Source organism: Tachyglossus aculeatus, chromosome X2, assembly GCF_015852505.1.
Source record: "Tachyglossus aculeatus isolate mTacAcu1 chromosome X2, mTacAcu1.pri, whole genome shotgun sequence".
NCBI classification, from domain to species: Eukaryota; Metazoa; Chordata; class Mammalia; order Monotremata; family Tachyglossidae; genus Tachyglossus; species Tachyglossus aculeatus.
Genome location: NC_052100.1, coordinates 28,895,565 through 28,967,653, shown reverse-complemented (window position 1 = coordinate 28,967,653; position 72,089 = coordinate 28,895,565). Strand labels below are relative to the sequence as shown.

Sequence of the window (72,089 nt, the reverse complement as noted above, 5' to 3'; positions counted from 1 at the left end):
CTGGAGAAGCCCACAGGACTGGAGTGTTATCCTGATATTGTTTCGCCAGCATATTCCTTTCAGTCTTCAGCAAAATGAAAGCAGAAATGGGCCTGGGGGATTAGAAAGAAGCTGTTTTTGCTCAAATCTACTCTCTCCATACATGGTGGGCCCAGGGTGTTGGACGTCGTGTCATCAAGCCCTGTGAAAGATCTTCTCCGAATGGGAAAATAATTAGTCGAGGTGAAATCACCAAGGTGGTAATTACTGTGCTCGCTCTCTGAGGACAACTCCGAGCCAAGCAGACGTAAAAAATATAAAGTTTCCTTCGCTGGGGCAGGATCTGAAGCCAAGAGGCAAGGTGTGTTGGTTTTTTGCTGTTCTAGAGAGCGACGACGTCCGTAAATATATTTAATGAAACGCAAGCGACAGGGTAAGGGAGGAGGAGGAAGAGGAGGAAGGCGCCCTCCTTTCTTCATCCCAGTCTCCGTGTCCCATCTCATAGATGCAGCGTGGCTTTGTGGATAGAGCATGGGCCTGGGATTCAGAAGGACCTGGGTTCTAATCCCGTTCCACCACTCCTTTGTTGTATTGCCTTGGGCAAGTCGCTTCACTTCCCTAGACCTCAGTTCTGCAAAATGGGGATAGGATTCCTGTTCTCCTTCCTACTTAGACTGTGAGCCTCACACGGGGCTTGACTATCTTATGTCTATATCAGCGCTTAGTACAGTGAAGCAGCGTGGCTTAGTGGAGAGAGCATGGGCTTGGGAGTCAGAGGTCATGGGTTCTAATCCCAACTCTGCCACTTGTCAGTTGTGTGACTCCGGGCAAGTCGCTTAACTTCCCTATGCCTCAGTTACCTCATCTGTAAAATGGGGATTAAGACTGTGAGCCCCATATGGGACAACCTGATTACCACATATCTACCCCATTATTTAGAACAGGGCTTGGCACATAGTAATTGCTTAATAAATACCATCATCGTTATTATTATTACAGTGTTTGGGACATAATAAGCACAAAACAAATACCTCAATGAGCACACGTGTGACAGGAAATTTCCCTGGATCCACAAAACAGAACTCACCTTCACATTTGGCAGGTTTTTTTGATTTTGGGTTTAAAACACTCCCTCTAGGTCGGTGATGATTTTTCTGATTTCCCAATTTTTTTACCCCAGTAAGGGCAGGAAGACCAGTAACACTCACAATGCCACATGTTCCCCGAGACTCACAGACATTCTGGATTTAGCTGAGCTCCTTCATTTCCAGTTTCTAATTACAAGAGATTGCCAAATGTCATCATTTTTATTACCCTTCACCGACAGAAATCAATGTCAGGCTTTCATCGCAGGAATGCAGATTCTTCCATATGGTGAGAATCTGCCTTACTTCAGGCAATTAGAGAAGACAGGAGAAGAGGAGGGAAATTTACTGCAAGGTTCACAAACCCAGCCCGAGTAAAATCAGAATCATCACGGACAATCCTCCTTTCCGTTCCTTGTGGACCCACGGGAGACCTGATCCGGCCGGCCTGACATTTCTTGGGAAAATATGGCATTTCAGGTGGATTCCCACTCTTGGCTTGGGAAATCTACTGTTAGGATTACCATGAATGACCACCTAGGCTCTCCACTCAGGGACTGGCCTCCAACAAGGGAGACTTCTCCCCAAATAGACCATCGCTGGTAGCATCTTCATGTCCACGCTCGTCATGCTAAGGTCGACAGTGCCACTACTGGTCCCTCATTGGTGTTCGTACTCAACCTGCTAGACTGTGTCTACCTATTCTGTTGTGTTTTTCCAAGAGTTTATAACAGAGAAGCAGCACGGGCTAGTAGAAGGAGCAGTGGGTCCTAATCCTAGCTCCACTACTTGTCTGCTGTGTGACCCTGGGCAAGTCACTGAACTCCTCTGTTCCTAAGTTACCCCATCTGTAAAACGGAGCTTAAGACTGTGAACTCCATGTAAGATATAGACTGCATTCAATGTAATTATCTTGTATTTGCTCCAGAGCTTAGCCTAGCACACAGTAAGCGCTTAACAAATACCATTAAAAAAATAAAAAAAGAAGAAGAACCTGAGGAAAAAGAAGTCCCTTGTAGCACATTTATTTCAGGGTATCTGTCTAAAGTACGAAGAAGAAAAGAGAAAAAAGGACATTGAAAAATAAAGGACAGTTGGTCTCTGCTTAAGAATTGCCCTGTTCTTAGTAACCACAAGCTAAACGCTGAGGTCAGAACCAGGAAGAGCCTCGTGCAACCTTTCTGGGAATGGATTAACCAGTCTGCGGGCTATCTGGGCTCCTGCTCCTCTTCCTTTTCACTCTGTTGTACTTCCCTTAGTGTTCAGTCCAGTACTCTGCCCTGTACTCGAGAAATACCACTGATTTATTGAATGCCTTTCGGTCACTTACTACCCAACTGGGGGCCTGGACAGAAAAGAAGGCGAAACTAAGGCCAATACGTCTGCAATTCTGCTGCCTTTTGGTCACTCTGGAAAAGCGAATCCTAGATGGGGAGGTAGTTGAAAGGACCGAGCCATCTGGGAGCTATTCCTTTTAGATTCCTTTTAGATCCCCCCGACACACCCTACCCCACAGATAATTGAGAGTGGGCTGATACAGCACGTGAAAAATGGTTAAGAGAGCATTATGGGCTAAATTGTCATTTCAGTGGGAGTCCGGAGAACTGAAGATTTATGAGTCGCATTGAAAATGTACCTCGGTGTAACGGCCGGGCTCCGTTTCCAAAAGAAGCGGGATGAATGGTGTTCTTGGTGGTTAGCACGTCTATAGCTCTGCGTATTGTCAGCGGCCTGAACGGTCATTAATTACTGTCTGCTGAGGTCTGAAGGAGCCAAAGCCGAAGAGAAAAGGAGCCTTCTTTAGCCGCCCGATGGGCTGTAGAGGGGATGAAGTTGGGGAGAGGAAAATTTAGTCGGATAATTTGAATCATTTGCTGGCAGGGGGTGGATGCAGATTGGGGAAGAGTCCTGAGAAAAAAGTGTCATCCACAAGGCTGTAAAATTAGACTGAACGAAGAACTAACTCATACATCGTAAAGAGCCTTCCTGAATCATCGGGACAGTGGATTAGATAATGCCACAGGTATTTCCCTCTATACGTCAAAGTTTATGAGGCTTGGGTAACGGGAGAGTCCCACCACGGGGTTGGGACTACTACTAGTCGTAGTAATGGAGTAGTGACATTTATTGAGCACCCACTGAGGGCAAAGCACTGTACTAAGTACTTGGGACAGCACGGCCAAAGCATGAGACAAGCTCCTTCTGGGCAATAATAATAATAATAATGATGGAATTTATTAAGCGCTTACTATGTGCAAAGCACTGTTCTAAGAGTGGGGAGGTTACAAGGTGATCAGGTTGTCCCACAGGGGGCTCACAGTCTTCATCCCCATTTGACAGATGAGGGACCTGAGGCCCAGAGAAGTTAAGTGACTTGCTCAAAGTCACACAGCTGACATTTGGCAGAGCCGGGATTTGAACCCATGACCTCTGACTCCAAAGCCCGGGCTCTTTTCCACTGAGCCACGCTGCTTCTCGGGCAAGCAGAGTAGGAAGCAGTGTGGCCCAGTGGATAGAGCATGGGCCTGGGGAATCAGAAGGACCTGGGTTCTAATCCCGGCTCCACACTCATCTGCTCTGTGAGCTTGAGCAATTTCTTTTTTCCTCAGTTTCCTCCTCTGTAAAATGGGGATTAAGACGGGGAGCCCTAAGTGGAACAGGGACTATTTCCAACCTGATTATCTTGCATCTGCCCCAGAGCTTAGAACAGTGCCTGGAACATAGTAAGCACTCAACAAGTATCACAATTATTATTATTATTGTCGGGGAGGTAGACATGAAACTTTTCACCAGTACCACTAATTACACCTGGATTTGCAAAGGCAAACCGAAGCGCAGAGGATTTCAGTGCCTTGCCCAAAGTCACACTGCGGGCCGATGGCACAGCTGGGATTAGAACCCAGGTCCTTTAACTCCCAGGCACGGGCCACGCTGCTTCCCTCATCAAACTGTGCGGTGCAAGATTAACCAGAACTCTAACCAGAGGATCACCAACAAAATCTTTAGCTTTATTTTATTATCCCGTAAATTCATTTTATTTTCCTTCTTTCAGTCAAGTAGGGTGGAAAATCTCATGTCATGCTACGTGGACTCAGAGTGTTTTTCTAGTACCTTCAAAATGGCCCCGATTTCTTGCACGACATCAGGCCTGGGGCCTTAGAATCACAGTTTGAGTCACGCTGGATGAGATGAAATTAGTACCTGAGCAGAAATTATGTAGGCGACCGGGACCTGGAGCAGAAGATAGAATCAAAGCAGTGGTCAGGGAAATAAGGTGTCTGACAGATTCAGAGTTGTCGGGGGCCAGCTACAGGGGAAGGAAGACAGGGAAGATTAGTAGGACATAAAAATAGCATCCACCATTGACTTTAGATCCACAACAAAGTTGGTGGCCAGTGTAGCTGGAGTCCTATTTTTATCCTTCCTAATGCGGGCACCAGGGAAACTGGGAAACTCCCTGCTATAGGCCAGCCTGATTTCTGCAATGGGATGCCTAACACCATTATCGCATGGCGGAGTTGAGAAGTAGCATTGCCTAGTGGATAGAGCACAGGACTGGGCGTCAGAAGTTCACTCATTCATTCATTCAATCATATTTATTGAGCGCTTACTGTGTGCAGAGCACCATACTAAGTGCTTGGAAAGTACAAGTCAGCAACAGGTAGAGACATCATGGGTTCTGATCCCGGCTCTGCCACTTATTTGCTGTGTGACCTTGGGCAAGTCACTTCACTTTTCCGTGTCTCAGTTAAATCAATCAATCAACCAATCAATCGTATTTATTGAGCGCTTACTGTGTGCAGAGCACTGTACTAAGCACTTGGGAAGTACAAGTTAAATCATCTGTAAAATAGGGATGGAGACTGTGAGCTCAATATGGGACAGGAACCGGGTCCGACCCAATTTTCTTGTATCCACCCCAGCGTTTAGAACATTTCCTGGTACAGAGTAAGTGCTTAACAAATACCATAATAAAAATTATTATTACTCTGCTTCCCCTAGCTGTAATTTCCTTTTATGTCTGTCTTCCCCACCAGACTGTAAACTCCTTGAAGGCAGGGAATGGTGTTTATCAAGTCTATGATAGTGTCCTCTCGCAAAATTGTACTTCCCAAGTGCTTAGTACAGTGCTCTGCACACAGTAAGCGCTCAACAAATTCAATCGCATTTATTGAGCTCTTACTGTGTGCAGAGCACTGTACCAAGCACTTATACGATTGAATGAATGAATGAAATGTTTAGTAGCGTGCTCTGCACACAGTAAACTCTCAATTAGATGCCCTTGATCAACTGATTGATTGGGACTTGAGTGAACAAAGTACTCCTTTTCCCTCATGACTATCAACTTCCCCCTGCCGTCAACTGGTGGAATCTTGGCATTCCGTTGGGAAGAAAAGAACAAATTCCCAGGTCCTTTATGACTTCCCCACCATTCTGGGAATTCGCTGGATCCCTGTTTGCTGTGCTCTCCTGTGGCTGTAACTATAAATACAGACATGCCCCAGTCAGGGGTAGGGGGTGGGGGATTATCATCATTATCATCAATCGTATTTACTTTGTGCAGAGCACTGTACTAAGCACTTGGGAAGTACAAATTGGCAACATATAGAGACAGTCCCTGAGGTCATTAATGGCTTGAAGGCACAGGGTGGTTCGGGGGGAGGAGGGAGAAGAAGCAGAGACTCACATTAGTAGGTGCTCAATAAAGATGATTGAATGAGTCTCTCCGTCCTCCAGTCCCTGTAACTGAGCTGCTTTAAAAAGAGAAGCCACAGATAATAATAATAATAACTGTCGTATTTGTTAAGAGCTTACTAAGTGTCAGACACCGTACTAAGCGATGGGGTGGATACAAGTAAATCAAGTTGGACACGGTCCCTGTCACACACGGGGCTCACAGTCTCAATCCCCAATTTACGGGCAAGGGAACTGAGGCACAGGGAAGTTAAGTGACCTGACCAAGGTCTCCCAGCAGACAAGTGGTGTAGCAGGGATTAGAACCCAGGTCCTTCTGACCCCCGAGCCCATGCTGTATCCACTAGGCCAATAACTCCCCTCCGCCGCACCCTTCCAAGCAGATCCAAGCACATCAGAATGTAAGAATCCTTATTCCTCTGACTGAAATGAAGCAGAAACCTGTTTTAACAAAGCCTGTTCCTGCCACATTCCACCTCAATGAATTACTCCCAACTTTAATGGCGGACCCTGCAGTAAATTCATAAATTATTCATCTTTTTCATATTTTATGCTCACCGCTTTATTGATTCATTATTAACTGTTGGGACTTATAAATGTTAACATGGAATAATGCCATCAACCAGCCTCATCAATAATGGATTGTTTTATTTTTTTAATGATTAGCTGGTTCTTTCTCCTATTGATTGTAAATGGGTTTGACCCAAGGGGCCACCAACCTTATCCCATGAAAATGGAAGCGAGTGAGGGGGTCTAGTTGCTTAATGCCCTTAACATCCATTCTTGTTGGAGTGGATTTGGGCGGTCATGAGAAGAAGCCTAGCGTAGTGGAAAGAGCATGGGTTTGGGAATCAGAGGATGTGGGTTCTAATTATGGCTCTGCCATTTGTCTGCTGTGAGACCTTGGGCAAGTCATTTAACTTCTCTGCGGGCTGAAAGGACGGTGACCATTTCCTCTTGGATCTGGTCAAGATAGTGAAAAAGACAGTTTGGGAAGGAGCGAGGGTGGAAAATGATAAATGCCAGGGCCTGCTCTGGACTTTGTGATGATAATAATAATAATGATGACATTTATTAAGCGCTTACTACGTGCAAAGCACTGTTCTAAGTGCTAGGGGAGGTTACAAGGTGATCAGGTTGTCCCAGGGGGGCTCACAGGCTTCACCCCCATTTTACAGATGAGGTAACTGAGGCCCAGAGAAGTGAAGTGACTTGCCCAAAGTCACATAGCTGACAAGTGGTAGCTGTGTGACTTTGGGCAAGTCACTTCACTTCTCTGATGATCAAAAATCCTTGGCCAAATGGGTCAACTGCCATGAACAGTGGCCTTGATTGACTGTCCATTGTCCAGTGTCTGGCACGTAGTGAGTGCTTAACAAATATCATAATTATTATTATTACTATTACTGAACACTGCACTGGAACCCTATTGTGGGAAGGAACCAGGTCACTTTGTTCTGGTGTTCTCTCCCCAGGTATTAGTACAGGGCTTTGTGTCTGTAATAAATACTATCAGTTGGTCAATTGATTGAGAAATAGAAATGTCGAAGTAGTATTCAATCAGTAAGTCATATTTATTGTGTGCAGAGCACTTTACTAAGTACCTGGGAGAGTACAATCTAACAGAGTAGATAGGCATGTTCCATGCCCACAAAGAGCTTACAGTGTAGAGGGGTTGACAGCTATTAAATATTAAAAAAAAATTAGTAGTAGTAGTGGTAATCTTTTAGTACAGTGCTCTCCACATAGTAAGTGCTCAATAAATATCATTGTTTGATTAGTAGTAGTGGAAATAGCAGTAGTGATGGTCTGTTTCTCAGTCAAAGGCATTTATTGAGGCTTACTGTGTGCAGAGCACTGTACTAAGTGCTTAGTAGAGCAATGTACGGCAGACGCTTACAATCTTCCACTCTCATATTGGAGTCCAGGAGGACCTATGGGAATGGGGTTAAAAAATGAGATTTCTAATGCTAAACCAATCAAAAAATAGACTTAGAATGTTAAACTAATAAAAAAAGAGATAATAATAATTTTGGTATTTGTTAAGCGCTTACCACGTGCCAAGCACGTTCTAAGTGCTGGGGAGGATACAAGGTAATCGGGTTGTCCCATGTGGGGCTCACAATCTTAATCCTCATTTTACGGATGAGGTAACTGAGGCCCAGAGAAGTTAAGTGACTTGCCCAAAGTCACACAGCTGACAAGGGGTGGAGCTGGGATTTGAACCCATGACCTCTGACTCCCAAGCCCGGGCTCTTTCCCCTGAGCCACACTGCTTCTCTAAGATCCTTTACTAAACCAATCAAAATTTAGACCTCCTTCCTGCAGAGGCAGTCATCCTTTCACCATGTTTTTTTACCAGCTACAACATCATTCCTCCACAGGAATTATGGAGTATAATCAATCCATGGTATTTATTGAGCGCTTTATGCTATGCTGAACATGGTACTGAATGCTTGCGAATGTACAACAGATCTAGGTAGACAGGATCCCTGCCCACCAGGAGCTTATTGTCAATTAACAGACACCTGTATTTCCTGGATGGTATGGCTACAAAGACCCCTTATTCCACAATCTGGAATGCAGGGCAAGTTCCTCAGCCACTCTGCCCCTGAACTAATTTTATTTCTTTCCAATCCGGTCCAGAACTTTTCCCGGGATTCTTTGAATGTTATCCGCGTTGTCTATTCCTCAGACGTTTGTTAAGGCCTGCCCCAGAGGTTCCAAAAGGTGTTTCATATTGAAACTTAGGGCTGGGATTGGAGCTGTAAGACGTGTTTCATTTTCCCAATCTCCGCTCGGCACCAAATGTGCCGGAGTCTCTTCCAGAAATGGGAACGCGAGAGAGATTTCCGAGAATACCGAGCTTCCCACCCCCCTTCCCGATTTGTCCTTACTTTGTTCCCACATTGGCTATACCAGGCCCAGAACCATGCAGTCAGCAAACAGGATGGCCTCCTTTCACTGGAAAAGAGTCTTTTCCTACATTATTCCGTCTTGATTTTCAGTCATTTCTTGTTTTTCCTCGACCGGGCCACCAGCGGATCCAGAAGGCTACGTCTTTCTGCCCCAAAAGCAGGGAATAAAGCAAACAGCTGACAGACAATGAGTCATATAAAGCCATCGGCCATTTCTAGCTCTTAGGCTCTATCTTATCCGCATCCTCAGCACTTAGGAATTTATGCAGCTCTGGCTTGCAGTTGACACGCAGCTCGCTAGATACACTGGATCCCATCCAGGCGTGGAGGGCTTTCGGTGATGTGCTTTGATTATTAAGCCCTAGTTCCATATTTGGTGGAAGCTTTCCTGGGAGAGAGATAGAGAGGTCAGTTTGACTAATGGGTCCATGGTGAAGCAGAGCAGTGTAGCCTAGTGGAGAGAGCACGGGCCTGGGAATCAGGAGACTTGGGTTCTTATCCCAGCTCTACACCCCCCTGCCTTCTGGGTGACCCTGGGAAAGCCACTTAAATGATCTGGGCCTCAGTACCCTCAACTTTAATATGGGGATTAAGATTGTGAACCTTACGTGGGACAGGGACTGTGTCCAACCTGTTTGCCTTGTAACTACCTCAGCGATTAGTACAGGGCCTGGCCCATAGTAAGGACTTAACAAATACTATTATTATTATTATTCCCCTTAGACCGTGAGTCCCTTGTTGGAAAAGTAACATAACCTAATGGATAGAGCACGGGTTTGGGAGTTAGAAGGACCTGGGTTCTAATCCTAGCTCTACCGTTTATCTGCTGTTTGACTTTAGGCAAGTCACTTAACTTCTCTGTACCTCCGTTCCCTTATCTGTAAAATGGGGATTAAGACTGTGAGCTCCACGTGGGACATGGACTGTGTCCAACCTAATTAGTTTGTATCTACCCCAGCACTTAGAACAGTGCCTGGCACATAGTAAGCACTTAACAAATACCATAAAAACAAAAGGGACTGTGTCATAGCCAATCATCCTGCACCTACTCCAGTGCTTAGCTTAATGCTGGGTATATAGTGAGAGCTTCACAGAAACCATTAAGAAAAGCAATCCCACTCCTATTTTTCTTCTCATCCCTCATTTCTCCTCATATTTCTGAGGAGAGTGGGAAATTAGGGACTCTTCTGGCCTGAGATTACGAATATTGCAAAAATTCCATAGATGGAATTTGGATAAAACTGGTAACTACGGCCTTACCTCATCGGTATTTCTTGGGTTGATGTCTCATCTTCCTTTAAGGAACTGGTGTGTGTTTAATTTGTGTGCTTGTTTTAATGTTTTTTAAGTGCTTACTTTGGGCCAGGCACTGTATTAAGTGCTGGGGTACATACAAAGTAATTAGGTTGGACACACATGGAGCTCGCAGTCTTAATTCCCAATTTACAGATGAGGTAACTGAGGCACAGAAAAGTGAAGTGATTTGCTCAACTTGTTGTTGCTTCAACCTTCCCTGATATTAGTAATCTTGTTGGATTCCTAAGAACCAGGCATTCTTGGCTTGATGGGTCCCACTCTAATTAACAGTTGGGTATAAAATCCACAGGGAAAACAGGCTTCTCACTCAGAATTGTAATAATTGTAATTGCAATGATTTCAATGAAATGTTCACTTGTTCTTTGGCACTGAGAACAATAATAATGATGGTAGTTTTTAATAAGCACTTACTATGCGCTAAGGGCTATGATAGAGAAATGAGATTATGATCAGAAACCATCCCTGAACAGGGTTCAAAATCTAATGCAGGTATAGCGGGTATCCTTTCCCCATTTTAAAGATGAATCCATCAGTCAATCAATCAGTCAATGGTAATTATCAACATTAGCAATCACCCTTCTCTTCAAATCAAGCAATCAGTCATTGGCATTTATTAAGTGCTTACCGTGTGCAGAGCACTGTACTAAGACCTTGGGAGAGTACAATACAACAGAGTTAGTTGACACATTACCTGCCTATAGCTAGTTTATAGTCTAGATGGGGAGATAGACGTTAATAGAAATGAATATTGGGAAGCAGCATGGCTTAATCCTGGTTCTGCCAGTTGTCTGCAGTGAGATTTTGGGCAAATCACTTAACTCAACTGTAAAACAGGGATTCAAAACCTGTTCTCCCAACTACTTAGACTGTGAGCCTTAAGTGGGACAGGGCCTGTGTCTGACCTGAATAATTTGATTCTACCCCAGCACTTAGAACAACGCTTGACACACAGTGTTTAACAAACACCATGAAAAAATAATAAATTATAAGATACAATTGATAGATATCTACGTAAGTACTGTGGGGCTGAGAGTGGGGCAAATACCAAGTACCCCAAATCTTTCAAATCTTTCTGTTTCCCTTTGAGGAGGAGTGATTCTCCCTCGTCCCCTTTCCCCGTGACATCTGTAGTGTATTTACCCTCCGTAAAGTTCTGAAAGCTTCAATGATTAAACTCAGCCGGTGAAACGGAAGATTGACCTATTTAGAGCAAATTCAGGATGAATGAATGCAAATCACACATCGATCTTCCGCTCGATGTTTCTGCATTTGTTCTGCTGATACAGTTCAATGCAGGACCCTGGAGGGGAAGGAGAGATTTTTTTTACGAAAGAACTGGGTTTGAGAAAGAATCAGGGATGAAAGACATTCTTCCCAGGAAGGGGAGCAGTGGATGAAGGCAGGGGGCCGAAAAAGGATATAATTGAGGAACGTTCATCTGAGGGCTGGGAAAAAGGTGATGGTCAGAGTAACAAAGCTAGATTGCCACAGAATAAGGACATTATAGAGCCAGAATAATAATAATAATGGCATTAAGACTGTGAACCCACTGTTGGGTAGGGACTGTCTCTATATGTTGCCAACTTGTACTTCCCAAGCACTTAGTACAGTGCTCTGCACACAGTAAGCGCTCAATAAATATGATTGATGATGATGATTAAGCGCTTACTATGTGCAAAGCACTGTTCTAAGCTCTGGGGAGGTTACAAGGTGATCAGGTTGTCCCAGGGAGGGCTCACAGTCTTCATCCTCATTTTACAGATGAGGTAACTGAGGCCCAGAGAAGTGAAGTGACTTGCCCAAAGTCACCCAGCTGACAATCGGCGGAGCTGGGATTTGAACCCATGACCTCTGACTCCCAAGCCCGGGCTCTTTCCACTGAGCCACGCTGCTTCTCAGAAGCGCTTGCCTCTTTGCTACTTCACCCTTCCAATTCCTTCATTCAACTCTTCTACGTGGTCATGCTTGAGGTCAAAATGAGCTGATGCTCCACTTCGTGAGGAGATTCTTGCAACTCATCAGGCTATGAGTTCCATCAAGGACCCTTGAAGCAGGCACACGGATTAACTCCAGAATGCTAATGATGGGCCTCTGGAAGGTCACAACTCAGGAATTGGCCAGAATAATTACAAACCGCTTTTCAGAATCAGCAAAGCGTTGTGGAGACTCACAACGCGTGATGGAGACTCACGAAGCATTACGGGGATCACACTGCAGGCAATTTGAGGAGCCGGGATTAGAATAGAGAAGCCGGGATTAGAATCCAGATCCACTGACTCCCAGGTAGTTGTTCTATCCTCTAGGCCATGCTGCTTCACAGCCGTGCTGAGCAGGATATGTGAGGAGAACACATATCCAGGAGGCCTTCCCAGACTGAGCCCCTTCCTTCCTCTCCCCCTCGTCCCCCTCTCCATCCCCCAATCTTACCTCCTTCCCTTCCCCACAGCACCTGTATATATGTATATATGTTTGTACATATTTATTACTCTATTTATTTATTTATTTATTTTACTTGTACATATCTACCCTATTTATTTTATTTTGTTAGTAGGTTTGGTTTTGTTCTCTGTCTCCCCCTTTTAGACTGTGAGCCCACTGTTGGGTAGGGACTGTCTCTATATGTTGCCAATTTGTACTTCCCAAGTGCTTAGTCCAGTGCTCTGCACGTAGTAAGCGCTCAATAAATACGATTGATGATGATGATAATAATGAGAACGAGGGTACCCGAGAAGTTGCCGACCGTTGAGTCGATGTAGGGAATGAAACGGAGAAGGAGGAAGTGACATTTTAAAGACCTGGGAAGAGAGTTCCGTTGTGGAGAAGTTTAAGGCCGGAGCAGCAGACAAACCCAAGTGGCATACAGCAGGCAAGCACGCTGGGACTCAGACCAAAGATTCCTGGAAAAGCACTTACGTCCATATCCGTAAATTTATTTATTTAAATTATTGTCTGTCTCCCCCTCCAGAATGTAAGCTCAATGAGGGCAGGGAATAATAATAATACTGGCATTTGTTAGCGCTTACCATGTGCAAAGCACTGTTCTAAGCGCTGGGGGCATACAAGGTGATCGGGTTGTCCCACGTGGGACTCACAGTCTTAATCCCCATTTTACAGATGAGGTAAGTGCGGCACAGAGAAGTGAAGTGATCTGCCCAAAGTCACACAGCTGACAATTATAGGAGCAGGGATTTGAACCCGTGATCTCTGATTCCAAAGCACGGGCTCTTTCCACTGAGCCACACTGGTTCTCTGAATGTGTCTGTTATCCTGTTACATTATACTCTCCCAAGCGCTTAGTACACAGTAATTGATCAATAAATACGACTGACTGACTGACTGAAATGACTCATCAGAAACGGAAAAGAGCAAAGAATGTTCTTTCTGGATGCCCAAGACGCATGAGGTTTTCTACTACTAATAATACTACTACTGGTAGTAATTCTACTAGCAGTGTGGCTCAGTGGAAAGAGCCCGGGCTTGGGAGTCAGAGGTCATGGGTTCCAATCCCGGCTCCGACACATCAGCTGTGTGACTTTGGGCAAGTCATTTAACTTCTCTGTGCCTTAGTTCCCTCATCTGTAAAATGGGGATTGAGACTGTGAGCCCCACGTGGGACAACCTGATCACCCTGTATCCCCCCAGCACTTGGAACAGTGCTTTGCACATAGTAATGATGGCTTCACAAATGCCATCATTATTTATTATTTATTTACTAATAGTAGTTCCCTGGCCCACGTCATCCCCCTGGCCTAGAATGCCCTCCCTCTGCACATCCATCAAGCTAGTTCTCTTCCTCCCTTCAAAGCCCTACTGAAAGCCCACCTCCTCCAGGAGGCCTACCCAGACTGAGCCCCCTCCTTCTTCTCCTCCTCCAGCCTTACCTCCTTCCCCTCCCCACAGCACCTGTATATATGTATACATGTTTGTACACATTTATTACTCTATTTATTTACTTATTTTATTTGTACACATTATTCTGTTTATTTTATTTGGTTTATATGTTTTGTTTTGTTGTCTGTCTCCCCCTTCTAGACTGTGAGCCCGCTGTTGGGTAGGGACCGTCTCTATATGTTGCCAACTTGTACTTCCCAAGCGCTTAGTCCAGTGCTCTGCACACAGTAAGCGCTCAATAAATACGACTGAATGAATGAATGAATGAACAATAATACTGATTGTGGCATTTGTTAAGCGCTTACTATGTACCGGGCACTGTACTAAGCCCTGGGGTAGATACAAGATAATCAGTTTGGACACAGTCCTTGTCCCACATGGGGCTCACAATCTCAATCTCCGTTTTACAGATGAGGAAACTAAGGCACATTGAAATAGCTTGCCCAAGGTCATACAGCAGACAAGTGGCAGAGCCGGAATTAGAATCCCGGTCTTCTGACTCCCAAGCGCTTGCCTTTCCACTAGGCCACACCGCTCCCACACACAAATGGATCCAACCCCTCCATTACCCTCCACCTGCTGATAGAGCTAAATCTGCCACTACACGAAACTTTCTCCCTGTTCTGCCTCTTCTCACCAAGCCCTGCCAGTCCTTGACAAGATGCCGTGCCCATTAGCCTCGGCCCCAAACAGACCAGGGAGGGACGCATTCATTTCCATTCATTTCCAGACTCTACAAGACTCTGGCCAGTGGAAAAGTGGCATATCTTTAAGGGCTAGACATTCGCCCTCAGGGAGCAGAAGGAAAGGGAACCAAGGAGCTCATTGAGAAACAGATTTTTTGACGGGGAAGGGAGAGAATCTGACAGTTATCTGTTGTGTGGAGAGGAAAAAGCCCAAAGATCCTGTGAAAACATGGACATGAGGGGAGAAAGCGGTAATCCTAAATGGATAAAGTGGGGAAGGAAGGGATTAGTCAACTGTAGCTATTTTCCTCCCCCTTAGAGCCCCAGATGGGACAGGGACTGTGTTGAATCTCAGTCAATAGATCAATCGATCAATCTTATTTATTGAGCGCTTTCTGTGAGCAGAACACTGTACCAAGTGCTCGGGAAAGTGAGCCCCACGTGGGAGAGGGACTGTGTCCAACCTGATATGCTTGTATCCACCCCAGCACTTAGTATAGTGTCACTATAGTAAGCACTTAACAAATACAATTATTATAATAAGTAGTAGCAGTAGTAGTGGTAAACATGTTCTCTGCCCACAAGGAGCTTACAGTCTAGGAGTATTTTTTTTTTTTGGTGGGGGAGATTATTATCATTATCATTATTACGGTATGTTAAGCATTTCCTATGTGTCAAGCACTGTTCTAAGTGCTGGGATGTGTGCAGGTTAATCATATCGGTCACAGTTCCTGTCCCACATGGGGCTTACAGCCTGTCAATCAATCTGATCGCAATGTACTCACCACAGCCCTTAGTACAGTGCTTGGCACACTGTGAGCCCGCTTTTGGGTAGGGACCGTCTCTATATGTTGCCAATTTGTTCTTCCCAAGCGCTTAGTACAGTGCTCTGCACACAGTAAGCGCTCAATAAATACGATTGAATGAATGAATTAATGAATGATTAACAAATAGCATTATTATTATTATTATGGGTTAGCCTTGTGCTCGGCACAAAGTGGGCATCGAACAAATACCACAATTCATAACGATCAATCGCACTTATTGAGTGCTTACCATTAGTGTAAGCACCTTGTGGGTAGAGAATGGTCTATTGTTTCTCTTGGAGTATTCCAAGTCTGTAGTACAGAGTGTACCATTCAGAACATGTTCATTGAATACCATTACTATTACCAACAAATCATTCTCTGTGCCTCAGTTACCTCATCTGTAGAATGGGAATTAAGATTGTGAGCCCCACGTAGGACAAGCTGATTACCTTGTAACCCCCCCAGCGCTTAGAACAGTGCTTGGCACATAATAAGCACTTAACAAATACCATTATTATTATTAGTATTATTATATTCAATCAATCAGTGGTTTTTATTGAGCACCTATTGTGTGCGGAGCACTATTCAAAGCACTTGGGAACATACAGTAAAATAGAGTTGGTAGGCATGATCCTTGCCAACAAGGAGCTTGCAGTTTAAAGGGGGAGACAGACATTAAAATATATTTCGAATGTAAATGTTGAGGGCCTGATGGCGCAGTGAATAACAAGTGCTGAAAGGATACAGATCCTCATGCAGACTACAGATGTCAAAGCCAAAGAATCCCTCCCCAAAGCTCTTTTCTTACTGTGAAGAGTCTTCACAAAGAGGCGTCTTGGGGGTGTAATATTCCAAACAGCAGATAAGACAGGATGAAATAAGCTGTTTGCCTCTAGACTTGTCAGCAACCCATAGCAATTAAGGTAACATGCGAAACCCACAAGCCGTGCTCTCTGAAGGTGAAATATGTTCATACCACCTCAGCACATTTGCCGCGTGCAATTCAGTGACACCTGTCTCCCGCCGATGTGCCGCTTCAGCAAAATCATTTCACCGCTTTTTCCCGCTCCATCTTTCCCAGTGTTTGGCTACATAAAAGGGCAAGGGGATGGGGGAAGGGAGAATGGAATTCGCTCGTTTCAGAAAGCCCTGCAGGAGTAGGAATCTGCACAGGAGATTTCTTGTGGAGCAGAATAATTTCAGGCCTATGGCACCTCATTAGCCACAACTGGCCGGGGAAATTGGGCAAGTCAGATTCTACTGGATGGCCCCACACAACGGAAACGTGTTGGCTTTTCCAAAACCCCAGTGGGTAGGAGCCTTTGAGGAGTTTAATCACCTGAGAGAGTGGAAAGTTTCTTGGAGGGAAATCTTGTTGATAACAGGACTATCCCTTGGTCACAGGCAATTTTTTGCTTCATTAAATTCTGCTTGTTTCTCCTCAAAATGAGAAACTGGAATGACCTAAATGCGGCTGATCTTTCCAGACTAGAGGAAGTGTTTTTTACCTCGTATCATTAGTTAAGGATAAAGCAACATCCAGGGCCCCTGGTTACTACCTGGGCAGTGGGAAGAAAACATCAGGTTTGCCCATTGGCCACACATAATAATTGTGGTATTTGTTATTAATAATAATAATAATAATGTTGTTGTATTTGTTAAGCACTTACTATGTGCCAGGCACTGTACTAACCACTGGGGTGGATGCAAGCAAATCGGGTTGGACACAGTCCCTGTCCCACATGCGGCTCAGAGTCTCAATCCCCATTTTACAGATGAGGGAACTGAGGCCCAGAGAAGTGAAGTGCCTTGCCCAAGGTCACACAACAGACAAGTGGTGGAGACGGGATTAGAACCCACGACCTTCTTGCTCCCGGGCCCGTGCTCACATACTCTGTGCCAAGCCACTGTCCATAACCCTATAAAGGTGACTTGTCCAAGTGACATTTCTCTTCCTTTCTGATGCCCTTTAGAGAGAGTGACTAATGAATTCACTCTCTTGTACTACAGTCTCCCAAGTGCTTAGTACAGTGCTTTACACTGAGTAAATGTTCAATAAATTCCATTGACTGAATGATATGACACACCCAAGAAGACGTGGGTGACGTCTTCAGATGAATGAATCAGAGTGACCCCTGGGTGGGTCCCCCCAGCTACTATGATGAACTAAAATAGTAAGAGCTACTATTTTGAATTTTCTGTTTTCCTGGTTTAATGAAGTGCTCTGCCCACAGTAAACACTCAATAAATACCACTGATTGAATGATTGATTCTGGACTATAGTTTTTACCCTGTTAGCTCATTGACATGAATATTTTCACCTACTTTTATTTGTGGTTGGTACCTTGATCCATTTCCTCTCAAACAAGGAGAGGCCACTGGATCTCAGAAGATGTCAGACAGAATGAGGAATGACTGAGCCCCGATTTCAAAGAAAACTGCAACTCAATTGACCAGCTTGGCCAAGTGAGATGAGACCCTTGAAAATCTCCTCTAAATACGAGAACCAAATTCGATCCTTAAAGTCCTTTTTCTCTTTAGAGTGCTTGCCTCCTCAAAGAACAGATGGAGAGAAATCAGAGAAAGATTGGTCAACCCACATAAAACAGCGTGTTTGATGCGGGCGTGATGAGAGTTGAGTTTTGGAAGGATTTTCTTCTGTTTGAAGTGTGGAGATAGGCTCTGGGAAGTCAGGGAACATTGACTATTTAAATTTCTCCCAGCAAGGATCTTGAAGATGGTTCTTTAAAAAGAAAACCCCCCTCTGTAAGCACATATTCCTGTGTTCTCAAAGGTTTGGTATTTTTCAATATAATAGAGGTGGGAATGTCCCGGGCTAGAGTTTCTAGCTACTTGAGAGAGGCTGCTCAGTTATAAGAAATTTGAATCTTCCACTGTGGTTTCTACTGGAAACCAGAGCTTTTTACACAAACGTTTCTTTTAATGGGCTTAGATGGGTGTATATGTGTGTGCGCACACGCTTTTCAGCTTTCTCTGAATCCATGTGCTTTCTTAGCTTTCTCGGTTCAATATAAAACCGTGGCCAGTGTCACCCTGAGGCAGACAAGAAGTCAACAAGAAGCAGCATGGCCTTATGGTTAGAGCATGGATGTGGGAGTTAGAAGTCAGTCACTCTTAAACTATGAGCCCCATGTGGGGCAGGGCTGGGTCTGGTATGATTATCTAGTAGCTACCCCAGGTTTGAGCACAAAGTACGCGCTTAATAAATACCATTTGTGATCTTCCTCATCTCAGGCACTCTCTAATGTCTCTCCAGAAATATCTTCCTTCTTCGCCGCACCTCCAACTTTTCAAGTAAAAGAAGCTCCGACTCAGGGGATGTTTCTTTCCTAAACGCTCTACCAGCTACTTCTTCCATCTGAAATCAAACCCAAGTGAGGAAACAAAGGCCCCAGAAGAAAGCCACTGGTTAAGGACAAAGAAGTCAATGCTTCAAAAGGGAATTAGATGCTGGTTGCCAACACATTTCCATATGGACCCAATCAAGGAAGAAGAAAAGATCAAAGAGCAATGCAAAGAGCAGGGCGGGGCTTGGTCTGTAATTATGCATGTGTGTGAACACGGAGGCCTCTCCAAGAGAATCAAGCAACAACATGTTTTTGCAAGTGAAATTCAAGGCAAGCCTGCTGAAGGGGGAGTTTGGATGAAGTCCACATGGAGAAGTCTCCTCGTTTTTAGTGATAAAAGATGCTACCAGTAAATGGGAAAACTCCATTTGTTTCCTGAAACCATTACCAGCAGTTCACAAACAGGAACGGTGCCGTGGTTTTAATAAACCCACAGTGCTGTGCGTTTCCATTTACCCGCTCGCCCAAGCCAGGCTGCTGGGTGGGTCCTGCTGCAGAGTGGGGATTGTGTTCCCGAAGAACCTCACACTACTTCAAGCCCATGTCCTGCCTCTGGCTGGAGCCCTCTCCCTCCTCATAGCCAACAGACGATTGCTCTTCTTCCCATCAGAGGAGTGCAACTCCTCCAAAAGACCTTCCCTAAGTCCTCTTTCCTCTTCTCCCACCCCCTTCTGTGTCACCTTTGCACTTGGTTTTGCTCTCTTCATTCACTCCTCCCTCAGCCCCACAGCATTTAAGTACATATCTGTCATTCGTTTTATTTAACGTCCGTCTCCCCCACTAGACTGTAAGCTCACTGCAGGCAGGGAACATGTCTACCAACTCTTATATTGTACTCTCCAAAGGGCTTAATACAGTGCACTGCACAAAGTCCTCAGTGAATATAGTCAATTGAATAATTGACATGTGTTTTGAGAAGACTGTCCCCTAATTCCTCAACAGTGCTCTACCCTAGGTGTCTGTCGAAAAGCTCATGGATGTTGGGTTGATGGGACTGGAAGAGACTGCAGATTAACCGGGAAGGCTTCCTGGAAGAGGTGGAACAATTCTAGAGGATGTCAGCATTCCAGTGCACTTAATATTAATAGTAATAATAATAAGTGGCATTTGTTAAGTGCTTACTATGTGTCAATCACTTTGTCAAATGCTGGCTTAGATAAAATATAATCAGATGGGACACAGTTCTTGTCTCACATGGGTGAGGGAAACAGGACAATCCTTGTTTCCTTGGCCCCATTTGTCAAATGGGAAAATCAAGGCACAGAGTGACATTACAGAGTAACTTGTACTTCCCAAGTGCTTCGTACAGTGCTCTGCACACAGTAAGCGCTTAATAAATACGACTGAATGAATGAATGAATGAATTACAGAGGGGAGGAGTACAGATAAATATCGGGAAGCCCAAACCCCCAGGACCTGGTCAGCCCCAGGGGCCAAGGAAAACCCAATCCTCTTTGATTTGACCACAGAACGATGTTTCCTTAGCTCTTTTATGAGTGAAAGAATGCAAGCAACACTCTATCACCAGATGTACTTTTCTGTCTTTCCGTTTGTTTATGGGCTTCTTCTTCTGATGGATCTCAGCGAAAACTAAAACAGAATTCTTCTCTCAAAAAGAAAGAACCCTCTTTGGGGAACCCAGAGTTTTGCTTGCGGGGTTCAGGCTTTTGGCTTGAGGTTGGAGTGATTCTTTAAAAGGGGAGGAGCTCTTGGCACAGAGGAAGAGTGAGGAAATACTTACTCCAACCCTTCATTCACACCATTATCCCATGTGTAACTTCCTTCCTCTTCAAATCCCTCAGGTCACAGAGCTCTTTTCATCACCAAAGCCCTCCTGAAAACCACCTCCTCCAGGAAGACTTCCCTGATGCATCCCCACCAGTCCGGATCGCAGTACTAAGCAATCGGAAGAGTATAATTCGCTTACTATCTAGTTGGAGAGACCGTCATTAAAATAAATTACAGCTAAGGGAGCAGTGGGATTTAAGGGGATATATACATAAATGGGCTGGGGTGGAAAAGCAAAAATATTTATTAAATGTTAAGAGCACTGTACTAAGTGCTGGAAGAGAATACCCAGGTGGGAATTAGACATGGTCCCTGTCCTTTGGGGAGGTCACAGTCTAGGATCAAAGTGCACAAGTGTGCATTAAATATTATAATTTTTTTAAATTTATATCAATGTCTGTCTCCCTCTGGACTGTAAGCTGGCTCTGATCAGAGAACCGGACTACTAATTCTGTTATATTGTACTCTCCTAAGTGCTTAGTACAGTGCTCTGCAAATAGTAAGTGCCCACTAAATACCACTGATTAACTGATTAAGGGGTACAGTCCCAAATGCAAAGGCAACATGGAGGGAGGGAGAATACAGTGGGGAATGAGAAGATGTATGCTTTGACATCCTGTTGCTTCCACTGATTTTGTGTCTGCCCTTTAGAAAGTAAGTCCCTCGGGGACAGAGAACACGTGTTCACAGTGCTCGAAAGGTGCCCAATAAATGTCCCTGCTTTACTGATTGACTGAATCGGATCGATGGATTTTAGGCTGGGGGATTAAGAAGGGATGTATTTGTACATATTTAGTACTCTATTTTACTTGTACATATCTATTCTATTTATTTTATTTTGTTCATATTTATTAACATTTGTTAATATTTATTAAATATGTTATTTTGTTAATATGTTTTGTTTTGTCCTCTGTCTCCCCCTTCTAGACTGTGAGCCCACTGTTGGGTAGGGACCGTCTCTATGTGTTGCCAACTTGTACTTCCCAAGCGCTTGGTACAGTGCTCTGCACACAGTAAGCGCTCAATAAATATGATTGATTGATTGATTGATTGATTGATAGGGGCAGGACAGGAATGGAATGGGAATCCTGGTAAAGGTCCTTATTTTTCTCCGCATTTTTCTAAGCGTTAGGGAAGGGGCAGACTGGGGTCACCTTCAGAGGCCAGAACAAACAGTCTAGTCCAACAGGCAGATATTACACTGAATGCATCTGACTTCCAGGACACTCCTGGGAGATGCATTCTTCCAGAATCCCTTTCTTTCCTCTCTGCCCACATCAGCCCACCTCCACCAGATTGCCGCACCTGGGATGATGTCCCACCTTGCCACCACAGACTCTGGAGAAGCCAATCCAAGACAGTTAGCCAGTGAAAACAGACATCACTCTAGACTTCCATTCCACTCCGGCCTTCCTGCTTCCGGGGCCCCCTGTTTTTCCCTCTCTACTTCCTTTTCCCCCTCTTTCCAATACAGAAATTTGAATACTGGCATTGGGAGCGAAGGAGGGTGGGAGGGAGGAGGAGGTCCATATATTCTGCTTCCCGCAAACACATGTGAGACAGAAATGAACTCTAATCAGTTTGGAATGGTCAGATCCCAAATAAACAGCAATTAGTGCAAAAGAGTTGGGCAAGGGGAGAATGGAGGAGGGGAGTGAGAGGGAAGGGGAAGATTCTTTGTGGCCTACTAACTCTGTTAATTGTTTTCTCCCAAGTGCTTAGTCTAGTGCCCTGCACACAGTAAGTGCTCAATCCATGTTTGATTGATTGCAAGGAAAGAAATCCATGAAGAGTTGGGAGAGGAGGTGGGAAAGAAGAGAGGGACGGAGAAAGGAAAAGAGAGGGGAAGGACGGTGAACACACCTTTGCCAGGACGCCCCGCTCCCCATCTGCGATCGTTCTGGTGGTGTATCCATAGAGTTTTCTTGGTAAAAGTACAGAAGCGGTTTAACAATGTCTCCTTTCATGCGGTAATAATAACAATAATGACGGCATCTGTTAAGCGATTACTATGTGCAAAGCACTGTTCTAAGCGCTGGAGAGGATACAAGGTGATTAGATTGTCCTACGTGGGGCTCACAGCCTTCATCCCCATTTTACAGATGAGGTAACTGAGGCACAGAGAAGTGACTTGCCCAAAGTAAACGTGAGTCTCTGCCCTCAACTCTCTCCCATGCTGCTGCTGCCCAGCACGGGTGAGTTTTGATTTGTAGCAGATTGCCTTCCACTCGCTAGCCGCTGGCCAAGCTAGGAATGGATTGTGTAGACCTCTCTTTGACCCTCCCTCCCATAGTCGAGAGCTTAGTACAGTGCTCTGCACACAGTAGGCGCTCAATAAATACGATTGAATGAATGGCAGAGTACTGGGAACTCCACAGGTTTGCGCAAACACTAATCTATCGGTCAGGTGAAGAAGCAGCAGTATCTTCTGCTATCAATTCCATCCCACAGAGGAGGGGGAGAATCAATCTGTAGTCAGGGATGAGGGAGGAAAAGACCCTGAGCTGGGAGATCTTGGGCCAGTTTTTTTTATGGTATTTGTTAAGCACTTGTCATGCGTGGCTCAGTGGAAACAGCCCGGGCTTTAGAGTCAGAGGTCACGGGTTCAAATCCCGGCTCTGCCAATTGTCAGCTGTGTGACTTTGGACAAGCCCCTTAACTTCTCTGTGCCTCCGTTACCTCATCTGTAAAATGGGGATTAAAACAGTGAGCCCCACGAGGGACAACCTGATCACCTTGTAACCTCCCCAGCACTTAGAACAGTACTTTGCACATAGTAAGCGCTTAATAAATGCCATCATTGTTATTATTATGCGTTGGGCACTGTACCGAGCGCTAGGGTAGATGCAAGATAATCAGTTGGACACAATCCCTGTCCCACAGGGGACTCAGTCTTAATCCCCATTTTATAGATGAGGTGACTGAGGCCCAGAGATGTGAAGTGACCTGCCCAAGTTCAAACAGCAGACAAGTGATGGAGCTGCGATTAGAACCACTAGACCGTGCTGCCGTTGAGAGCCACCTGCATAACTACTGTAGGTTGAAGCGACCCAGATCCACATTTTGGACAATTTCAAATTCTTTGCCAAGCAGGGACCCAGTTTCCCCTGGGGATTTTTATTCCTGGGGAAAACAAGCTGAGCTTGCAATTTCATCCCCCTCCTTCCTCTCCCCCTCCTCCCCCTCCCCATCCCCCCCCCCCGCCTTACCTCCTTCCCCTCCCCACAGCACCTGTATTTATGTATATATGTTTGTATGGATTTATTACTCTATTTATTTATTTTATTTGTACATATTTATTCTATTGATTTTATTTTGTTAACATGTTTTGTTTTGTTCTCTGTCTCCCCCTTCTAGACTGTGAGCCCACTGTTGGGTAGGGACCGTCTCTAGATGTTGCCAACTTGCTCTTCCCAAGCGCTTAGTACAGCGCTCTGCACACAGTAAGTGCTCAATAAATACGATTGAATGAAAGAATGAATGAACTGGAAACACATTTTTCTCTTCCTGTCTTCTCCATTAGAGTGTAAGCTACTCCCTTTCCATCCAAACTACTAGAGAAGCAGCATGGCTCAGTGGAAAGAGCCCGGGCTTTGGAATCAGAGGTCATGGGTGCAAATCCGGGCTCTGCCAATTGTCAGCTGTGTGACTTTGGGCAAGTCACTCAACTTTTCTGTGCCTCAGTTACCTCATCTGTAAAATGGGGATTAAGACTGTGAGCCCCCCGTGGGACAACCTGATCATCTGATATTCATTCATTCATTCAATCGTATTTATTGAGCGCTTACTGTGTTCACAGCACTGTACTAAGCGCTTGGGAAGTCCAAGTTGGCAACAGATAGAGACGGTCCCTACCCGACAAAGGGTTCACAGTCTAGAAGGGGGAGACAGATAACAAAGCAAAACATACTAAGAAAATAAAAATTCATTCAATCATATTTATTGAGGGCTTACTGTGTGAGGAGCACTGTACTAAGCGCTTGGGAAGTCCACGTTGGCAACATCTAGAGACAGTCCCTACGCAACAGCAGGCTCACAGTCTAGAAGGGGGAACAGTCTAGAATAAATCACCCCGACCCTGTCATCCTGGCTCAACTGCGCTTCACCCGCGCCCTGATATCTTCCCCAGTGCTTATAACAGTGCTTTGCACATAGTAAGCGCTTAACAAACACCATCATTACTATTATTATTATTATCGCTATCAAGAAGGGAGCATCTGCTTTTGCGTACAAGTTTCATAAGGGACTCAAGAGGTGCAGAAAGCATCAAGTATAACAACACAAGAGAGGTGCTGTTTTGTGCGCACTCCCAACTTGGCCTTTTCAGTCCAGTAGACAGTACGCTTCTGTTAGGCAGTAATCGCGTTCCCCAACTCCATCGTATTGTACTTTCCCGAGCGCTTAGTATAGTACTCTGCACACAGTAAGCGCTCAATAAATGCTGTTGATTGATTGATTCAGCCAAACAAGAACTCATAGTTGAATTTCGCTCTCAGTGGTGTCTTCTTTGAATCAATTGTATTTATTGAGCACCTACTGTACTAAGCGTTTGGGAGAGTACTATATAGCAGGGTTGGTAGACAGGTTCCCTCCCTACAACAAGCTTACATTCATTCATTCATTCAATCATATTTATTGAGTGCTTACTGTGTGCACAGCACTGTACTAAGCGCTTACAGTCTAGAGGGAATACAAAAGACAACTGTATATGCATATAGCATTTCTTAGCTCTAACCCTGAGCTGAAGAGAAAGAAAAATGGTTGGAGTTTTTTCTTTCTTCCATTAATCAGTCAGTCTATGCTATTTATTGGGTGCTTACTGTGTGCACAGGACTGTACTACGCGCTTACAGTCTAGAGGGAATACAAAAGACAACTGTATACGCATATAGCATTTCTTAGCTCTAACCCTGAGCTGAAGAGAAAGAAAAATGGTTGGAGTTTTTTGTTTCTTCCATTAATCAATCAGCCGATGCTATTTATTGAGCACTTACTGTGTGCAGAGCACTGTACTAAGCACTTACAGCCTAGAGGGAATACAAAAGACAACTGTATATGCATATAGCACTTCTTAGCTCTAACCCTGAGCTGAAGAGAAAGAAAAATGCTTGGTTTTTTTTCTTTCTTCCATTAATCACTCAGTCTATGCTATTTATTGGGTGCTTTCTGTGTGCAGAGCACTGTACTAAGCGCTTACAGCCTAGAGGGAATACAAAAGACAACTGTATATGCATATAGCATTTCTTAGCTCTAACCCTGAGCTGAAGAGAAAGAAAAATGGTTGGAGTTTTTTCTTTCTTCCATTAATCAGTCAGTCTATGCTATTTATTGGGTGCTTACTGTGTGCAGAGCACTGTACTAAGCACTTGGGAGAGGACAATACTACAGAGCTGTAGACACATTCCCTGCCCACAATGAACTCACAGTGTAGAATCATTCCTTCTAATGGCTAGGACAAAGGCATGTGTTTCCATTTAATCCTGGACAAACTGCAGTTGTGATGTCTAGATTCTTATCAAAATGTTTACTTTTCTGTGGGATCTCTAAGTCGGGCATTCTGGATCTGGGCTAGGGAGCAGGAATTAAGCGGCTGCCATTCGTCGGAGATAAACCGTCCCTTCACCTCTCCTCCTCCTCCTCCCGCAAAGCCCGCTAAAACTTAATTTTTTAAAATCTTTTCAGCCTGAAAACGATCATGCTTTGAACCGGGGCCAGGAAGGAGCTAGTTGGAAAGCCAGTAGGAATTCGTCCAAATCTTTCCTACGGCCTGAAATGTGGAAAATGGAATATATCTCCCTCGCTGGCAAACGCTGGGTTATTTGGGGGGTATATTTAAAACTCCGAATCCGCCTGGCTGAATTCTTCGCACAGGGGTGCACAGTTGTAGTCAGGATAAGCTATGCTGAGCAGAGTTGGAATGAGACGTTTGCCTAGTTGCGTGCCCCCTCGTTGATGTATCTAACGTTATTAGAAGGACAAGCATCTTGCATAGGGATGCTTTGCAAGATGAAATATGAATAATGTTTAGCTTTCAAATGGCAAAACATGAATCATTTTGGGTTCCAACTTTGGAATAGAGCCCAGGCTCTCTCACGGTATATCGAAAGTTGTTCATGTCACTGTGCAAGAGGAATTGGGAACAAGTCTGTGAGCCAGGAGATGATGTACAACTTTCAAAATTAATGGTCTGCCCCAAATGAGGAATTTTCATAGAAGACGCGGCTTCTTGTAACTGCGATTAATCTCCCGCTAGAGAACGTCTTTCCTTCCAGGGACACTACCCTGAGATTTTTTTTGTTTTGTTTTGGGGGGTTTTAATGGTATTTGTTAAGTGCTTACTATGTGCCAGGCACTGTCCTAAGCACTGGGGTAGATTCAGGCTAATCAGGTTGGACACAGTTCATGTCCCGCAGAGGGCTCTCAGTCTTCCTTCCTCATTTTACAGATGAGGGGACTGTAGCCCAAAGGAAGTGAAATGACTTACCCAGAGTCATACAGCAGACCAGTGGTGGAGCCGGGATTAGTTCTGTGCTCTATCATTCATTCATTCATTCAATCGTATTTATTGAGCACTTACTGTGTGCAGAGCACTGTACTAAGCGCTTGGGAAGTCCAAGTTGGCAACATATAGAGATGGTCCCTACCCAACAGTGGGCTCACAGTCTAGAAGGTCTATCCGCTGGGCCATGCTGCTTCTCTAAGTTCTTTGGGTTCTTATCCCTGAAACCCACTCTTCCTTCATCTTCTGCTTCATCTCTAAAAGAAGCAAATAAGACCAGGGCCTTGTGGCTTTCTTAATTGGCTTTCCTTCCTTCAGGCCAGTCCCAGCAAACAGCTGGATTCTTCACGACTTGTCGTACCGGTGGACAAAGTGGTGCCTTGCCCCTTCTAACTAGTACATATTTACTATTCTATTTATTTTATTTTGTTAATACGTTTTGTTCTGTTGTCTGTCTCCCCCTTCTAGACTGTGAGCCTGCTGTTGGGTAGGGACCGTCCCTATATGTTGCCAACTTCTATTTCCCAAGCACTTAGTACAGTGCTCTGCACACAGGAAGCGCTCGATAAATACGATTGAATGAATGAATGAATTCTAACTGGATGAGACTGTTCTCTGAGAGATCCGACCGGCCGAAACCTGCATCTCTTGCCTGCATATTGACTTTAATGCTATTTTCTGGGCATTGAACAACTCAATTCTAAAACGATCAAAGTAGCATCCAAGATGACAAAACTAAGGATGAGATTGGCATGTTTGTAAGTGTGTGTTTGTGTGTATGTAGCTAACGAAGTATAAACTTCCAACACTACTTCCACAGTGTCCTTTGTGCCTTTGTGTTAGCAGCTGCTCACCACAATAACAATAAGTACTATTTTCCACCATCCTGCTTTGCACATAGTAAGCACTTAATAAATGCCATTATTATTATTATCTCCTCCTCTTCCTCCTTTTCTTCATCCTCCTCTTCCTCCATTCTCCTTTTCCTTCTCTTCCTCCTCCTTTTTCTCCCTTTTTTCTTCTTTTCTCTCCTCTTCCTCCTCCTTCTTCCTCTTTCTTCTCCTCCTCTGGGTCCCCACAGCTTGTAGAATCCGGCACAGGACACCTAACAAGTAAGGAACACTCTACTGGACATCTACTGTGTGCAGCGCTTGACCAGAAAAGACAGGCTCCCTGCCCACAAGGAGCTTCCTTTCTAATGAAGAAGACTTGCACACTTTCTGTGTACGCTATAGCAGCCTCAGAATAATGACCCGGAGATCTGCTATTGGAATACCCGATTTTAACTGCTCATAAATTAGGCAAAACTAAATCCGTTCTTCCTGGATTCGAGCCCCACTTCACGGGAGGATCAGTTATCGCTTGCCAAGTTTCAGACATCGGAATGCCCAGACCGAAAGTATGAATTTTAAGGTTCTTTCCCCGGTGCAAATAATGTTATAGCTTCATTTATAAAAATAAAATCTTGGCGTATCTTTAGTTCTTAATGAGGATTAATCACTCTGCTGAGTATGGAAAAAAAAAACACAAAGACAGTTTCAGTTTCTCAGAGATACCCGTCAAAAATATAAAGCCTTCTAAGTAAGTTGCGATAGCCATAATAAAAGAAGTTGTTGTTAAGTCAGCACTTGACCAGGCATAAAGCATAAATCCAATCCCATAGATGGGAGTTAATAATGATAATAATTATTAATAATAATAACAATGGCATTTATTAAGCGCTTACGATGTGCAAAGCACTGTTCTAAGCCCTGGGGAGGTTACAAGGTGATCAGGTTGTCCCACGTGAGGCTTACAGTCTTAATCCCCATTTGACAGATGAGGTAACTGAGGCACAGAGAAGTTAAGTGACTTGCCCAAAGTCTCACAGCTAAGTGGTGGAGCCAGGAGTTGAACCCATGATCTCCGACTCCAAAGCCCATGCTCTTTCCACTGAGCCACGCTGCTTCTCTAATTCTGGTATTTGTTAAGTGCTTACTATGTACCAAGCACTGTAGTAAGTTTGAGGTAAATAGAAGATCATCAGATCAGATACAGTCCTTGTCCCACATGGGGCTCACAGTATAAAGGGGAGGGAGAATGGATAATTTAATCCACATTATTCAGGTGAGGAAACTGAGGAGTTACCTGCCCAATGTCACCCAGCAGGTAAGGGGCAGAACCGGGATTTGAATCCAGACGCTCTGATGTCCAGATCCATGTTCTCCCCACTAGGACACCCTGTTTTCCTAAGGAAGGGAATATGGGGGTCATTAGTCCCAGGTCTACTCTTCCCAGGGAATGACAGAATTAATTGTGTGGGCCCAAATTTGCCCCTGGAAACAATGATTCCAAGCTTTTGAAGGGGGAGAGGGGGAGAAGCATCCCTAAGGGTGGATCTGCTGCTTTAGCAAGTACTTCTGCATGTTGATTCCTTCATTCAGTCATTTATTGAGTGTTTACTGTGCGCAAGGCACTGTTCTAAGTGCTTGGGAGGGTACAATATAACACTAAACAGACACATTCCCTGCTCACAATGAGCTTACTTTCTAAAGGGGGAGACAGATATTGATAGAAGTAAATCTACTGCAGATATGTACTTAAGTGCTGTGGGGCTGGGAAGGGGGAATGAATTAAGGGAACAAGTCAGGGGGACGCAGAAATGAGTGGGAGAAGAAGAAAGGAGAGCTTAATCGGGGAAGGCTTCTTGGAAGAGGTGGGCCTTCAACAAGGCTTTGAAGTGGGGAGAGTTATTGTCTGTCAAATATGGGGAAGGAGAGTGTTCCAGGCCAGAGACCACGGGTGAGTCAGTTGGGTGGGTGGCGAGAAAGAAAAGATTAAGTTACAGTGAGAAGGTAGTGATCTCATCAGGTCAGGTTGGTTCTCTCTGGCTACTTTTTGTCCGGGAGAGACAGAGAGATTCAGGGCCCAGATCCCTGAAAGTTCAGGCTCTCAAGCTAAAAAGCCCAAGAAATTCAGACCAAAATTCATCCTTGCCAGACAGCACAGCGCAGCATAAGCTATTCCACTGCCTGATTATGGGAGATTAGGGACAAGACGGAGGGCTCAGAAATTATCGAATTTATTTTCCCCCAAATGGTTTGAGAATGGAGGTCTGGGAATGGGACATTAGTTGATGCTAATTAATTATCAAATTACACTGGCAAATTAAGGCAGCACATGAGATTTCCAAGCCCCAAGGAAAACGCGGTTGGGCTTGTGGAAAATATAGGGAATTAAGCTTAACAAAATAAGCAGAAAGAATAGAGGAATCATGACCATCAGACACTTTTTTGTTAAACTTTTCTGCGGTTTCTTGCAAGAGAAGTGGAAGAGCCACATTTAAAATTTTTCTGTGAAATGGGCAGTTTGTTGTGGGTGGGGAACGGATCTACAAGATCGGTTGTATTGTACTCTCTTGCTCTAAACAGTCAGTCAGTGGTATTAATTGAATACTTACTGTGTGCAGAGCACTCTACTACGTGCTTGGGAGAGTACATATAACAATATAACAGACACATTCCCTGCCCATAATAAGATTATATCTAGAGGGGGAGGCAAACATTGATATTAAAAAATTACAATAATAATAACAATTAGGGTCATAGTTAAGCACTTACTATGTGCCAAGCACTGTTCTAAGTAGATACAAGTTAATCAGGTCAGACATAGTCTCAATAGGAGAGAGAACAGGTATTTCATTCCTATTTCACAGATGAGGAAACCAAGGCACAGAAAAGTTAAATGATTTGCCCAAGGTCACACAGCAGGTAAATGACAGAGCCGGGCTTAGAAGCTGAGTCTTCCGAGTTCCAGGTCTGTGCTCTTTCCACTAAGCCATGCCGTTTCCTAATCATTCATTCATTTAATTGTATTTATTGAGTGCTTACTGTGTGCAGAGCACTGTACTAAGAGCTTGGGAAGTACAAGTTGGCAACATATAGAGACAGTCCCTTACCAACAACGGGCTCACAGTCTAGGAGGGGGAGACAGGCAACAAAACAAAACATGTGGACAGGTGTCAAGTCATCAGAATAAATAGAAATAAAGCTAGATACACATCATTAACAAAATAAATAGAATAGTAAATATGTACAAGTGAAATAGAGTAATAAATCTGTACAAACATATATACAGGTGCTGTGGGGAGGGGAAGGAGGTAGGGTTGGAGGGGATGGGGAGGAGGAGAGGAGAAAGGGGGCTCAGTCTGGGAAGGCCTAACCCTAATTGGTACATCTAGCCCAATACTTGGCACAGCACCTTGGCACACAGTGATCATTTAACAAAACATCACAAAATATCACAATTAACACAAGACTTCACAATAATGAACTCTTACATTCTTGGAGAACTGGATGGATTCTTCTTTGTTGAGGAATTAGTATCTTCACCTGCTCATTCTGAGAGAATTTTTTTTTTTAACTTTGACAACTATTCACCATATGTTTAAGAAAATACATTAAAATAGAATAATAATGATAATGATAATAATAATAATTTTTATGGCATTTATTAAGTGCTATGTGCAAAGCACTGTTCAAAGTGCTGAGGAGATTACAAGGTGACGAGGTTGACCCATGGGGGGCTCACAGTCTTAATCCCCATTTTACAGATGAGGTAACTGAGGCACAGAGAAGGTAAGTGACTTGCCCAAAGTCACACAGCTGACAAGTGGCAGAGCCGGGATTTGAACCCATGACCTCTGACTCCAAAGCCCATGCTATTTCCATTCAGCCATGCTGCTTCTCTTAATAATAACGATGGCATTTGTTAAGCGCTTATTTTGTGTGAAGCACTGTTCTAAACTCCGGGGGATACAAGGTGATCAGTTGTCCCACGTGGGGCTCACAGTCTTCATCCCCATTTTACAGATGAGGTAATTGAGGCACAGAAAGGTAAAGTGATTTGCCCAAGGTCACACAGCAGACAAGCAGTGAACCAGAAATTTTTACCAGTACTCTGTCCAGAAAGGGCAAAATGCAGGAGGCCCTTGTCAATTTTGAATCCACAAAGGAGAGAGGATCTCTTACTAATAAGAGATAATTAAGCCATTAAATATTAAAAATGACTTTCTCAAAGCAAGCTTGTTGAATGAATTCCCTCTTATGTTTGTGAAAATCTATTTTGAGGAGGGTACATAAAGCAATACCCACTGAAAGACAAAGCAATTTAATGTAATCATTTTGATCAAATTTTCCACTTTATCCCTCAGAAATCTGAATCACCCCTGTATATTACAGCGCAGTTTCGATTTTCTTCACATCAGGAGATATACATAATGAAAGACTGTTACAGATACATCATACATGAAATCGGGTTGACACTAAAATATAATTCATTCATTTTACAATTTTCATTTCCTTCCAATAATAATGTATAATAACATTGTCCAATTTACAATGGATGTCAGATTTTTGCTAGAAAACCTAATGGATATTTATTAGCGTTTTCATTTTTTCTGACATTGCGCCAAAACCATCTCCTACCTGCCCCAGAACACTCTTTTATTCAGTGAGAGTGGAGTTGGAGTTACAGGAGGGGGGAAAAAAAGCAAATCGGGGATTAAATACCATCCTCTTAGCCTGTGAGGCCCCTGTAAAACAGAGACTGTGTCCAATCTGATCATATTGTATCAGAGAACAGGGTGTATTCTCCCTTGTCCATGAATGATTATCATCTCTTCCTCTCTGGAATGTAAGTTCATTGTAGGCAAGGAACATATCTTTCAACTCTTTTATTGTAAACTCCTTATCTGTAGATTTTAAGCTCAGTGTGGGCACTGTATGTTATATTGTACTCTCCCAAGCACTTAGTACCGGGCTCTGCACACAATAAGTGCTCAATAAATACCATTCATTCTAAATGACAGGAAATACCATTTTTACCTTCAGCAATATACATTTCTTGGTGCAGTGCTTGGTACTGTAAGAACTTAACAAATGCCATCATAATACAATAATAAGCATTATTATTATTATTATTATTATCCTGTTGTGTTTATACTCCTTTCTCATTATGTTTGTTCTGCTTTCACCAATCGTAAATAACTTTTCATCATCATCATCATCATCAATCGTATTTGTTGGGCGCTTACTATGTGCAGAGCACCGTACTAAACGCTTGGGAAGTACAAATTGGCAACATATAGAGACAGTCCCTACCCAACAGTGGGCTCACAGTCTAAAAGGGGGAGACAGAGAACAAAACCAAAGATACTAACAAAATAAAATAAATAGAATAGTTGCGTACAAATAAAATAAATAAATAAATAAATAAGGCAGATTTTGTCTGCCTCCCCCATTAAACTGTAAAGTCCTTAAGGACAGGTTACTCCTAAGCGCCTAGCACACTCCCAAGTACAGTTCCTGGCACTCAGTAGATGCTTAATAAATGCCATGGTTGATGGATGGATGGATTCATCCACCTGTGAATAGCAGCCATGAGAGAAGCAGAGTTGCCTAGTGGAAAGAGCATGGACCAGAGTCAGAGGAACTGGATTCTAATCCTGATTCCTCCATGTACCTCTTAGGTGACCTTCTTCTTTGTACCTCCGTTACCTCATCTGCAAAATGGGGGTATAATACCTGTTCTTCCCACTAGACTTTAAGCTCCACGTCGGACCTGATTATCTTGTATCTACCTCAGTGTTTAGCACGTTGTAAGCTTTTGACAAATACCCTTACTATTATTGTCCTTATTATTATTCAGACTTAGGGTGCACGGTCCAGAAAATAATAACTGTGGTATTTGTTAAGCCCTTGTTCTGTATCAGGCCCCGTACGAAACACTGGGGAGGATACAAGCAAATCGGGTGAGAGGCGAGTCAGAGAAGACTCCCTGGAGGAGATGTGATTTTAGAGGGGCTTTTAAGAGTGGTGATCTATCGGATGAGAAGGGGAAGGGAATTCTCCTTATATTCAATCTCTCGTTCTTAAATTCCTTCAGGCCCCCATTGCATTAGCCAGCACATTAAAAAAATGAAAAATACAGTTTGTTGCCAGAGGATATGCCCTTCCCACCACTATATTCAACTAAGACAAAAGTGAAATTCCCACCAGAGAGACATCTTGGTCTCCTCTCACATTCTGTCACTCTGACCCTATTGGAAACATTTTCCCCCTTGAATCAGGAAACATTTTAACTCTTTTCCATGAGAGCAGTTTGATTCATGCAAATTCCTGGTTGACAAAGAGGAGGAGTTTATGCTGTCAGCAAAAGCAGGCTAAGGGTCTGAATTTGCATTTCTATAACTTGTCCCCCATTAAGCCTGGGGATTATTTAGGCCTGGGCATGTGCCATTTTGACATTTTGCATGGTTAATTGCTGCCCTCAAATGAATGTTTCCTCTTTCCTTTACCAGATAAACAGGAGTGGTTAGGCCCTCTCCCCTGGACTGTTGTATATGTGAAGGTTGACGCTTAAGTCTAGTGGGAGACGGGGAAATTCAGCTAAATTCAGGCCTTTTGTCAGGAGGAGAAGGAGGAAAAATAGGAGGAGAAGGAGAAAGAAAAGGCAGAGGGGAAGATGCAAGAGGGGGAGGATGAGGAGGAAGAGAAATAGGATGAGGAGGAGAGAAAAAGGGGGGAGGAGGAGGAGGGAAAGAAGATGGGAAGTAGGGAAAGAAGACGGGAGGGGAGGAGGAGGAGGAGAAAGGAGGAGAAGGGAAAAAGGGAAGGAGGAGGAAGAGGAGGAGCTTGTTGTGGGAAGGGAACTTGTCTGCCAACTCCGTTAAATTGAACTCTCCCAAGTGCTTAGTACAGTGCTCTGCACACAGTGTATGCTCAATAAATATGATTGATTGAAGAGGAGGAGAACACAGTGTTCTGTTCAGAGGATCATTCAAACAAATAATAGTATTTTATTGAGTGTTTACTGTGTGCGTAACACTGTACTAAGCACTTGGGAGAGTACAATACAATAGCAGGATGAAGAAGCCAATCCGATTTGTTTGTATCTACCTCAACTAGTAAGCACTTAACAAGTACCACACAGACAAAATATAAATATTTTGTATACATATAAATTTGTATGTATATATATATATATATATATATATATATCAGAATTGGTAGATGCATTCCCTACCCAGAAAGAGCTCAAAGTCTAGAGAAGACACATGAGTACCTAACAATACACATATGGCAAAACTTGCTTGTGTCTTGATAAAATCTCCTTTCCTCTTGTTACTGGTGTTGTCTTTTTGCTCCTAGGTTTTTTAACCTTGGACTTTCCCTCTGAGCTCCAAGGTGAAGCCCATCAGACCATCTGGTCCGTAATTCGGTCTGAATCCTAAAGGGGCCAAAATAAAGAGGAATATTTTTTTTTCCATTCCACATTTCTGCCTCCCTTCAGCTAGGCACCTCCAATCCCTCCCACAAGTTTCTCTTTCCACGGTCACCCGCGCCTGCTGTCATAGATAAATTTGTCCAGTCTCAGGGGCCCATCTGCAGCAGAGGATTTTGCCTACTGATTTCAGGCCCAAAATCCTTCTTCCCCAGAAGCCAAACGATGATGCTGAGCCCTTTGCTGGCCCTTCTGGTTCATGGATCTGAAGTTCTAATGTATGGAGAGATGGAGTAGCCCAAGATAAAGAGAAGCAGCACGGGCCTAGGAGTCTAAGGACTTGGGTTCTAATCCCAGCTCCACCACTGACCTGTCATGGGACCTTAGGCAAGTCACTTCACTTTTCAGTGCCTCAGTTGCCACATCTGTAAAATGGGGTTTGAATAACCGTTCTTCCCTCTTTCCTGGACTGGGAACTCCCTGTGGGACAGGGACTATATCTGGCCTAATAATAATAATGATGATGGCATTTATTAAGCACTTACTATGCGCAAAGCACTGTTCTAAGTGCTGGGGAGGTTACAAGGTGATCAGGTTGTCCCACAGGGGGCTCACAGTCTTAATCTCTATTTTACAGATGAGGTAACTGAGGCACAGAGAAGTAAAGTGCCTTGCCCAAAGTCACACAGCTGACAATTGGCGGAGCTGGGATTTGAACCCATGACCTCTGACTCCAAAGCCTGGGCTCTTTCCACTGAGCAACGCTGCTTCTCGCTGACTTGTATCTACTCCAATGCTTAGAACAGTGCTTGACACAAAAGCTGCTTAACAAATACCATTAAGAAAAAAAAAGCCCATGATGCGGTGATCGTGATAGATGGTTGGCTTTGATCAAAACGGTTTTGGTAAGTAACTCTAGGTCAATGGATGGTATTTTTAGCATTGTGGGACAAAAAGACATGATTTAGGATTGCCTGCCCGCTGCTATCTTTATGTACATGTGTGTGTATGTGTGTGTGTGTCTTTAGCTTTTCCTATAGCCCTGAAGTCAAAGCTTCACTTTTCAATCGAATCGTATTTGTCGGGTTGCCCACTGTGCTCTGTTAATAGAAGCTTGGGAGAATATTGGATCAAGGTAAACGGCAAAGTGATATCCTCCGTTTCTTTCCCAAACTGCTATTACCCCAGTCACCGAGAAGTAATAATAATAACTGTGGTACTTGTTAAGCACTTATTATGGGCCAAGCACTGTATTAAGCACTGGGGTATGAGGAAATCGAGTTGGGCACAGTCCCCATCTCACGTGGGTCTCACCATCTTAATCCCCATTTTACAGATTAGGTACCAGGCACAGAGAAGTGAAATGACTTGCCCAAGGTCACACAGCAGACAAGTGGCAGACCCAGGATTAGAAACCTAATCCTTCTGACACCCTGGCCCGGGCTCTAGCCACTAGACCATGCTGCCATTAGGTCTGAAGAGGTGATCAGGAGACCCTGCTGCCTTGATGCCATTTCATAACCCCTGCAGGGAGGTTAGCAGGATACATGGGGCACGGCGGCCATGATTTCATGGCTGAGGAATTCACTGAATAATCACCAGAAAACACATCTGATAGCTCAACCCGACTCCAGGGGCGAGGAGGAGGCTCGGACTCTTTCTCTGGAACTGATTAAGTTCAGGAGTTGGACTTGGTCCATGTGATGGTTTCCCTGTTTACAGCGGATACCATCTGGCTGATCAGAGGAATGGGGCGGGGGGGGGGGAGGGATCGGTGAAGCGAACCGGACAGGCCTGACCGGACCACCCCCATGAGGCAGCAGACAACCACATCAGCTCACCGAGCTGCCATTTTGGAACATTTTCATTCCTTCAATCGTATTTACTGAGCACTTACTGTGTGCAGAGAACTGTACTAAGCGCTTGGGAGAGTACAACACATCAATAAACAGACATATTCCCTGCCCACAACAAGCTTACAGATTCGGGACATTTGTGACTATAACTCTCCCCTGCTTCAAAGCACATCTCCCCCAAGAAGCCTTCCCTGACTAAGCCCTGTTTTTCTCTTCTCCCACTCTTTTCTGCATTCATTCAATTGTATTTATTGAGCACTTACTGTGTGCAGAGCACTGTGCTAAGCTCTTGGGAAGTACAAGTTGGCAACATAACCCTGCATCACCCTGACTTGCTCCTCTTATTCATCCCCCCTCGAAGCCCCACAGCACTTATGTCCGTATGTATCATTTATTTATTTCTATTAATGTCCTTCTCCCCCTCTAGTCTGTAAGCTCACTGTGGGCAAGGAATGGGTCTGTTTAATGTTATATCATTATGTTGTACTCTCCCAAGTACTTAATACAGTGCTATGCTCACAGTAAGTGCTCAATAAATACAATTGAATGATCAATCAATGGTATGGATGACATATATCCATCTTCAGCATCTTCAGCACTTCTGTTTAATAATAATAATGATGGCATTTATTAAGCGCTTACTATGTGCAACACACTGTTCTAAGCACTGGGGAGGTTATAAGATGATCAGGTTGTCCCACGTGGGGCGCACAGTCTTAACCCTCATTTTACAGATGAGGGAACTGAGGCACAGAGAAGTTAAGTGACTTGCCCAAAGTCACCCAGCTGACAATTGGCAGAGCCGGGATTTGAACCCATAACCTCTGACTCCAAAGCCCGTGCTCTTTCCACTGAGCCAAGGTGCTTCTCTTAATCCCTTCTTTATCACTTCATTCGATTGTATAAGCAGTTATTTATGTTGGCTACATCTGTAGATATCCCTGTGGTCATCTCCCCTTTATAGTGCAAGTTCTTTGGGGTCAAGAAATGGGTCATCTCTCTGTTTTGTACTTCCCAAGTGCTTAGCGCAGTGCATGGCACCAAATGAGTGCTCCATAAATATTGCTATCCCCATTACTGCGATCTCAATCCCCCTATCTTGGTTGGTTGATTCTTACAACAGAACTGTACCTTGTATCTGCCTTCTTCCACTTAGGGGGTAAGCCCGTGTGGAACAGGGCTGTGACGATCTGATTACTTTGTGCCCGGTAAGTGCTCAGTAAATAGCACATACCACGCAATCAGTTCTCCAGCCCATAACAAGTCAGACCCCAGAGGCCGTCACAAGAAACTCGTGAGTCCGGATCAGTCTGGAGTCTTTAAATGTTGAGTAAAAAGACAGGTGCCTTCAATATAGACAGCTTTCCCTGCTACTAGCTCAGAGATCTGCTCTCATTTTGGTCCTTGACCCCCGACTGGGGTTTTCTGGGAAGGTCCAGAACTAATAGCTCTCCGCTCCAATTCAGCGGGGTGGCGTGAGGAGCCCAGCTGAGAACGGGTTAATTGGGCCCTTCCTGACCTTTGACCCCACGTCGAAAAGGATCAAGCAAATCCAGGAAACAAAATCGGCTCACTCTATCTAATCTGGCGGCTTTCCGGCCTGGACCAGACACCCGTCTGCAGTTGGCGGCCGTTAGAAGTCACCACCGAGGAGTTCCGGCCCGGCGTCGGCATGCGGCTGGGGTCACTGGGGTCTTCTGTGGATCTTGCGTGGAAAAATCTTGGCGGGCTGCACTTCGCTGTGCCTGGCTAGCCCAGCGGATAAGGACACGTTCCTGGGAATCAAAGGGACGTGGGTTCTAATCCCGGCTCCTCCGCTAGTCTGCTGGGCGACCTTGGGCCGGTCAGTTAACTTCTTCGTGCCCCAAGTTACCTCATCCGTAAAATGGGGATTAAGACTGTGAGCCCCAAATAGGACAGGGACTGTGTCCAACCTGATGATCTTGTATCTACCCCAGCGCTTAGACAGTGCTTGACACATAGTAAGCGCTTAATAAATACCATCATCATTATTATTGCCCCGTGCCCTGATAGGATAAAAGAGTCTTTTAGGAAAGGTGGGTGACATTCAGCTGTCAATCCATCAGTGGTAATCCCTGAGTGCTTATCATGTGCAGGACCTGTACTAAGTGCTTGGGAGAACCCACTGTTGGGTAGGGACCATCTCTATATGTTGCCAACTTGTACTTCCCAAGTGCTTAGTACAGTGCTCTGCACACAGTAAGTGCTCAATAAATATGATTGATTGATTGATTGATTGAGAGGACAGGAGAGTTGAGGGATATGTCCCCTGCTGTCAAGGAACTTCCAATCTAGTGGTCCCCTATCTCACTGTCTCTGATTCCTTCGGACATGAGATACTCACCCAAGGCTCTTGTTCGAATGGAAGGCTGTAGGAGCTGGGTTGAATATGATATAAAAGCAGCCTGGCTCAGTGGAAAGGGCCCAGGCTTTGGAGTCAGAGGTCATGGGTTCAAATCCCAGCTCCGCCAATTGTCAGCTGTGTGACTTTGAGCAAGTCACTTCACTTCTCTGTGTCTTAGTTACCTCATCTGTAAAATGCGGATGAAGACTGTGAGCCCCCCGTGGGACAACCTGATCACCTTGTAACCTCCCCAGCACTTAGAACAGTGCTTTGCCCATAGTAAGTGCTTAATAAATGCCATCATTATTATACATTATTATTATATAGGGCTACATCTCCTCCAAGAAGGCATCCCCGATTACGCTCTCTTTTCCCCAGCTCTCAATCAGCCAGTCAATCCTATTTATTGAGCACTTACTGTGGGCAGAAGACTGTACTAAATCCTTGGGAGAATACAAGAATAAACAGACACATTCCCTCCCGCAGCGAGCTTCTGCATCATTTATGCACTTGGATCTGGCATTTTGTATTCTCCCCACCATTGGCCCAAAAGCACTAAAGTACATATCTATAAACTTTTGTGTGTGTTAATGTCTGTCTCGCCCTCTAGAATGTAAGCCCGTTGTGAGCTAGGGATGTACTTGTTATATTGTTGTGTCGTTCTCTCCCAATCATTTAGCGCAATGTCCTGCACATAGTAAGCGCTCAATAAATACGAATGAGTGATTGATTAATTGATTTCCCTTGCCTGTTTCAGCTCTGAGAGACTAATGGGAGCAAAACCCATCTCCCGCAACAAAAAGAAAGCATTTCTCAAAAGGGCTCAGTGAGACTGGTCCTCGGAGGGACAGAGACGATATCTAATTCCCACCTTTGATTTCTCTCTCAGGTCTAAGCCCAGTGTCCTACACACAGTAGGTGCTTAATAAATACTGTGACTTCCACAACTGCTAAAATTCCACTGCCGCTAGGTCTCCGAGCTTTCTTCAACTTAAACATTTTCCTCTGGGGGGAGACCAGAGGTCAGCAACTGTGTAAACACAATCAAAACTCCCCTCCGTGCTCCTGAAAGGAAAAGAAGCAGACATGAGGTGGAGTAGGCCTAGAATTAACCGGTGACGTTGCAGACAGAGCTTTCTAAATCTCCCAGGGTTTTACGAATCATCCTACAGATGAAATATTCCGGACCCCAAAAAATCCTTGAAGCCCCAAGCTACTGAACTGGGTGAGACTCACTCTCCAAACATGGAACTGTGAAAAACAACGGTTCGCACACCTTTTGGTCACAGGTTTGGCTTCCTACACACAGAGGTTTATAAGTCTTCCTTCAGAATTTCCAGTTTATAAAAGGAATTGTCTCCTTGTAGGGCGAGAGTCCAGAACTTCTAACCCAAACGCATTCCACTTGCTTCTCCAGTTACCTGCAAGCTCGGAGCCCAGACCTGCCCATCACTGGGAGCCAGATTGGAGAGGGTCAGTTTGGAAAGGGTGGTTCCCCCTCTCTTCAATCGTATTTATTGAGTGCTTACTGTGTGCAAAGCACTGCAGACTGTAAGCTCATTGCGGGCAGGGAGTGTATCTGTGCATTTTTTTTTGTACTCTCCCAAGCACTTTGTACAGTGCTCTGCACACCGTAACCGCCCAATAAATGCGACTGAATGAAATAATAAAGTCACTTTGCTTCTCTGAGTCTCAGTTTCCTCGGTTTCCAATTCCTCCAGTGCCCTGGTGCGACTGTTAGAGACAGTCCTGGGCTGGAAAGACCATAGGATTGACCCAGGAATGCTTTGCACAGGGTTTTATATGCTCATAAAAGAGCACTCTATTCTTTGAGAGTAGGAACTGCCAAATCTAAAACACGATGTGAGAGGCGAGATCTAAGATGCTGGACATGGAAGGTTATTCCGGGTGGCGAGGCCTAGTGGAAAGAGCACAGGCCTGAGAGTCAGAGGACGTGGAGAGTCCCGACTCCGCCGTGTGTCTGCTGGATGACCTTGGGCAAGTCACTTCACTTCTCTAGGGTCTCAACTACCTCATCTGTACAATGGGGATTAAGGCTGTGAGCCCCACGTGGGACAGGGACTGTGTCTAACCTGATTACCTTGCATCTACCCCAGTGCTTAGAACAGCGATTGCACACAGTAAAGTCCCAACAACTACCACAGTTATTATTATTATGATTACTATTAATAATTAAGGAGATTCTGGCCAAGATGAGCTAATGGACTAACCCATAAAATCAAAAAGAGGAGTCCCGAATGGGATCCTGACCTTCCAATTCCAGACCAATCCTTCATCCCCAAGACCTGACAGTGTCTCAGTCCTGGCTGCCTTCTGGGATCCCATCTTCCCCTTCCCTCCTCCCGCTCCCCTTTTCCCTATTACCTCATCTCAAATCCCCCAAATCTTGCCAGTGCCCTAGCCAGAGCGGCCCCTTCTCCCCTCCCCTCCAATCCCCGGAGGGAACATGCCGTTTTGAAATGTCAACTCTTGGGAAAGGGGTAGACTGAAAGGAATCCAAACACGATTTTACAGCTATGCTTTTAGGAACAAACAACAAACGGGGTCCGGGGCTGAGGAGGAGGCCACGGAGGCAACGATAAAAATCCCAGGTCACGGGATGCTTTTTTACGGTGTTCCCTGGACAGGGGATAGCGGGAAAATAACCCGCGAGGAACGGCAGAGAGGAGTTGGGGCAAGGATAAAGCCGGACGTTTCCGAAAGCCGTCGGCAGCGACCTTGGATAGCCACCCGCTCGGGGGCAAGGTGGAGGAAATGAGGAGGAAGAGCGAGAGGGTCAACTTGCCATGATTAAATGCAAATACATTCATTAGAGGAATGACCAGACAGGAAAGTACCTTGACATTTTAATGAATGTTTTATCCACGTGGGCAACCTGCAGGTGTTCAATTTTTCGTTTCATTGACCTTTCAAGCGTTGGTTTGTCTTGGGATTCGTTTTATCTTTGCCCCCCCTTCTCCCCCTTTTCATCTCTGGTTTTTGAAGTGTGTGTCCCCTGCTAAACATACACATTTTTAATCTAGTGCTGACAATCCCCTGCCCTTGACTTTCCTTTGCTCAACACTCTTTGAAATCCTTTATCTTATATCACACAGGGCTTAGAGCAGTGCTTGGTATAAAGGAAGTGCTTAATAAGTACCAGAACAATGAATAAATTCTGAGGTCCATTGACTAATAAAAAGAAAATAATAATAATAATGGTATTTATTAGGGTATTTATTTGAGGCCCTCCATGTGTCAAGGACTGTGACAGAAATGGATTTGGATACAAATCCTATTCCATGGGGGGCTTGTAGCCTAAGAGGAAACGTGAACGTTTTTTTTCTCCATTTCACAGATGAGGAAAATGAGGCACAGAAAAGTTAAGCAACTTACAGCAGGGAAGTGGAGGAACCAGGACTAGAATCCAGGTCTGGTGACTATTCTTTTTGCTCTTTCCACCAGCCACACTGCCTCAGGACCTCACGGCCAAACTGCATTATCAAACATTAGCTCTTCTGAGAGGGTCAAGTGATAACATGTTAATCAAGTCACAGGATTCCCACGGATGGATGGAGATTACGCTTATACAAGATGAGCAGGAGAAATGATCCCGCAAATTCATAGGGTACTTAAACCGACCCAAAAGGGGTTTCAATTTTCTCATCCCATTTCACCCGCTGAAGTAGAGAGAGCTAGGTATTATCATGTCCATTTTACAGATGAACAAACTGAGGTGTAGAAAGACTGAGAAGGAACACGACCTAATGGAAAAAGCACGGGCCTAGTAATAAGAGGACCTGAGTGCTAGTCGGGTCCCCATTTTACAGATGAGGTAACTGAGGCCCAGTGCAGTGACTTACCCAAGGTCACGCAGCAGACAAGCGGCAGAGCCAGGATTAGAACCCAGTTCCTAGGCCCTTGCTCTATCCACTAGGCCACGCTGCTTCTCTGCGTTTACCTTTACTGCACCGGTTTAGCAGTAAGAAAGTTTAGTAAGAAATGCCACATACAGTGAGGGGTTGAAGGAAGAACAGAAGCAGACATGATGCATCTGGAACCATTTTCAGAGAAATGCAAACACACACGCACACACACACAACACACACACAACACACAGACACACCTGCACGTGAGCGTGCAAATTCCTTCGATGCCAGGCCAAAGCAGCAAGTCCTCAGCATGTGCCACCTCTAAGGGCGAGGTTCAACCTGTTTGGTGAGTAGCTTCTGTTCCCTTCCAGCCCCCTCTGGCAAAGTACAAGAAATATTGGGAGTGGAAGATGGCCAGGGATCAATCAAACAATCAGTGGTATTTATTGAGCACTTCCTACGTGCAGAGTCCCGCCACTTGCCTGCTGTGTGACGCTGGGTAAGTCGCTTAACTTCTCTGGGCCTCAGTTACCTAATCTGGAAAATGGGGACTAAGACTGGGAGTCCCTTGTAGGACAGAGATTGTGTCCAACCTGATTGGCTTGCAGCTACCCCAGCGCTTAGTACAGCATCTGGCACACACTAAGCACTTAACAAATACCATTAAGAAAAAAGGATTGATTGATTCCTGAGGAAGTGCCATGACTTGTCCGGCCTTGAACACTGGAAACAAACCTGTCAGGAAATACTAGGTAAATTGTCAGGAAGATGGAAAATTTAATGTCAAATGATGGCTGACCCTTCAGACCCCTCCAATTCAAGAATTCGGGGATGTGAATCAATCAATCAATCATATTTATTGAGCGCTTACTGTGTGCAGAGCACTGTACTAAGCGCTTGGGAAGTACAAGTTGGCAACATATAGAGACGGTCCCTACCCAACAGTGGGCTCACAGTCTAGAAGGGGGAATCAGAGAACCTGGGTTTTAATCCCAGCTTTTCCACTGCCAGCTGTGTGACCTTGGGTGAGTCATTTAACTTCTCAGAGCCTCATTTCTTTTTACCTGCAAAATGGGGCTGAAATACCTGTTCTCCCTCCCCGTTAGACTGCACTTTTTTTTTGATGAATAGGATGTGAAAGATATCACTTTGAAAATTAAGCAAGGTAATAATAATCTAATAATGGACCACAAAAGCAAAGAAATGCAAAACCTAATGAAAAATCTTCTTTGACCAAGCTAATTCCTTTTTTGTGTGTTTCTTACCACGGCTTTTTAATCTATTTCAATAGCTTTGATCGGTTATTTTATTCCTTAAGAATGCATTAGTGCCCTTCACATGGTTTCCTAAGGGAAACTAGACTTCGTTCAGCACATGTTCCGTAACGCTGCTTCAAGGGAGTCAATGAAAATCACTAACTAGGTTAGTGTAGAGCCTTGTTTTTTCTTGCCAGTTGCCTCCACCTTCGGTTCCCAGATTCATTCATTCATTCAGTCGTATTTATTGAGCGCTTACTGTGTGCAGAGCACTGTACTAAGCGCTTGGGAAGTGCAATTCAGCAATGAATAGACACAAGATGACCAGATGACCAAGCGGCTCACGATTCTAGTTAAAACGATTCTAGGTAGAGAAGCGGCATGTTCCACTGAACAGAGCACGGAGCTGGTAGTCCGAAGGATCTGAGTTCTAATCCTGCTCTGCCACTAGTCTGTTTTGTTCACTTCTTCGTGCTTTGGTTTGCTTTCTAGACTGTGAGCCCACTGTTGGGTAAGGACTATATATATGTTTGTACATATTTATTACTCTATTTATTTATTTATTTATTTTACTTGTACATATCTATTCTATTTATTTTATTTTGTTAGTATGTTTGGTTTTGTTCTCTGTCCCCCCCTTTTAGACTGTAAGCCCACTGTTGGGTAGGGACTGCCTCTATATGTTGCCAATTTGTACTTCCCAAGCGCTTAGTACAGTGCTCTGCACATAGCGCTCAATAAATACGATTGATGATGATGATGACTGTCTCTATATGTTGCCAACTTGTACCTCCCAAGCACTTAGTACAGTGCTCTGCACACAGTAAGTGCTCAATAAATACGATCGATTGATTGATTGATTGGTTACCTCACCAGAATAACGGGGATTAAAATCGTGAGCCCCGAGTGGGACAGAGACTCTGTCCAACTTGATGAGCTGGTATCCACCCAGCGCTTAGTACAGTGCCTGGCACCTAGTAAATGCTTAACAAATACCATTAAAAAAAAAAAGGCAAGGCCCCGTGGCCCAACATGCCAGCCAGGTGGACACACTTTGGTTTATCTAAGAGAACGATGTTCATTAAAAATTATTTTCCTATTCATCACCTTGGGAAATCCACTCATGAATAAAGGGGATGTGGAGCAGATGAGGGATTAAGTGCTTGTTAATAGAGTGGGCCTTGGCCCAGAGTGAGCAGACTGGTGACGTGGTATTTGCCGGAAACAACCATCTTTCCCTGGACGGGTCCTCTCCTCATCTCCTGCTCTTCTTCAATCTGCGCATCAGGCAGAAACTCCTCACCCTCAGCTATAAGGCTGTCCATCACCTCGCCCCCTCCTACCTCACCTCCCTTCTCTCCTTCTCCCAGCCCAGCCCGCACCCTCCGCTCCTCCGCCGCTCATATCCTCACCGTACCTTGTTCTCTCCTGTCCCGCCATTGACCCCCGGCCCACATCATCCCCCTGGCCTGGAATGCCCTCCCTCTGCCCATCCGCCAAGCTAGCTCTCTTCCTCCCTTCAAGACCCTACTGAGAGCTCACCTCCTCCAGGAGGTCTTCCCAGACTGAGCCCTTTCCTTCCTCTCTCCCTCGTCCCCCTCTCCATCCCCCATCTTACCTCCTTCCCTTCCCCACGACACCTGTATATATGTATATATGTTTGTACATATTTACTACTCTATTTATTTGTTTATTTATTTTACTTGTACATATCTATTCTACTTATTTTATTTTGTTAGTATGTTTGGTTTTGTTCTCTGTCTCCCCCTTTTAGACTGTGAGCCCACTGTTGGGTAGGGACTGTCTCTATATGTTGACAACTTGTCCTCCCCAAGCGCTTAGTACAGTGCTCTGCACACAGTAAGCACTCAATAAATACGATTGTTTGACTGATTGATTCTTCAGTTCTCATCTGTTCAGCCGTGCAATCGCCTGGGGTTGGGCTTTCACTGTGAGCCCCATATGGGACAGGGATTGTGTCCAACCCCATTTGCTTGTATCCACCACGGCGCTTAGTACTGTGCCTGGCGTATAGTAAGTGCTTAAAAAATACCACAATTATTATTATTAGGATAGACTAACATTCCTAAATTTCCCACTTCTCCCCTCTTCTACTCTCCCATCAATCTATCACATTTATTGAGTGCTTATGCTGTGCAGAGTACCATGCTAAGAAGCGTGACCTAGCAGCTCCACATGCAGTGTGGCTCAGTGGAAAGAGCCCGGGGCTTTGGAGTCAGAGGTCATGGGTTCAGATCCCGGCTCCACCACTTTGGGCAAGTCACTTCACTTCTCTGGGCCTCAGTTACCACATCTGTAAAATGGGGATGGAGACTGTGAAACCCCCGTGGGACAACCTGATCACCTTGTTAACCTCCCCAGTGTTTAGAGAAGCAGCGTGGCTCAGTAGAAAGAGCACTGGCTTTGGAGTCAGAGGTCATGGGTTCAAATCCTGGCTCTACCAATTGTCAGCTCTGTGACTTTGGGCAAGTCACTTAACATCTCTGGGCCTCAGTTATCTCATCTGTAAAATGGGGATTAAGGCTGTGAGCCTCCCGTGGGACAACCTGATCACCTTGTAACCTCCCCAGCGCTTAGAACAGTGCCTTGCACATAGTAAGTGCTTAATAAATGCCATTATTATTATTATTATTATTGTTATTAGATAGAGAACAGGCCTAAGGGCGAGGTACAACCTGGTTGATGAGTAGCCTCTGTTCCCTTCATATGCATGCTCAGTCCTGGCTCAGTCAGAAGGATCTGAGTGCTAATCCTGGCTCCGCCACTTGTCTGCTGTGTGACTTTGGGCAAGTCACTTCACTTCTCTGGGCCTCAGTTACCTCATCTGTAAAATGGGGATGAAGACTGTGAGCCCCATGTAGGACACACACTGTGTCCAACCTGATTACCTTATATCTACCCCAGCGCTTAGAACAGTGCCTTACGAACAGTAGGTGCTTAACAAATACCACTTAAACAAAAAAGTGCTTGGGAGAATAAAATAAATCAGAGTCGGTAGACATGTTCCCTGCCCATAACGATCCATGAATTGATCCATATCCATCTTGAACTAACTGATATTTTCAGTTGCACTACTTCGCGTGAGAACAAATTCCAAATGTTCATTACCAATCGGTCAGTGGTATTTACTGAGTGCTTACTATTTGTCCAGAACACTGTACTAAGCACTTGAGAGTGTCTAATATAACAGAATAGGTAGATCTGTTCTGTACCCACAAGGAGCTTACAGTGGAGAAGGGGAGTACTTGGATCTATTCATTCCTAGGCCTTCCTAGTGACGTACTGGTGTTTACCGAGGGAGAACTGAATGTGATGCTTGGCACTAAATGTTGTAATTTATTCATTTATAATTTATTCAAAGTAAGCACTCAGTAAGCTTCCAATAAATACTAAATCGATCGACCAATAGTTAAGTCTAACAAAAGGCATAAGACATATTCCCGGTCCACAAGGAGCAACCTGGGGAGATATAGAAATATTCCCAAGCAGTGAAATCACAATCAATGAAACTGATGTTTAAGTGACAAGTGCTTGGCTTCATTTTCCTCCAAAACATACATTTTTCTGAATCAGTTCTTCAGATTCTCTTTCATCCACAGTCCACATCTTATCCATTAGACAAATAATAAGTGCTCAGTAAATACCAGATCACTCAATCAGGCGGTGGCATTGACTTAGTAGTTACTCGGTGCAGAACACTGAACTAAGTGCTTGGGTAGAAGTTGACCATCCTACTCAAAGAAGACCCCGGTAATAATGGATTTTACCTATGGGGATGGAAGGAAGGAGAGAGAGAGAGAGAAAGGGAGATAGAGAGAATGAGTATGTTCAAAAGGCCAATGCAGGAACAAGTTACAACCACACAATTCTGAGATTGTGAGCTTCTTGAGAACCAGAGACTAATTCCCAGCCATCCCATTTTCCCAGTGGTTAGTACAGTGCTTTATATAGAGTAGATGCTTAAAAAATACCATTGCTGCTACTACACTGTATGCACAGTGACAGACCATTCCTCATTGTTCTGCTGTTGTTCAGCGCACCTGGAACTGTTTGGGGATTTGCCTCCTGGGGTACAACAGATACCGATAAATCCATCCCTATCTTCCCCTTCTCTACACACTTCTAAGCTCTCTACCTCTCACTGGGTCCCATACGATGCTTCCGAGGCAGGATTCCTAAGAAATCCGAAGAGAATGCCAGCAACATCTGTCCCATTTCATACCTATCCCCAGGGGACTTTTCAGGACGTCTTATAATAATAATGGCATTTATTAAGTGCTTATTATGTGCAAAGCACTGTTCTAAGCGCTGGATTGTCTGGGAGAGGAAAAAAAACCCAAAGTATCTGGAGGATCCAGCCTGCTGCTGATGTGGTTTGATACCCTGGCCTGAGGAAAGGGTCTGCTCAACTTGCCAAACACCTGGCCAACTCTGTGACCTTGGGCAGGTCATTTCACCCATCTTGGTCCGGTTTCCTCCTCTGTAGAATGGGAGCAAGATACCTGTTCTCCTTCCCTCTTAGACTGTGAGCCCCACGGGGGACAGGGGTTGGCTCCGACATGATTCTCCCGCACCGACCTCGCGGTTTAGCGCCGAGGAGGCTCTTAATAAATACGGTAATTACGGTAACTCACCTTCTGGCTTCTCCCTTTCCCCGGCTCTAAGCGTCCTCTTCCCGTCCCAGAACACGTTGCTCAGGAGAAAAAAACAATTAATCACAACCCCTCCGCAAATGTCCTGTTTGGGCCGGGACAGAGCATGCATATGAAGGGGCAAGGGGAGACAGTTCTAATGTTTGTGATTATGAGTGTAATCTCAATGGCGGATGCGTGGGCTGGGGTCAAGCAAGCTTGCCACATGGAACAGGTGAAGTGTGGGCCTTATAAAAACCCGGGCCCTTAGGCCAAGGAAACCAAAGGACCTTCGACTCCTCCTTGGTGCACCACCCGCTCCGAAACCATCCCCGCCATGGGCCCCAGGAGATCGCCGTCGAAAGGTATGGTGTTCCTCTCTCCATTTTTCCTACCTCTATTTGTTGCCTTCATTTTCCTGGTCACCGCCCCTCCCTTCCTGCTATAATCACGATCATCATGTTCATAATCATAATTTTATTGAGCACTTGCTAGGGGCCTACCATAGTCAGCGTTAGCAGCGTGATCGTATTTATAATCACAATAATTGTGGTATTTGTTCAGCGCTTAATTGTGCCAAGTAATGTACTAAGTGCCGGGGCAGAGATAAGGTCATAGAGTCCCACTTGGAGTTCACATCTTTAAGTTGGGGGGAGAACAGGTATTGAATCCCCAGTTAACAGAGGGAACTGAGGCACCCAGAAGTTAAGTGACTTATCCAAGGTAGCACGGCAGGCAAGCGACAGAATCGGGATGACTGCCCGGGTCCTCACACTCCCAGGCCCATGCTCTTTCCACTTGTCTCTCCGGTTTCACACCTGATGATGACATTTATTGAGCCCTTACTACGTGCTAAGCACTGTACTATACACTAGGTAATCAGATCAGTCACAATTCGGCCTACTCATTTTATTTTTCCAACTGACTGGTGCCTGAATTTGTCCGTCATATCACTGTGTGGTACTCTCCCAATAATAACACTAATAATAATAATGATGGCATTTATTAAGTGCTTACTATGTGCAAAGCACTGTTCTAAGCGCTGGGGAAGTTACAAGGTGATCAGGTTGTCCCACGGGGGGGCTCACAGTCTTCATCCCCATTTGACAGATGAGGTAACTGAGGCCCAGAGAAATGAAGTGACTTGCCCAAAGTCACACGGCTGACGAGTGGCGGAGCTGGGATTTCCACTCTTTCCACTGAGCCACTCTGCTTTACAAGCGCTTAGTACATTGCTCTTAGGGAATCTGTGGCCTGTGGCTCTACAGCTTCACATCCACCCGACAACCTATCTTGGCCTTGAGCATTTTTTAGTCTGCCTATATAATTTAATTGGATTTTCATTTGTCTACTTAATTACTTTTCCTACTATTTCCCCAAGTGGAGTTGAATTACTAACCAACCCGCCCTCCTGCTCACATTTGAGGTAGAACATTTTTGTCCGTCTGCTCCTCCTATTAGATACTTTTTTCTGTGGCGCTCTCCCAAGTGTGTAGTACAGTAATCTGAACATGGTGAGTGCTCAATAAATAATAATAATAATAATAATGCCATTTATTAAGCACTTACTATGTGCAAAACACGGCTCCAAATGCTGAGGAGGTTATAAGGTGATCAGGTTGTCCCACAGGGGGCTCACAGTCTTCATCCCCATTTTACAGATGAAGGAACTGAGGCACAGAGAAGTTAAGTGACTTGCCCCAAGTCACACAGCTGACAAGTGGCGGAGCCAGGATTTGAACCCATGACATCTGACTCCAAAGCCCGGGCTCTTTCCACTGAGCCGCGCTGCTTGTTCAGTGGAGTTAGTGCAGTGCTCCACACACATTAATCAATTAATTGATTTATCGTATTTATTGAGTGCCGTGTGAAGAGCACTGTACTAAGCGCTTGGGAGAGCACATCACAACAATATAACAGACGCATTCCCTGTCCACAATGAGCTTGCAGTCTAGAGGGTAGACGGACATTAATAGAAATAAATAAATTACAGATATTGATGTAGGAGGAGGGTGATGAGTTAAAAGGGAGAAGTCAGGGTGCCACAAAGGCGCTCAGTATATCCCACTGAGCTAGTTGGCATTAGAAAGCTTTCAAGTCATTCATTTCATTGTAGGACTGTGTTCTTCTGTTGGTGTGTGTGTTAATAATAATAATAATAATGGCATTTATTAAGTGCTTACTATGTGCAGAGCACTGTTCTAAGCGCTGAGCACTGTTCTAAGCACTGAGTACTATTAATATATATGTGCATGCAATAACCCTTTCTCAGGACTTTGGTTTCAAGGCTTATAGTGTGGAGGGGCTCCCTAATATAAAACTTCTAGGATATTTTCTCAGGAAAATGAGGGTATCAACACATCCACAGAAATAACACACCCTTCACTGAATCAGGAAGTCCCGTGCAAAGAGTTTGATAATAATATTATAAAGCACTTACTGTGTGCCAAACGCTATGCAAAGCCCCAGAGCGGGGCCAAGATAATCAGGTCAGACACAATCCCACATGGAGCTCAGAGCTTAAGTGGGAGGGAGAATGGGTTAAATAAATCCCCATTTAATAGATGAGGAAACTGAGGCATAGAGAAGCTGAGTGACTTGCCCAGGGTTAGGCAGTAGGCAAGTGGCAAAGCCGGGATTTTTTTTATGGCATTTATTAAGCGCTTACTATGTGCAAAGCACTGTTCTAATAATAATAATGATAATAATAATGGCATTTGTTAAGCGCTTCTAAGCGCTGATTAGAACACAGGTCTTTTGATTTCCAGGCTTGGGCTCTTTCCACTAAACCACACTGGTTCAGCACAAGTTTAGAGGATTTGGCACTTTTAAAAGAAAGATCAGCGTTTTAAGAACAGGAATCCCCCAGCTTGCCTCTCAGCTTCAGCCGACGAGCCTCACCTTCTATTCCACAGGGCTAACGTTCTTAGTAAGAGGGAGAACAGGGACTTAATCCCTATTTTACAGTTGAGCAAACTGAGACGTGCCTAAAGTCACACGGCAGAGCCGGGATTAGAACCCAGGTCCTCTGACTCCCACTCTGGTGTTCTTCCCAAAAAGCCACGCTTCCTCTCAGGTTGCTCGAGAGAACTTGGAGTTGGAAAGCCTGGGCGGCACAGGGTTAACGGTCGTACTGTACAGCTACTGAAACTATGCAGGGGAATTCCCAGGGCCCTCAAATAACTTAACAGAATGACCTGGGCCCTCTCCCTCAAAATTAATTTGAACTCCAAATGTTTGCAAAGAATGAAAGAGCTTTGGGGAACAATCTCAGGTAGTGACCTACTTCCCAGGTCGATGAGAAGAACAAACAGAATTATGTCGCGAAATTTTCCCCGGGTGATTTATCCCTCCTTGACGTCTCCGGTCCCACAGCGGAAGGTCGTCGGGAATCGCGGCGAGAGTGATGCCCTGTGCTCGTATCGCAAACCCTCTCCGCTGGAGGGATATGTGCGTGTCCGTGTCTCCTAAACAGGGCTTCTGATGCTCCTTCTGACCTCAAATCTCCTCCTGGCAAAGAGTGTGGCCTCTCTGCCCATCTGCCCCAGCGGGGCAACCAACTGCCAGGTGTCACTCAGTGACCTCTTCGAGCGAGCGGTCGTGCTCTCCCACTACATTCACTCCCTCTCTTCAGAAATGTTCACCGAGTTCGTAAGTAATACCAGTACTAACGGTGGTATTTGTTAACGGCTTACTGCTTGCCAGGCGCTGTACTAAGTGCCGGGGTGGATGCAAGCCAATCGGGTTGGACAGTCTCCATCCCCATTTTACAGATGCGGGAACCGAGGCCCAGAGAAGTCAAGTGACTTGTCCAAGGTCACACAGCTGACAAGTGGCGGAGCTGGAATTAGAACCCAGCTCCTTGGGGCTCCCAGGACCGTGCTCTATCCACTCTGCCACACTACTTCTAAATTAGTACGTTAGTTAGAGGGCCAGCAAACCACAGGTGAAGGGTGAATCGCCTGCAGAAAGAGGGAGCGGCACGGAGAGGGGGCTTATGGGGAACTGTCAGTCAGTCAGTGGAATTTATTGAGTGCTTACAGTGTGCAGAGCACTGTACTAAACACTGGGGATAGTACACTATAACAATAAAACGGGCACATTCCCTGCCTACATTGAGCTTACAGTCTAGAGGGGGAGGCAGACATCAATAGAAATAAATGACAGATACGGACATAAGGGGAAGCAGCGTGGCTCGGTGGAGGTCGTGGGTTCTAATCCCGGCTCCGCCGCTTGTCAGCTGTGTGACTTTGGGCAAGTCACTCCACTTCTCTGGGCCTCAGTTTCCTCATCTATAAAATGGGGATGAAGACTGTGAGCTCCACGTGGGACAACCTTGATTAACTTGTAGCCCCCCCAGTGCTTAGAACAGTGCTTGGCACATAGTAAGCGCTTAACAAATTACAACATCATTATTATTATTAAGTGCCGTGAAGTGGGGAGGGAAGATGAAGAAAGGGAACAAGTCAGGGCGATGCAGAAGGGGGCTGAAGTAAAGGAAAAGAGGGCTCTGTCAGGGACTCCACCCAGCCCTGATGTTGGCCCTGCAGGCCCAGGGGGACACTCCTTGAAAGGGACGATCAAACGAAAATGTGTCTTCCCTGAGTAGGGAAGGGGCAGGCTGATGATACAGGCAGGTTCAGGGGAGTTTGGATGAGGAGATCCATCCGGGATTTACTGGACAGAAAGTTTTTTGTTTTTTTTTAAATGGTGTTTATTAAGCACTTACTATGTGCAAAGCACTGTTCTAAGCGCTGGGGAGGTTACAAGGTGATCAGGTTGTCCCACAGGGGGCTTACAGTCTTAATCCCCATTTTACAGATGAGGGAACTGAGGCACAGAGAAGTTAAGTGACTTGCCCAAAGTCACACAGCTGACAATTGGCAGAGCCGGAATTCGAACCCATGACCCCTGACTCCAAAGCCCATGCTCTTTCCACTGAGCCACGCTGCTTCTCTGTTAAAGATGTGAGAGAGAAAAGTTAGAGGCTTTAGATGGTTCAGGTCGGGTCACATTGGAGGAATAATCAGAGATGAAGAGGGGAGAGTTTAGGTGGGTTGGGCTGGTCCCTGTAGGGTAGCTGAAGGGAGAGTCAGGGATTCACTCAATCGTATTTATTGAGCACTTACTGTGTGCAGAGCACTGTACTAAGTGCTTGGAAAGTACAATTCGGCAACAGATAGAGAGGGTCGCTACCCAACTCCCGGCTCCCAGTCTAGAAGGGGAAACCAGTTCATGAGCTCTCTGTGGGCGGGGGAACGTGTCCGCTAACTCTGTTGGACTGTACTCGCCCGACTGCTCAGTACGGCGCTCGGCACAGAGCAGGTGCTCAAAAAATACCATTCATTCATTCAATCGTATTTATTGAGCGCTTACTGTGTGCAGAGCACTGTACTAAGTGCTTGGAAGCAGAGAAGCAGCGTGGCTCAGTGGAAAAGAGCGTGGGCTTTGGAGTCAGAGGGCATGGGTTCAAATCCCGGCTCCGCCAACTGTCAGCTGGGTGACCTTGGACAAGTCACCTAACTTCTCTGTGCCTCAGTTACCTCATCTGCAAAATGGCGATTAAGACTGTGATGGTGAGGGGAGGGAAAGGGGTGTTGGATGGTCTGTGCTGGGTCACTGGGGGAGAGTCAGGGATGGAGAGGGGAGAGTCAGGGGTGAAGGAAGTTCCATCCCAAACCATGAGGATAGGTGTCCGTGGAAGACAACCAGGACATAGTTTGGCCAAGACTTCTGGCTCCTCTGTCAGAGATGGATCCCTGGGCTGGGAGGACAGTGGGTCTGGCCCTGCCGTGGCATTTCCGTGCGAGTTCTTGTCGCCCCTCCTCTCCCCTTCCCTCTCAGGATGAACACTACGCCCAGGGCCACGGGTTCATGACTAAGGCCATCAACAGTTGCCATACCGCCTCCCTGGCTACCCCGCAGGACAAGGAGGAAGCCCAGAAGATTCACGTGAGTGATTTTCGCTGCCCACTTTCCCGGGGGTGGGGGGGTCCTGGGCGGGCAGCGGGGGATGTCTGGGGAGAACAGGACGGTCAAACAATAGGGACAGAGAGCAATCCAGGGCAATAATTGTGCAGGGAAACCAAGTCACCCATACGAAGCTGGATTTCATTTGGAGATGGGGTGAATTGGTAGGACATTAAGGGACTGAGGAATGCTTGGGAGTTGTGAGTGGGCTTGGACGAGCTGTGTGGCCTACTGGAAAGAGCACGGGCCTGGGTTCTAATCCCAGCTCTGTCACATACCTGCTGTGTGACCATGGGCAAATCACTTCACTTCTCTGGGCCTCAGTTACCTCATCTATAAAATAGTAATAATAATAATGGTATTTGTTAAGCTCTTACTATGTGCCAAGCACTGATCTAAGCACTGGGGGAGATACAAGGTAATCAGATTGTCCCACGTGGGGCTCACAGTCTTAATGCTCGTTTTACAGATGAGGGAACTGAGGCCCAGAGAAGTTAAGTGACTTGTCCAAGGTCACACAGCTGACAAGTGGTGGAGCCGGGATTGGAACCCATGACCGCTGACTTCCAAGCCCCGGCTTTTTCCACTGAGCCACACTGCTTCTCTAACGGGGATGAAGATTATGAACCTTGTGTCCAACCCAATTAGCTTGCATCTACCCCAGTGCTTAGTTCAGTGCCTGGCACAGAGTAAGCACTCGACCAATACGATTAAAAAAAAGTGACAACTCCTAATTTGGCAATATTCATAGCCCTCTTAAACTCTTTAAGCAACTTAGGACCCAAATCAATTTTCTTGCACAATTGATAGCCTAAGGAGGCAACATCCCTATCCCCTTCAGGATGAACCCCTCCCCACCCCAGAATCTCAAACATTCCTGGAAGAGATGTCTTATCAACCTATACATTTCCTTCCCTGGCTCCTGGAAGTTTGACTCAAAGCAGGAGCTCCAACTGGCTTCAAGAGTGTTGGAAAAAAAAACTGTATTTCCACAAACCCGTCCTCCTCTTCTCCCTCTCCAAGAAGGACCAAGCGAAATTGAGCCAGTGAATTTTAGTCGCAGTGCCGGAGTCCATAAGCCAGTGAGGGTGGGTGGGTGCTTATTTCATTCATTCAATCGTATTTATTGAGCGCTTATTGTGTGCAGAGCACTGTACTAAGTGCTGAAAAATAATGGGCAGAGCACTGTACTAAGCACTTAAAAATAATAATGTGCAGAGCCCTGTACTAAGCGCTTAAAAATAATAATGTGCAGAGCACTGTTCTATGTGTTGGGGTGGATACAAGGTGATCAAGTTGTCTCACGTGGGGCTCACAGTTTTAATCCCCATTTTACAGATGAGGTAACTGGGGCTCAGAGAAGTGACTTGCCCGAGATCACACAGCAAATGTGGTGGAGTCGGGATTCGAACTCATGACCTCTGACTCCAAAGCCCGTGCTCTTTCTACCGAGCCACGCTGCTTCTCTGCCTTTATCTGCATTCCACCTCTCTGGAATGCGTGCTCACCAAACCATGGAGGAGGAGCTTTTATCTAATTTGCAATTTGCCGCCCCAGATTTAAAGCCTGGTTAATATCACCACACAACAATTGTGGTCTTTGCTAAGCATTTACTATGTGTTAGCCACTGTACTAAGCACTTGAGGTGGGGGGGGTGGATACAAGCAAATCAGGTTGGACACAGTCCCTATCACACACGGGGCTCACTGTCTCAATGCCCATTTTACAGATGATGTGACAGGCCCCCAGAGATGTGAAGTGACTTGCCCAAAGTCACACAGCAGACAAGTGGCGGAGCCAGGATTAGAACCCATGACCTTCTGACTGCCAAGCCTGAGATGTAGCCACAATGCTTTCACTCTTCAGCCGCCGATAGACAGATGTCAGGCTCTCACGCGGCCAGTCAACAAAGGTTAATGGAGGAAAAACAAAGCATCTTTATGGTGATACTTTGGAATCCCTCCCTCTCTGCCAAATTCCACCTCATTCCCCGTTTCCCCCACTTGCCATCAATTTGTTTTTCACCATCTCATTCAATCGTATTTATTGAGCGCTTACTGTGTGCAGAGCACTGTACTAAATGGTCCCGTTAATCACAACGGCAGCAATCAATCTGGGAGCAAATTACGGAGTGGCCATCTTAAATCGTGTATTTAAATCTTAGAACTTAAATCTTGAATAAAAGCACTACAAGCGCTTAGCCCAGTGCTCTGCACACAGTAAGTGCTCAATAAATACGATTGAGTGGATGAGTGAATCACGTCCTGAAGATCAAACTTGGCAATCGATGACCTACAGAGAGGGGATGGACGAGAAAGGCCGTCCAAACCCTGACTGGTTTCCAAGTCCTCTTTGTCACTGAGTCTTTGCGGGGACGAGGAAAGACGCGAAGACGTTAGCCAAGGGGCAGGCTGGAAAAGTGCTTCTCAGCGTTGCGTTGAGAGCTTTTCCCAAGGACGCTGTCACCTTCCTCCTCGCGAGTGTGTCACAGTGGGAGTTACTGAAAATGCTTCAATTCCCCAAGGACAGTTGTTGCCTTGGAGATAAACCACAACCCAGGGACCATCCACAGAACCGTGCTCTGCGCAAGGGTCAGGCTCTTAAATCGGAACACCTTTGCTGCAAGGATGAAAGAAATCGGCCCACACTCCCCAAATCACCTTTTCCTTATGACACATTTCCGAAGCAGTCCCAGAAAATCTGTGAAGGACCTAGGGTCGAGGCGGCAGAAAGAACATACCGTGCAGAGCGGAGAGGCTTGGGTTCGACCCCCAGATGGATCACTGGTCTGCTGGGTCAACTTCAGTCTCCTTGTCTGTAAAATGGACATCATAACATTGGTCTCATACTAATAATTGTGGGGTTTGTTAAGCACTTACTACGCACCAAGCACTCTATTACCGCACAGGGATGTTGTGAGGATGAAATGGAAAGAGAAGGGCCTTGGGAGTCAGTGGACCTGGGTTCTAATCCCAGCTTTGCCATTTACCTACTGTGTGACCTTGGGCAAATTACTTGACTGTGCCTCAGTTTCCTCAACTGTAAAATGTGGAGTCAATGCCTGTCCTCCATCCTTCTTGGACTGTGAGCTCCATGGGGGATACAGACTATGTCCGACCGATTAACTTCGATCTATCCATCATCATCAATCGTATTTATTGAGCGCTTACTGTGTGCAGAGCACTGTACTAAGTGTTTGGGAAGTACAAGTTGGCAACATATAGAGCAGTCCCTATCCAACACTTAAAACAGTGCTTGACAAATATAAAACACCGTAATTATTAAGCAGGTCAACTGGTCAGTCAATTGTATTTAGTGAGTGCTTATCGTGTGCAGAACACTGTACTAAGCGCTTGGGAGAGTACATTAGAACAAGAAATAGGTGAAAGTTCTTGGAAAAAATTCTATCATCCGGGGTGCAATATTGTCTCCTAGCTTTGGGAAGCCAGCTCCCTGGGGAAATCTGAACAATCTCCATGGCCCCGGGGGAAGCAGCGTGGTTTAGTAATAATAACAATAATAATAATAATAATAATGGCATTTATTAAGCGCTTACTATATGCCAAGCACTGTTCTAAGCGCTGGGGAGGTTACAAGGTGATCAGGTTGTCCCACACGGGGCTCACATTAATCCCCATTTTACAGATGAGGGAACTGAGGCCCAGAGAAGTGAAGTGACTTGCCCAAAGTCACACAGCTGACAATTGGCGGGGCGGGAATTCGAACCCATGACCTCTGACTCCAAAGCCCGTGATCTTTCCACTGAGCCACGCTGCTTCTCTGTAGATAGATCCCAGACCTGGAAATCCAAAGGATCTGGGTTCCAACCCCAGTTCTGCCACGTCTGCTGGGTGACCTTGGGCAAGTCACTTCACTTCTCTGTGCCTCAATTCTCTCATCTGTAAAATGGGGAAGAGAGTGTGAGCCCCATGTAGGGATCGTGTCCAACCTGATTAACTCGCGTCTACCCCAGTACTCAGAACAGTGCTTGATACGTAGTAAGCGCTTCACTTGAGAAGCTGCGTGGCTCAGTGGAAAGAGCCGGCTTTGGAGTCAGAGGTCATGGGTTCAAATCCCAGCTTCGCCTACTGTCAGCTGTGTGACTTTGGGCAAGTCACTTCACTTCTCTGGGCCTCCGTTCCCTCATCTGTAAAATGGGGATTAAAACTGTGAGCCCCCCGTGGGACAACCTGATCACCTTGTAACCTCCCCAGCGCTTAGAACAGTGCTTTGCAGATAGTAAGCGCTTAACAAATTCCATCATTATTATTATTGACAAATACCATCATTATTCGTTGGTATTTTAATGGTCTCTCTCGGTGGTGGTGGGCAGCACGAGGACCTCCTGAACTTGGTGCTGAGTATCCTGCGCTCCTGGAACGAGCCCCTCTACCACCTGGTCGCTGAAGTGCGGGCGATGGAAGAGGTCCCCGACGCCCTCGTCCTGAAAGCGATGGAGATCGAGGAGCAGAACCGCAGTCTTCTGGAGGGCATGGAGAAGATCGTGGGCCAGGTGATGGTTGTCCCAAGCAGTATGGCTCCGTGGAAAGAGCCCGGGCTTGGGAGTCAGAGGTCACTTGTCAGCTGTGTGACTTTGGGCAAGTCACTTAACTTCTCTGGACCTCAGTTCCCTCATCTGGAAAATGGGGATTAAAGCTGTGAGCCCCACGTGGGACAACCTGATCACCTTGCATCCACCCCAGCGCTTAGAACAGTGCTTTGCACATAGTAAGCTCTTCACAAATGCCATCATTATTATTATTATTATTCTCTCTGCCACGGATGGCATGGCGAGATGTCCCCTCCTCAGAGAAGCTGAGCGGGATGACCCCTCAGAGACGAAGAGGGCCTCATCCTCGCCTATTCCCCCGCCAGTTAACAATATCGCTTCCTGCCCTTTTAACTCCCTGAAAGCCCCCTTTCTCAGCCCTTGGGAATCCTTTCCATCAGGAAGCCACCTCTTCCCAGCCCCCACTTGCCCGCCAGGTGACCTCGGGCAAGTCCCTTAACCTCTCTGGGCCTCAGTTCCCCATTAGTAAAAATGGGGATAGGGTACCTGTCCTCCCTCTTCCTCAGAAAGCAGGGTTAGTGGATAGAGCACAGGCTTGGGAGTCAGAAGGACCTGGGTTCTAATCTCAGCTCTGCCACATGCCTGCTCTGTGACCCTGGGCAAGTCACTGCACTTCTGCAGGCCTCAGTTTCCTCTTCTGTAAAATGATGAAGACTGTGAGCCCCACGTGGGACGGGGATTGCGTCCCACCTGCTTTGCTTGTATCCATCCCAGGGCTTAGTACAGCGCCTGGCACAGAGTAAGCACTTAAATACCACAATTGTTATTATTACTGCATATCTGCCCCGGTGCTTGGCTCCTAGTAGTATTATTAACGTCATCATCGTTATCATCAAATTGGAAATCATTAAACAGATGGCACGGGCTGCGATTTGTCTTCTCGCCGACTAGGTCCGTCCGGGAGAAACGGGCAGCGAAGTCTTCTCGACCTGGTCCGGGCTGCCCGCCCTGCAGAAAGCCGACGAGAACAGCCGCCTCTTCACCTTCTACAACCTCCTGCACTGTCTGCGGAGGGATTCCCACAAGATCGACAGCTACCTGAAACTCCTGAAATGCCGCCTCATCCACAACAGCAACTGCTGAGCATTGCGGGTTCTGCCCCGGCCCCCCAATCCCCACCCCGACTTTCCCCTCAGACCGGGGGCCCGCCTCGGGTGCTGGTGCTCGCCCAAAGCCCATCCTCTGCTCCCCGCCACCCAGTCTGCCCCTTCCCACCCCTAATCGCCATTCAGCAATAGCGAGATTTCCTCAGAGCCCCCCATTCCTGGCCGGATTCACGTCCGCTGGGGACCGAGGGACGCAGACAAACCTCACAGGTGAAGGGATTAAAGTTTGCTGGAAAATACCTCATAGACGAGTGCATCCGTTTTTTGCGGGGGAGGAGAGGAAGGGGGAAGAGGCCACCAGGTTGCGGGGACTAAACATTTAGGGCCGTTGAGAAACATCGTAACCTAACGGATAAAGCACAGGCTTGGGAGTTAGAAGGACTTGGGTTCTAATCCGAGCTCCGCCACTTATCTGCTGTGTGACTTTGGGCAAGTCACTTCACTGGGCCTCAGCGGCCTCGTCTGTAAAATGGGGATTAAGACCGCGAGCCCCAGGCAGGACAGGGACTGTTTCCAACCTAATTAACTTTATTGCCCCTCGTGCTCAGAACAGTATTTGACACATGGTAACCGTTTAATGAATACTGTTAAAAAACAAAAACTGTTGCTTTTTGGAGAAGAAAGGTCAGTGTATCAGTGTTACTGGGTCGAGCACTGTATTTGGTGCCTACTGTTTACAGACACAGTATTTTGAGACTTGTGTGCTCAGAACACTGTACTAGATGACCACTATATACTGAACACTGTACTGTGTTTAGAGCGCTGCACTTGGTGCCCACTGGGTACGGAGCACTGAACTGCTTTTAGAGCAGCGTACCAGGAAAAGCAGCGTGGCTCAGTGGAAATAGCCCGGGCTTTGGAGTCAGAGGTCATGGGTTCAAATTCCGGCTCCACCAACCGTCAGCTGTGTGACTTTGGGTGAGTCACTTCACTTCTTGGGCCCTCAGTGTACCTCATCTGGAAAATGGGGATGAAGACTGGGAGCCCCCCGAGGGACAATCTGATCGCCTTGCGCTTAGAACAGTGCTTTGCACACAGTAAGTGCTTAATAAAAGCCATCATCATTATTATTATTATTATTAAAGAGCACTGAACTAGGCATTTGGGGGCCCTCCGAAGTTGAATACATGGATTCCTGTTTTTAAAAGAAGCAGCATGGCGTAAGAGAAGCATCATGGACTAGTGGATAGAGCACATTAAAAGCTCATAGGTTCTAATCCCAGCTCTGCCACACGTCTGTTGTGTGACTTTGGGCAAATCCCTTAACTTCTCCTGGCCTCAGTTATCTCAATCAGTAAAATGGGTATTAAGACTCCTTGAGCCCTTGCGGGACAGGGAGTGTGATCAACCTGATTAACTTGTATCTACCCCAGCGCTTAGAATGGTGCTTGGCACATAGTAAGTGCTTAAATACCACAAAAATAATAATTTGCTTGTATCCACCCCAGCACTTATTACAGTGAAGCACTGTACTAAGTTCTCTGTAGTTCAGAGAAGCAGCATGGCTCAGTGGAAAGAGCACGGGCTTTGGAGTCAGAGGTCACAGGTTCAAATCTTCGCTCCGCCAATTGTCAGCTGTGTGACTTTGGGCATGTCACTTAACTTCTCTGTGCCTCAGTTACCTCATCTGTAAAATGGGAATTAAGACCGTGAGCCCCTGTGGGACAACCTGCTCACCTTGTAACCTCCCCAGCGCTTAGAACAGTGCTTCGTATGAATTTTTATTCTATTTATTTATTTATTTTATGTGTGCATATTTATTCTATTTATTTTATTTCGTTAATATGTTTTGTTCTCTGTCTCCCACTTCTAGACTGTGAGCCCACTGTTGGGTAGGGACCGTCTCTATATGTTGCCAACTTGTACTTCCCAAGCACTTCGTACAGTGCTCTGCACACAGTAAGCACTCAATAAATATGATTGAATGAATGAACGAATGAATGCTTTGCACATAGTGAGTGCTTAATAAATGCCATTATTATTATTATTATTATTATTACAGTGTCTGACACAAAATAAGCGCTTAAGAAATATCATCGTTATCATTTCTATTGAAAAGTTTACAATCTAATGGAGAAGACATTATGTATATATGTATATATCCTGTATATATGTATATATGTTTGTACATATTTATTACTCTATTCATTATCTTCCTTGTACATATCTATTCTATTTATTTTATTTTGTTAATATGTTTGGTTTTGTTCTCTGTCTCCCCTTTCTAGACTGTGAGCCCACTGTTGGGTAGGGACCGTCCCTAGATGTTGCCAACTTGGACTTCCCAAGCGCTTAGTACAGTGCTCTGCATACAGTAAGCGCTCAATAAATATGATTGAATGAATGAATGAACCCAGGTCCCCTGATTCCCAGGGCTGGATTCATTCTACTAGGCCATGCTGCTTCTCTGCACATGAATTCCACTAAGTTTCCAGGGAAGTGGTGGGTGGAGGGGGTAGGACTCTCCCTCTTTCCCCCGCGGAGAACCATTCCCCGAATCATCGCCACTGCCCTCACCCTTAATTCCAAGGGACTTTCCAATGGTACATAGATACAAACATAGAAAGGTCATTATGATTTCTCATTCAATACAAACTGATAAATAAAGCCTATTTAAAGCTGAATCTGACATTTCAGAGGATGACCTAAAGACCTCTGTGTCTGAAACAAGTGGCGATCTGCGTGCCTGGTGATAGACATCAAATGATCGACCCCAGAGGGAATATCCGCTACTGTTAATTCAGCGGGACGGGAGGAGTACATGCTTGTGTACTTCAAGCTTTTTTTTAAAAAAAAATGATATTTGTTAAACGTTATGTGCCAGGCACTGTATTAAGTGCTGGGTTAGATACAAGCTAATCATATTGGACAAAGTTGGGACATAATCCCCATTTTACAGACGAGGTAACTGAGGCACTGAGAAATTAATAGTTGTGGAATTTGTTAAGCGATTTGAACAGTGCTTTGTACATAGTAAGCACTTAATAAATGCCATTATTATTATTATTAAGCACTTACGACGTGCCAGGCACTGTACTAAGCACTGGGATGGGATACAAGCAAATCGGTTTGGACGCACTCCCTGTCCCACGTGGGGCCGACAGTCCCATTTTCCAGATGGGGTAACGAGGCACGGAGAAGTAGCTTGCCCAAGGTCACACAGCAGCCAAGAGGCGGAGCTGGGATTAGAACCCACAACCTCCTGATTCCCAGGCCCGAGCTCTATCCACTACTCCGTGCTGCTTCCTGGTCAGCGAGGTGAGGCCTGAAAGTCAGCCCGGAAAAATCATTATCATCATCATCAATCGTATTTATTGAGCGCTTACTGTGTGCAGAGCACTGTACTAAGCGCTTGGGAAGTACAAATTGGCAACATATAGACACAGTCCCTACCCAACAGTGGGCTCACAGTCTAAAAGGGAGAGACAGAGAACAAAACCAAACATACTAACAAAATAAAATAAATAGAATAGGTATGTACAAGTAAAATAAATAAATAAATAAATAGAGTAATAAATATGTACAAACATATATACATATATACAGGTGCTGTGGGGAAGGGAAGGAGGTAAGATGTGGGGGATGGAGAGGGGGACGAGGGGGAGAGGAAGGAAGGGGCTAAAATCCATTTGAACGAGCACTGCACTGCAGCCTGGGTGATGATGATCAATATATATGCCCGGGACCAAGAGATGACAAAGCGTTCAATTATCTCTGACCGGCACCGTCCCTGACAAGACAGAGTGGAATCCGCGTGTGATGGAGGGGGTCGGAAGGGGCCGGGGGGCGGGTTAGGGGGTTGGAGGTGGGAAGAAGAGAGGGAGACCAAACCCCAGGAAAGAAAATGTCAGAGTCACCGAGTAGCCTTCTCCTCAGTGCAGCTACGGAGATGGATTTCCGAAACTCTCCCCCACGGGCAGACAAGTCAGTTCAGCCTTTATTTCCCAGTGGTCCAATGCTCAGTCCCATCTAACAGAACCTCCTCATTTTACTGCTAATGTGATGGATTTCTTCTCATTTTCATAATGCTGGAAGCGTATCCAGACACCCAAGGACCAGGCTGAAAAAAAATAGATGCTAAAAGCTTCAGAACCTGGTATGTCGGACTAGGAATAATAATAATAAAAATAGTAGTGCTATTTGCGTGGCTCTATTTTGCCCAGTGTTCTGCTAAGTACTGGAAAAGAAACGAGATCATCAGTAGGGAATTAGTTCCTGTCCCATGTGGGGCTCTCTCAGTCTAAGGTGGAAAATTAAGAAATCCAGCTACTTCCATGGGAAATCCAAGACTCCTTTTCTTATCTGGTTCGTGCCCCCCCCCACCCCCTCAACTAAACCCCACCTCGTGACCCCAGCCCCAATCACTGCCTTGGGCCCCTTGCTTTGAAAAGCTATGGATGGAGTGGAAATATCCCATTGTTCACCTGGACATTTCTGTTCCTGTGTTCTTAATGGCTTTTCAAACCCTTTTTATTTGGGAGTTAAAATGACTATCAAAGAACATTTCGGCAATATCTCCAATCCTCAGGGCTTTCTGCCTGTGTTTATAGATGTCCCTCCATAATTGAACATAGAGAAAAATGTCCTTTTTTATGGTCGTGATTTTTTCATTTCCTTTCACTTATTCGACTGGGAGGAGGAAATGAAAAACTCTGAGCGATAGGGCTCCGCGCCGTGGAAATAACATCCATTCTTGGAGGCTGCTGGGACAGGATGCTAACAATAACTGGGCTATTTGTTAAGAGCTTCCTAGATGCCAAGCACTATGCTAACCACTGGGGTAGATATGATACAGTTAGATAAGACACAATCCCTCTCCCCCACAGGGCTCTCAGACTAAGAGGAAGGGAGGACTGGTGTTTTATCCCCATTGATAGATGAAGAAACTGAGGTACAAAGGAGTCAAGTGAATAGTCCATTCAGGAGGCACCAGGAAAAAAGGTTGAAAATGATAGAAAATTGGGAGAAATTGGACCTCATCTCTGATAAGTAATAAGGCCTTGAAAATTATCCCTTGTCCTTTGAGAAGCCTGAGGCTCTGTCAGAGAGCAGGCTGTAAATCGTAAACGCATTGTGGGCAAGGAACATGTCCGTTTATTGTTGTATTGTACTCGTCCAAGCACTTAGCATAGTGCTCTGCACATGGTAAGCGCTCAATAAATACGAATGACTGGCTGGGAGATTCCCACCTCCTGCATCACCAGCTCCTAAAAACAGATATCTATTGTAAGGCCCTCTTCCCAATGAGTGATCTTCCAACCAACATTGATGCTGCCCATGACCCCATTCTCCAAGAAGACACTGAGGGCTATTATTAATTATAATAATAATAATTGTATTATCTACCCCAGCACTTAGAACAATGCCTGGTACATAGTGCTTTAAAAATACCACAATTATTATGACTGGAATGGGTCTGCCAGGGCCACGAATCTGGGCTCTAGCACCTCTGGGTAATTTGTCTGGAACTCGATGTGAGAGCCAGCTTCGCTGATGACCTTGCACGAGGAGTTTCGCATTATTCAAATGTATCTTTTGTTTAATGGCAGGGAAGCATCCCCGCAATTCTCCAGCCTGTATTCAGACTCCGGATCCGACCTTTCCGAAATAAGCGTGGTTAATTTATACACACTTGGGACCTCGGTTCAGAGTTCCTTGCTTCCACCGTGCACGCCCCTCACCACTAACTCATTTCTCATTAGCACGATTGGAGACGATGGTTTCTTTGCCTTTCCTAATAATGAGAAGCAACGTGGGCTAGTTTTCAGGGGCACGGGCTTGGGCATCAGAAGATTCTGGTTTCTAATCCTCACTCTGCCACTTGTCTGTTGTGTGACTTTGAACAAGTCACTTCACTTCTCTAGGGCCTCAACTACCTCATCTGTAAAATGGGGAGTAAGATTGTGAGCCCCATGAGGGACAGGGACTGTGTCCAATCTGATTAGCTTTTATCCACCTCAGTACTTAGTACAGTGCCTGGCCCGTAGTAAGCACTTAACAAGTACTATTTAAAAACTAACAAAAAAAAATTGATTTTAGGGCTGGTAGTCTCCCCTCCGCTGACTTTTACCCCTTCATTTGCCAAGCTATCCGGGAGTAGAACCCAGGGGTCCCGACTCCTCACACTTGTCCTTCCCACTGAAGAGCTACCATTCCCCGCTCCACACAGAGAAAGAGAAGATGTCCAGAGCAGGGAATGCAGCAGGAGGCTGCAGATCCCCTCTTGCTGTGCTCTTGGAAAAAGATCAGCAGTGGTAGCAGGAAAAATATCTCATCTTTCCCACTCTGACAACGCTGAGTGCTGCTGCTCCACTTCTTACTGGTCTGCCTGGCTTCGCCCTGTGTTTTTGAGCACCACCATTTAGAGCTAACAGAAGCCTCCCATCTTGTAGGTCCAGGCCTAGAGCTACAACTCACAAACAACAACAAAATAATACGAAGAACAATGGTAATAATAATGATAGTGGTGTTTGTTAAGCACTATGCCAAACACTTGGGTAGGAACAGTTCATACAGATCAGACACACTCCCTGTCTGCCTGGCTTCGCCCTGTGTTTTTGATCACCGCGAGAAGCCATTTAGATCTAACAGAAGCCTCCCATCATGTAGGTCCAGGCCCAGAGCTACAAATCACAAACAACAACAAAATAATACGAAGAACAATGGTAATAATAATGACAGTGGTATTTGTTAATCACTATGCCAAACACTTGGGTAGGAACGGTTCATCCAGATCAGACACACTCCCTGTCACACAGGGAGCTCTAATGGAGAGGGAGAGAAACCACTTAAAACCCATTTTACAGATGAGGAACCTGAGGCGCAGAGTAAATTAAGTGACTTGCCCAAGGGTACACAACATAATATCATGATGTGGGCACCATTTTATAATAATAATAATAATAATAATAATAATAATGGTATTTGTTAAGCGCTTACTATGTGCCAGGCACTGTACTAAGTGAAGTTGGCCTTAATCTAGAGCATTTGTCAGGAATGGGGAGATGGGGTAAGACCCCCATAATACCCCAGAGCTGTGCAGTAGTCCCATCTCAGACTCCCGGACTCCGGTGTTCCTGCCACCTCATCCTCTTCCGGATCTAGCACCCTAAGTCATTATCAACCACCCCTCCCCGCTAAGTCTGGGCAGCCGTCAGTGAACGTTTAATAATAGTAATAATAATCATGATAAATGTTATTATTATGGCACTTAAACATTTACTATGTGCCATGTACTGTTCTAAGCACTGGGGTAGTTACAAGTTAATCAGGTTGGATACAGTCTCTGTCCCACATGGGGCTCACTGTCTTAATCCCCATTTTACAGATGAGTTAACTGGGGCCCAGAGAAGTGAAGTGACTTACCCAAGGTCACACTGCAAATATATAAATGGCAGAGCCAAGGTCCTTCTGACTCCCGGGCCCGTGCTCTATCCACTAAGCCACACTGCTTCTCCGACCAAAGAAGCACCTAGAAAAAAGTGTCTCATGGAGTCGGACTCAGAGAGGATCTTGACGGGAGCCAGCAACCGTGGGCTGCAAAGATGGAGGTGGCTACCGAGGGGGCTACCTGGGAAGCAGCATGGCTTAGTGGAAAGAGCACAGGCCTGGGAGCCGGAAGGTCATGGGTTCTAATCCCAGTTCCGCCACTTGGCTGCTGTGTGACCTCGGGCAAGTCACTTCACTTCTCTGTGCCTCAGTTCCTTCATCTGTAAAAAATGGAAATTAAGACTGTGAGCCCTATGTGCTACAGGGACTGTGTCCACCCCAACTCTCTTGTATCTGCCCCAGAGCTTAGAACAGTGCCTGGAGCACAGTAAGCACTTAAATACCATTATTAATATTATTATTATTATCTGGGCTACCACCTGTTGACTGGCAGTTCCGTATAACCCCAAGGAGCCACGAGAAGGAATTGGTCTTGAATTATGCTATCGAGGCGTTTCCGACCCATAGAGACTCCATGGACACATCTCTCCCAGAAAGCCCCATCGCCACCGGTAATCGTTCTTGTAGTGGATCCGTAGAGTTTTCGTGGTCAAGATCCGGGAGTGGTTTTCCATCACCTTCTTCCGCACAGGAAAATTGCGTCTCCACCCTCGGCTCTCTCCCGTGCCGCTGCTGCCCAGCACAGGTGAGTTTTGACTTGTAGCAGATGGCCTTCCACTCGCTAGCCACTGCCTAAGCTAGGAATGGAATAGGTAGGCCTCTGCTTGATTCTTCCTCCCATAGCTGAGACTGGGAGAGTACTGGAAACTCTCCAGGTGCAATCCTGAGTAGGGGAAGGAATTGGTAGTGTTCCTTTTTTACCTCTCCTGAGCTGTGGGGAGAGGTAGATGGAGGTGGCCACCTTGACCCTTTCTTGGCTTGCCTTCCTTACCATATCTGTGGGAGCGGGTGTCTCCGCCTCCTCTGAAGGACCCCAGCGAAAGCCCCCGGCCCACAGGCTGGAAGAGGAAGAGCCCAAAAGGGAAAAGGAAAGAAGGTTCGTCGGAAAGAATCAGGACATCTGCTGGGAAGTTCAGCTACCTGCTGGTGGTTGCTAGGCAACCAGGGCCTGCTACTGCCCCATGGGTCTTTTACTTTACAATTAGGATTTTTGAAGGGGAAAAAAGAGGTTTTTTTTTTTATTTTCTAGTGAATCTATGACCGACGCAGAGATCCGTGCATTTCTTTCTTAATAGGAAAAATGGTGCCACTCGTTCCTTTCGAATTAGAACATGTGCTCCAAGAGAGAATTTTTTTTCTCTCTCTCTCCCTCCTCTTTTAATGTAGCTGACAAAATCTGGCAACCACGCACAGTTTAAAAAGTGACATTTTGACTCTAAGGGAGGAATTATTTGCAATTTGTTTTGAACAGAAGCTTAGTTCATGTCAGATGTGAACCTCCAGACAATCATTAGTTTAAACTGCCTGCTATGTGTTTAAAAATTTCAGTCAATTTAGAACTGATATGAATTGCAAATGGAACCGTAATAAGCCATTGGGGAACGGCATAGCCCCTTTTTTTTCTTTGCACTTGCAGCCCTCGCCTTTAAGACACCCCTTCAACCCCCGGCCTCACGGAAAGAGTGAAACACCATTTCAGACTCCCCGTCAACAAGCAGGATCTGAACTGACAAGAATAAAGAAACACATGTAACCTTTACTTTAAACAATATACGGTAGCCAGGCCTTCCGAAAACAAATACACGGTCTTGTTGGTAATACAAACCGGGCATCTGCTTAAGATTTATTTTCTTTGGATTTGGGAATCAAGCAATAGGTCAGCTTGGAGTCAATTGAAGGGCATTTTGAAAGCCAAAGTATTAGGCTTAGAAGATGACATCTTTGTGCTGATAATATTTTCCTATCATCTCAAAAAAAAGTCAAATGTATATTTTTCCTCCTTTTTCTGATCTGCACTGGACTCACCCAAGCGCTTAGCAAAGTACTGTGCACACAGAAAGTGCTCAATAAGTACTATTTTTTAAATGGTTTTTGTTAAGCGATTACTGTGTGCCAGGCATTTTTCTAAATGCTGGGGTAGAGATAAGATAATCAGGCCAGGCACAGTCCATGTCCCACATGGGGCTCCCAGTCTTCATCCCCATTTTTCAGATGAGGTAACTGAGGTCCAGAGAAGTGATGTGACTTGTCCAAGGTCATCCAGCAGACAAGTGGAGGAGGCAGGATTAGAACCCAGGTCCTTCTGGCTCCCAAGCCTGTACTGTATCCACTAGGCCATGCTGCTTCTCTACCACTGATTGCTTGACATGAGGGTCAACAGGGACAGGTGGTCGACTCAAAAATCAGGCCCTGAGCTGCATAATCCAGTAGACTGAGATCATCAAAAACTGGGGAAGGCCCAACGTTACCTAGATCTTTAACCTTCAAAGCCAAGGCCAAACACCACACGATGTTCCTCTCGTGGCTTTGATTGCTAACTAAACTTCCTATATAAATCAGTCCATCATATTTATATTATTGGGTGCTCCCTGGGTGCAGACCACTGTACTAAGTGCTTCGGAGGGTACAATAAAGCAGAGTGGCAGACATGTTCACTGCCCCAGTGTTCAGGGCCTCAGAGTTTAGCTTGGCTGTAACTGTAATGACCACCACAGTCATAGTATCTCAAATCCGGAGAGCATTTTTATTTGTTCCCAAGTGAATTTTACATTGCTTAGATCGTTTGTCCTCCCAACATCCGTTAGAGGTCGGGTGAGATAGATATTATTATTATCATCCCCATTTCACAGATGAGGGACCTGGGCCAACAGAAGTTAAGTGAATTCCCATCCAACAGACCACTGCTCTCCCATCTTGAAAATGCTACTAAAATCACGTCTCCTCCAGGAGGCCTTCCCTGAGTACTCTATCACCCCGCCTTATTTATTCCCCTACCATACCTCCCTGTAAGCACCTGGCTATACGTCCCACCCTCTTCCATCCACAATTGCCCTGATTCACAAAGCTTCCCCCTACCTGTAATTTATCTTAGCACCTCTCTCCCCCTAATAAACTGTAAGCTCCTCAAGGGCAGGGATCATGTCTACTAAATCTATCGTCCTCTCCCAAGCACTCAGTACAGCGTTCTGCATTGAGTCAGCGCTCAGTGAATACTATCGATTGAATGAAATCTTCCAACCCCTTTTATTAGAGCAGCTCAAGGCATTTTTCCATCCTACTCACTAAAGCCTTACACTCCACTCCTCAGCCTGTGAGGTAAGGGGCCACATTTTGACAAGTTAGAGCTTTAGCAGATGCCAAAAGAGCCACTGCCAAGTCTCTGGACTATGTTTTTTGGCTTGGACTTTCACAGAGGTCATTATTGCTTAAGGCTGGCCCCGATTCTACATGCTGGCAATTTCCAGTAGGATTTACCAAGGCAGAAGCCAACAGAACAATGTGAAGGGAGACCCCTCAGAACTGTGACTGTATCCCAAATCCAAAAGTCATCCCTAAGGAATCTCCCTGTTGAAATTTTTTGCCTGGTGTTCTGGGGAGCCTGAGTTATTAATGACCACCTAATGATGATGATAATAATTACAATATTTGTTAAGTGCTTACTATATGCCAAGCACTGTACCAAATGCTGGGGTAGATATAAGATCATGAGTCAGTAAGTCATATTTACTGAAGGCTTACTGTGTCAGAGCACTGTGCT

General features: G+C 45.4%; 1 protein-coding gene and 1 non-coding gene across 2 annotated transcripts; one reads left to right on the top strand and one right to left on the bottom strand.

Moving 5' to 3' along the window:
- The first annotated feature begins 43,852 nt into the window (after nucleotides 1-43,852).
- PRL (prolactin) lies at nucleotides 43,853-61,187 on the top strand. The gene is made up of 6 exons (XM_038771586.1): nucleotides 43,853-43,888; nucleotides 49,569-49,662; nucleotides 52,773-52,948; nucleotides 55,142-55,249; nucleotides 59,601-59,780; nucleotides 60,729-61,187. The coding sequence occupies exons 2-6, from the start codon at nucleotides 49,635-49,637 to the stop codon at nucleotides 60,918-60,920; spliced, it is 684 nt and encodes a 227-aa protein (XP_038627514.1). The 5' UTR covers nucleotides 43,853-43,888; nucleotides 49,569-49,634; the 3' UTR covers nucleotides 60,921-61,187.
- Nucleotides 61,188-69,087: 7,900 nt separating this feature from the next.
- Nucleotides 69,088-69,225, bottom strand: LOC119949764. Its single transcript, XR_005457301.1, has one exon. It is a non-coding gene; the product is annotated as a small nucleolar RNA SNORA7 (small nucleolar RNA).
- Between the last annotated feature and the right edge of the window lie 2,864 nt (nucleotides 69,226-72,089).

Coding starts and splice junctions, on each gene's coding strand:
- PRL (XM_038771586.1), top strand. CDS start 49,635: ATGGGCCCCAGGAGATCGCCGTCGAAAG. Junction 49,663..52,772: donor CAGGAGATCGCCGTCGAAAG/GTATGGTGTTCC, acceptor TCTCCTAAACAG/GGCTTCTGATGCTCCTTCTG. Junction 55,250..59,600: donor AGGAAGCCCAGAAGATTCAC/GTGAGTGATTTT, acceptor GGTGGTGGGCAG/CACGAGGACCTCCTGAACTT.